This window comes from Oryza sativa, chromosome 9, assembly GCF_034140825.1.
Source record: "Oryza sativa Japonica Group chromosome 9, ASM3414082v1".
Classification (NCBI taxonomy): domain Eukaryota; kingdom Viridiplantae; phylum Streptophyta; class Magnoliopsida; order Poales; family Poaceae; genus Oryza; species Oryza sativa.
In genome coordinates, this window is record NC_089043.1 from 17,707,782 (window position 1) to 17,779,870 (window position 72,089).

The 72,089-nt window shown below is 42.0% G+C and overlaps 2 protein-coding genes, 2 long non-coding RNA genes and 1 pseudogene across 9 annotated transcripts; 2 read left to right on the plus strand and 3 right to left on the minus strand.

Annotated features, from left to right (window-relative positions):
* The first annotated feature begins 2,156 nt into the window (after positions 1-2,156).
* Positions 2,157-17,500, plus strand: LOC107278851 (lysine-specific demethylase JMJ26-like). The gene is given in 8 exon segments (XM_015755691.1): positions 2,157-2,271; positions 3,108-3,442; positions 3,773-3,853; positions 3,855-4,085; positions 4,162-4,234; positions 9,062-9,147; positions 9,840-9,963; positions 17,454-17,500. Coding segments are annotated over 8 exon segments (1,092 nt in total).
* A 2,315-nt stretch (positions 17,501-19,815) lies between these two features.
* Positions 19,816-23,084, minus strand: LOC9266729 (uncharacterized). Of its 5 annotated transcripts, none has more exons than XR_010734834.1 (9): positions 22,799-23,084; positions 22,405-22,546; positions 21,813-21,871; positions 21,246-21,339; positions 20,988-21,141; positions 20,837-20,864; positions 20,586-20,656; positions 20,435-20,491; positions 19,816-20,059 (listed from the first exon to the last, which is right to left on the minus strand). It is a non-coding gene; the product is annotated as an uncharacterized lncRNA (long non-coding RNA). The 5 variants fall into 5 exon arrangements; XR_010734836.1 differs by having other exon boundaries at positions 20,586-20,661; XR_010734835.1 differs by having other exon boundaries at positions 21,813-21,864; positions 22,799-23,018.
* A 2,447-nt stretch (positions 23,085-25,531) lies between these two features.
* On the minus strand, positions 25,532-31,708 carry LOC4346957 (mannose-6-phosphate isomerase 1-like; annotated as a pseudogene). The gene is made up of 5 exons (XR_010735142.1): positions 29,380-31,708; positions 29,101-29,268; positions 28,784-28,996; positions 26,715-26,981; positions 25,532-26,406 (listed from the first exon to the last, which is right to left on the minus strand). The product of XR_010735142.1 is annotated as a mannose-6-phosphate isomerase 1-like (transcript).
* A 24,660-nt stretch (positions 31,709-56,368) lies between these two features.
* On the minus strand, positions 56,369-58,542 carry LOC107278852 (uncharacterized). Its single transcript, XM_015755693.1, has 4 exons — positions 58,537-58,542; positions 57,672-58,125; positions 57,099-57,224; positions 56,369-56,967 (listed from the first exon to the last, which is right to left on the minus strand). The coding sequence occupies exons 1-4, from the start codon at positions 58,540-58,542 to the stop codon at positions 56,369-56,371; spliced, it is 1,185 nt and encodes a 394-aa protein (XP_015611179.1).
* Positions 58,543-66,397: 7,855 nt separating this feature from the next.
* On the plus strand, positions 66,398-68,348 carry LOC136351644 (uncharacterized). Its single transcript, XR_010734821.1, has 3 exons — positions 66,398-66,575; positions 67,352-67,400; positions 68,091-68,348. It is a non-coding gene; the product is annotated as an uncharacterized lncRNA (long non-coding RNA).
* Positions 68,349-72,089: the final 3,741 nt, after the last annotated feature.

Below are 72,089 nucleotides of genomic sequence, written 5' to 3' on the forward strand. Positions count from 1 at the left end.
GATGAAATACTTCCTTTATGAATCTTACCGCTAACAGCTTGGTCAATTCTTCCTTATTTGCGTCATTCATGACTTGTGCAAAACGGCAGAGTCGTTGTTTGATAGGTTTGATGTCTTCTTTAACATTTAAGGAGTGTAAAATCACCTCTTTAGGAATACCAGGCATATCAGATGGTTTCCACGTAAAAATATCTTTATTAGCTTGAAGAAAGGTGATGAGCGCGCTTTCCTATTTATAATCTAACTCAGCGCCTATTACAACAGTTTTGGCAGGATCGGACGGATCAAGGGGAATCTTCTTAGTTTTCACGTCACCCTCTCTGGTCTTAGGTAACTTGGTAGCAGGCACTTCACCCTCAGCCAATGTCGATGCAGCCAGTCGGATTTCTTCACGGCCGAGTGCTGTCTCGTGAGTTTGGACCATGTTGCAACTCTCCTTGTCGCAGGTAGCAGCTTGCTTGATGTCGCTTCACAGAGAGATGACTCCTTGTGGTCCTGGCATCTTCATCATCATGTACGTGTAGTGTGGGATGGCCATAAATTTGGCTAACGCCGGACGCCTAAGTATAGCATGGTAAGTCGTCTCGAAGTCAGCAACCTCGAAACAAATGTTCTCTGTACGGATGTTTTCCCAAGTGCCGAAAGTAACCGACAGAGTGATTTGGCCGAGTGGTGTAGATGACAGCCTAGGGATAACTCCATGAAAGGGTGCACTACTCGGCCGCAACTCAATCCTTAGGATTTGCATCTCGTCCAGAGTCTTAGCGAAGAGGATATTGAGTGCGTTGTCACCATCGATGAGGGAACGCTTGAGCTTGACATTGCGAATCACTAGGTCTAGTACCAGGGGGTACCGCCCTAGGTGGACCACTCAGTCGGGATGATCCGAGCGGTCAAACTTGATTGTAACTTCTGACCATCAAAGATATTGTGGTGTTTCTGGCTGGATGGTGTTGATCTCCCTATCAGTCAGCTTTTGCTTCCTCTTGGACTCGTAAGCTTGTGGCCCTTCAAAGATGTGATTGAGCTCTTTTCGGTGATCGTGAAAACCGGGGGGTCCCGGATCTATGTCATCCTTCTTCTGAGTTGATGTGCCAGCTTCTCCATCAGTCGGCTTCTTCAATTGTGAGGCGTATTGTTCAGCAAACTGCTTGTATATGAAACAATCCTTCACCGCTTGCTTGGAATTTGGATGGTGTGAACAAGAGCCGTTCATGATCTTGCCGTAAGTGCTGATGCGCGGTCTTTCATACGAAGAATGTGTTGTTGTAGCCACCAGATATCCCTGAGGGATTCATCGGGTTTCTAGATCACGTTGTATAGTTCGAAGTGTGTCTGTGCCGCTCGAAGGTGCCTTGAAAATTGGCGATGAAGTGATCGTGGAGCTCGCCCCGACAACCGATTGTGCCTCGCGGTAACCTAGCGAGCCAATTCCGGGCCGAGTCAGCTAAGGCAACCGCCGCGCGTTTTTACGGTTTACGGGAAGGAAAAAGAAAAAAAAATCCATGAATCCTTCTGCCGCGCGGCCTTCCGCGCCGGGCCGCCGTCGCTCAGCCACCGCCTGGCCGCCATCGCCCAGCCGCCACCTCCCCTCCCCGGCACGGGCCCGGCCGCCGCCGCCCCTCCCCGGCACGGGCCTGGCCGCTGCCGGCCGCTTCTCCCACAGATCTGAGGAAGAGAAGAGAGGAAGGGGAGAGGAAGAGATGAGTGTGAAAGAGGAAGAGATGAGAGTGGAGGGGAGGAAGAGATAAGAGGGTGATGAGGACTCAGATCGATGCGCGCGGAGAAATGATGGAAGAGAGAGAGCGAGACGTGGGAAACTGATTTGTAGTCCCGGTTGGTATAAACAACCGGGACTAAAGATCTGATCTTTACTCCCGGTTGTTTATACCAACTGGGATTAAAAATATTAGGAGGCCTGCCGGGACTAAAGATCATTGTACTTTTAAACCGGGTCTAAAAATGCTTTTTAGTCCCGGTTTTTTAAGCAACCGGGACTATTGTTGTTTTTGGGCAACCGACCAAAGATGGTTTCTCCAGTAGTGTCATCACCGACAGCTTCGGCAAGATCTCTCTTCTCGACTCGGATTCAAACCAGTCGGGAGGAGATGGCGACTTGGCTCCGTTTGGTCTCCCGAACTCTCGGCTGAGAGCTAATGTCATGTTTGAGTTGGCAGCCACCAGACATGTGGTCTGAAGCACATGGTATCAGCACTAGTCCTTTGATGAAAAAGGTGAAGGTTATTGATTGCTTATCTTGCTGTGAGGTCAGTATAATATTCCAACAGCTACAATATAGTTACAGTAGTTTTTCTTGGTTGCTACTGACTGTAGTTTATTTGTCAAAGCAGTGCTGCTATTCTAGTGAAATTGTATTTGTAGTAATGCCTTCCTTTTTGTAAATGTTTAGTTGTCAACCTGAAGGCTGTGCAACATTTTTGCTAATCTTACGTTGGTATAACATGCTGAGGACAAACAGCTAATAGTTGCATTAAAAAAAAACACTTTGTAATATATGAAACAAGACTCCAGAATTCTTCCCAAGGGTGTTTGCAGTTGTTCACGTTGCACAATAGCCAGATCTGGATATTAGTATTAATTAATTTACCATTGATTCAACGTAATTAAATCTTGGATGCCATCGATGCCACACTGTAGATCATTAATTCTCTTGTCAACACCCAGAACTTATGTATGAATTGAAGATTAAAGACTGAGTTGTTCCTGAGTACAGAGGGTGTCTGTTAGCATGAAGGACCCCCTTTCTGTATCCATTGACCATGCAAAAACTAACACACATCACATTCAGCATCACACTAGAAATTTTTGGAGTTTAGTCTCACGTGTTATTCATTTGCCAGAAAATTTTTTACTATATTGAGCTATAATTTTCATTTTTTATAGTTGTCTATCTGATAATGTGAAATTATATATAGTAAACACATTTCGAAGGGAGCATGTATTTTACTAGGGATAACCTTCAAACAGTTTTTTTAAACTCTATTATAATAGTGGTTAACGACGACAAATGAATGCATATGGTCCCCATCAGTGCACTTATTGTTATTTTTTATTTATCATATAATATAGAAAAAAGAAAACAAAAGTAATATTCTCTCTATGCACTCAGCACTTCTTCAATGGGTATTATGAAGGACGGATGTATCAAAATCTATGGCCTGAAATGCTTAAATTGAATGACTGGCCTATTTCAAACCATTTTGAAGAGCTTTTGCCTTCTCATGGAGTTAAATACATCAATTCTTTGCCTTTTCAAGCATACACAAACTTGAAGTCTGGTTTGCTGAATGTCTCAACATTGCTTCCTGATGACATCTTAAAGCTTGACATGGGACCAAAATCATATATAGCTTATGGCTATGCACAGGAGCTTGGTAGAGGAGATTCTGTTACAAAACTTCACTGCGATTTGTCTGATGCAGTAAGTCGTTTGTTATATTACTTTGGTCCCATTTATAGTTCATAAGTTCATAAAGAGGCCTTGAGCAACTCATGTTCTTTAAAGACTTGTTACTCTTTAAAACTAACTGTGGTATGCAAAATGAGAATCTGCATCCTTATTTACCAGAGAACATTTTTTTCTTGTAACTCCAACACTGAGCCCACAGTGCTCTTTGTACTACCAGCTTTTACCGTGCTAGTTGATTATACCAGCTCCTAACTATACTTTTCCCCACAGTGAAATTGTTAGCCTACAACGCTGGCATCTTGTTTTGTTTATTCATCTAAACATATGTTGGCTTTTTATTAGGTTAACGTTTTGATGCATACTGCCGAAGTTAACCCTTCTGAGGAACAAATAAACGCAATAAAAAGCTTGAAAAGAAGACATATATACAACGCAGAATGAAAATGAGTGTTGAGGGAATGCTGCATCAGGCGAAAATTATACATCTAAAATCTGTGAGGATGCAAATGACTTGGCCTGTCCTATAAAAAGTGAGTCCGCCGAGGAAGGTGCTTTATGGGATATTTTTAGGAGGGAAGATGTTCCAAAACTGAAATTGTACCTTGACAAGCATTCTAAGAAATTTCGCCATATATACTGTTCTGCAGTTCAAAAGGTAAGTATGGGCGTGATTAATGAACAACCTTGCACTTCTGACCATCATGCTTAATGCCACGTTATGTTTTTTGAAGGTATGTAACCCTGTACATGATGAAACATTTTGTCTAACAAAAGAACAAAAGAGAAAGCTCAAAGAGGAGCATGGTGAGTTCCTTTATCTGTTAATGTGATGTTGTGGATTTGTAATAATTATTTGTATAGCAAATGGTTGCGTTGAAAGGTTATTTCACTACTAGAAAAAGCATTTTCGCCGGCGGGGGAAACTCGTCTTCGCAGGCGGACGGCCGGTCCACCTGCAGCCCAAAGTTCACTGGCGGGCTGGAGGTCCGCATTTGAAGTTAATTTTCCCAGGCGGAATGGAGCTAGACGGGCCGCCTGCGAAAATAGAGAACGGCCGCCTGCAAAAGTAAGAAAATGCCGCCTGCGAAGATAGATACAAAAATTTGAAATTTGATGCAATAATAATTAGCTCATAAATTACTTTTCAATTATTTAATTATAATTGATGCATGAATAATATTAGTAAATAACAAGCTTTTGATACTGAGAAATCTACATATATTGCATAAGTGAAAAGTGTCGTCAAAATATTACAATATTTTTTTACATTGTCACTTGAAGTACGCTATCTAATTACATTATGGCATAGCATTGCTCCACTCCCAAAGATTCTTGTTTTCGTCACTTGTAGCTAGGGCACCCTCTGGGTCGAAGAACTTTCCGTCCACATGATAGCACTCATGGTGGATGAAGTGGCAAAGATCGCGCTGGATATTTGCGATGTCTGTATCGTCAAAGCTTGTTCGATGTTCTATTCTTGGCAACTGCATGCATGGAAGAAGCACAATATATTAGTATCATCTATATGTGAAGTTGTCTAGTCCATAGTCTAGAGACTTACATCCTTTGCGTTAACCGTGTACCTCCCATTAACCCTGAGGAATTCGCACGCGTAATACCCACAGAGGGCAGTGCTTCTAGGTTGCTTGTGACACTTCATGACATATCATAGAAGAAAATAGTTAAATTTTGTAATTAGTGAAACAATTGGAATACGTTAAGTGAGTGGAGTATTACCGGCCAATATGTATGTACTAGCAGCTTCTCCCTTGTTCGAATATGTTCTCCACCCTTGAACTTGTAGTAGTTGTACGCACTGTATGGATTTTGTACCATTTCGCATTAAGGAGGATATCTAATTATAATACATTCATATTAGACATGCAAGTGCCAGAATCACTTACTATTTTAAGATTGTTAGAAATTCTTTGTATGACTCATGACGGTAATTGAGAGGATCCAAGACTGTCACAATTCCATGCTTCGGGTAGTTGATTAAACAGATGTAATGATCGCTACATATTAACGACAGTGTAGTTAGTCACGGATAAAATAAGACATATACTACCGGACTTACTTAAAATTATAATCGGCCAGGACGACTCTCTTATTTTGAAAGTGCAAGAAGGCTCGTTCAATGTACTGTGCGACAGTAATCATTTTCTGCTTGTGCAAGCCCTTCTTGTATTCAGCTATCTCTTCAGGAGTCTTGTCCTTCAGCTGCGCTGACCCTGGTGCTAGCCTCACGGTATGCTATGTTTGACAGATCCTAGTTGGATCCAGGAATCCGATAGGTTCTTTTTTCTTCTTAGCATCCATGTATTGCATCCTACAAACGAAGTTTGTTAGTAATAATCACATGGTTTTGTATTGTACATATTTTTCGTGTAATTAATGTAAACTCATACTTACATGCACCAAGCACCGATATAGTTGACGTCCATCTTTTCTCGACGATATAGGGTGCGGAGATCTTCGAAATCTAGCTAGAAGTAACCATCGCCGACAAAAGCATCATGCGGCAAAGCATCTCCCATCGACGATATTACTTAGGCCTTTCTTGCTGGCGTCCATGTACCATTTATGTAACCTTGTCATCTCCCATGGACTGTCCTCAAGTGCAAAATCCGGCCATATTGCTTTCCTATGTTGGTATTTTTCCAGGTAGTCATCAGTTGCAAAGTATTTTTTTTCCCGGCTAGTTCAGCGGCCTTCTTGGGGTCATCTTCTCTGAGCTTGGCATGTTCCTTGCCCCCTCTGAAGGCGGATACCATGAACTTCTCCTTTTGATCATCTTTGGACTTGGAGTTGTGGCTCCTAAGCACTCTAGACACTTCAGACTTGTCAGTGGCCTTGTCATTGACCGGGGGTTCTTCCACCTCGAGGTCTTTCACATGATTAGGGTCTTCAAAGATTTCTGGCTCTGTACCGTCCCATTCTAAACCTGGTATAACTTCAATATCTGTACTGACTGTTGCCAGAAGTTGCACATCTGATTGTGGCACTGAAATCTCCATGGGCACCTCCGGCACTGAAATCTCCTCAGGCACAACCGGCACTAAAATCTCCTTAGGCACCTCCGGCACTGAAATATCCTCAGACACCTCCGGCATTGAAATCTCCTTAGGCATCTCGGGTTATTCCGCCTTATCAGTCACCTGCTTCTTCGGAGGAGGTCTCGGAGGTTTTTGCACCCTCGGTTTTTGCACCCCCGGTTTTCACGGGGCGCCGGTGCCCAATCCAAAGAATATGTCATTCTTGTGCCAAAGAATTATAAGATCGACCTCATCCCCAAGTAAGGATACACCATTAGGAGTAGGGATGTCGATATCGTATGACTCAAACCCTTGGTGGACCACTTGCGGCTGCACTTTGGCATACTCATCGGATATGAACTCTTCGTTATATGTTCTGCCAGGGATAGCAATTCCTGTAGCGGCCTCAAGAGTTCTTCCAGAGCATCCAATTGGAACGTGCAACTTACAGGGTGTATTCTCCTTCAGGTCATCGAAGGGGTAATCTGGCTCAGTTTCTTTGGTTGCGGGGTCGGGCAAAATAAGATGCCTGACGCAAAAATCCATCATTTGCCAGGTAGGAAGATTATACATGGCAAGAAGCACTGGCCAAGTACTATGCGAGCTGCTTATGTCTCCAAAAGGATTAACTCCATCAGTACTCAGGGCAAACCTAATATTCCGTGGCTCTTTAGCAAACTCTCTTTACTGAGTATCAAAATTTATCTACTGACTAGCATATGCCGGGTGTCAAAGCATCCCATCTTTCTTGCGCCCTTCTTGATACCAGCACATTAGTTCCGTATCTCGCGGATTTGAGTATATCCGTTTAATGCGGTCTTTGACAGGAAGGTACCACATCACAAGCTGCAAGATGTTTCTCTTAGTTCACTCGAATGTGTCAGATGCTTCTAGGAAAGTATTGCTATTCGATTGGTACCGGCTAGCACCGCATGTTGGACATTCATCCAAAGAAGCGTACTCTTTCTTGTACAGTATGTAGTGATTAACGCACGCATGAATCTTTTCCACACCAAGTGAAAGGGGACATATGAGTTTCTTCATTTGATACGTGTTGGATGGTAATGAGTTAGGCCTTGGAAGCATTTTCTTCGGAAGTTCAAGCAGACTGTCGAAACTACTATCAGACCATCCATGTCTCACCTTTAACCTCATAAGTTCAAGAACTGACCGTAGTATTGAGAACTCACTGTCACAGCCATTTGACTCATCGTACAAAACTTCCTTAGCTGCCTTCTGTAAAGCTTCAAAGTTATTTAAACCTCTAGCCGACCCAATCAGCACCTCAGGTTCTGCATGACGTAACATTTCCTCTAGATCAATTTTGTTCTCACCACAACCATCGCCGTACACCATGTCTTCAACTTCTGTCGGAACTACTTTTCAGGCCTGTCCACTTGTTGTTCGCCATGACGTGTCCATATTTCGTACTTTTCCATAAATCCACGAGTTACTAAGTACTCCATTACTTTAGAAACATCTTCCCAGGCTATTTCATTCTTACAATCATCACATGGACAAAGTATCTTTCTCATATTGTTCTGTTCAGCGTATGCCTTCGTAATACCAATAAATTTAGACACTTAATCTCTATATGGAGCCAAATACCTCGGCGAATGATACATCCATTGCCGCCTGTCCATATCCCTACAAAAAATGAATGACAAATATTTGCACTATTCATACCAAAATTCTAGGGTTCACTAAAAATAAGAGAGCACTATTCATAACTAAGGGAAGGTAATTTATAAATTTATCAAAAACAAAGTTTATTTCAATTTGGTATATAGAGACATACCAAATTAATATAATAGGAAAATCTAACAAAATCATATCATCGGCATATTAAACATAATACAATTAATTTTTTTAATGGACCAAATAAATAGACATAAAAAATTTTCTTCTCTCTCCCATATATATGTCTAGATCTAGGAGGTGGATGTGATAGCAAAATAAAAAAAAAATTGGGAATTTATATTAGCTCATTAACCACTACAACAAGAGGCATCAAATATTGCACATATATCAAACAGCAACATATCAAAAGAAAGTAAATAAAAAAACATGGAGCTTTTCCTTCACAAATTTGCATGCATAGATCCATCAAAAATTGAGGTCTAAAAGCTTAAAAAAATGCATACCTAGAGTGGAAATGAGTAGATCTAACCACCGTAGAAAAATCCCCCCAAGATTTGAAGTTCAAAACCTCCCTCTACATTTTAGTTGCTTTAGGAGAGAGAAACATCGGATAGAATAAACAGGGCTCGGGGAGGAAGATGACTTTATAGTTCAATTTTCGCAGGCGGACAACATAACGGGCGCCTGCGAAAAGAAATCTTTGCAGACGGAGCACATAAGTCGCCCACCTGTGATTATTGCAGGCGGCGCACATAAGGCGTCCGCCTGCGAAGATCGGTTTTCACCGTTATGTGGTCCGCCTGCGATAACCAATCTTCGCAGGCGGCCGGCCAACTCCTCCCCGGTTCTAGTTTTCGCCGGCGAGGTTTTCACTCGATACCTACGAAAATGATTTGCCAACGTCGGCGAAAATGCTTTTTCTAGTAGTGTTTGAAATCCTGATATGCTCATTTAGGAATCGAGCCTTGGACATTTGTACAAAAACTTGGGGAGGAAGTTTTCATTCCTGTTGGGTGTCCTCATCAAGTACGGAATCTTAAGGTAATTTTAAGGGTGAATAGCCAGTTTAGTCCTTCAACTTTTGCTCAAGGGTCGAATTAGTCCTTGATGTTTTATAGTGTCCAAACAAGACCCTAAAGATTATCATGCGGCTTAATATAGTCCTTAGACCCACTTAAAACGCCACGTGGATATGCCACGTCATTCGTGCATGTAAGATAACATTTAAATGTCCATTTTAACCTTCAATTTTCTATCAAATAAAGAAAAGAAAAACAAGAAGAAGCAATCATAAAACAAAGAAAAATGTCAATTCTTTTATCTATCAATGCTACATATTTTTGCCAATGGTCAAAAGCTTTTTTTTTGTGTGTTTTCTCAATAGTTTTTCTTTATTTCCTATGAAAACATAAGGGTGTAAAGGACATTTAAATATTGAATTTGCATGCATAGATGATGTGGCATGTACACATGGCATGTGTAGAGGGTCTAAGGACTATATTGAATCACACAATAAACTTAAGGTACTTGTTTGGACAATATGAAATGTCAGGGACTAAATTGATCCTTAAGCGAAAGTTCAAGGATCATGTTGGGTATTTACCCTAATTTTTTCAGTGTACTCTTTCAGTACCGTGATTTCTTGCAGCACTGGATACTTGAGAACTGGGTTGAAATACTTGCCAAGTTTCACATGTTTTTGTAGCTAATTTCTTATTAATGCTACGTTGCAGTCCTGTACCAAGATTGCCGTGGATTTTGTATCACCCGAGAATGTTAAGGAGTGTCTCAGCTTAACCGAGGACTTCCGAAGACTTCCTAGGAACCACAGGGCCAACGAAGACACATTAGAGGTAATTAACACATTTTGAACCATTCGGCACGGAATATGTTAGTATGTGTAGTTCTAGGCTTAACCTTATTACCCCATATATCCAGAAAGATGAATTAGCAACACTTTTAATTGGATTACTCACACAAAAAACAAATGGCAGACATTTTAAACAATAATTGAACTCTAGGTCTCCTTTCTAATTGCAACTTCACAACAAGGCTAAAGGACATCAACAAATATATATTGTTTGGTTGAAAGTTGAAACATAACCACAAAATTAAGAACTAAACCAGCAAATGAAATATCTCATCAAAACGATCAGATCGTATTTCCTTATACATATGGAATTGGTCATTATACGGGCATACAAATTTCTACGGCCGAATGGCTGATATACCAAGGTGCCAACTTGTAGCCATTCAGCCTTTTTTTTTCCTTTCACTATTGGAAAAACGATCTTTGGTCGGTCGGCCAAATTTCATCATAGTCCCGGTTCACCAAAAAACTGGGACTAAAGATGATCTTTAGTCCTGGTTCGCCGGTTGTCAGACATTGTCAGAGCACCGGGGATCTTTAGTCACGGTTGGTGTGATCAAGTTGGTAACACCAACCGGGACTAAAGTTAGCATGCCCATATGTTGATCTTTTTTCTCCTCTAGCCTAAGCAGGGCTTTATTTTTTGAAGAGGAGGAGGGGAGGTGCTGCCCTTTTTTTTGTGAATTTGGTTTAGTGAAAATATACAATTTTGACGTGTCTAAAAGGTTAGCAACTTCAACCTCCTCTATTTTTTTGCTTAGCATTTATATTTAGAGATAAGTTTTCTACACATTTTTGCCTCTAGAAACTTTGAATGGAAAATGTTGAGAGAGAAAGTTTGTGTAGGGAAGAAAGAATATAGAAAGTAGGTATTTATAGAATTTTATAAAAACTTGTGATAAAAGAGATGAGGAAGAAAAGATAGAAAATTAATCTAAAAAATAGAAAACTAAGTTAATTTAAAATTAATATAGGTACAACACATTAAATATTAATTTGTTTGCAACTTTAAATGTAATTAAAACATGAATAATATGTGGTATTATTTGCTAATTATTGTATGAATAATTATATATAACTATTGTATAATTGTTTAATTGGTTTAACTTTCGTGGATTATTTTTCATGTTTTTTTGGTGCATTTAATGTAGATGGATCGGCAATGGATGCGCGCGGACTGATAGTCGAAAGACTTTATTGAATGCGTGCATTATTTTTTTTAGAGTGGCCGAGGCTAACAAGCAGAATGGTTTTATCCGTTGTCCATGCACTAAGTGTAAAAACCAGAAGGAGTATTCTTCAATAAGAACAATTAATTTTTACTTGTCTGAGACGGGTTTCATGGCGAGCTATAATTGTTGGACCTCGCACGGAGAGCTAGGGGTTCAAATGGAAGAAGATGAAGCAGAAGATGAGAACATTCCGGACTGGGCTCAATACGGTGGATTTGAAGGAAATACAAAGGGCGAGGTGGACGGGGCTGTTGAAGATAATGACGCTGCAGATGATCTTGGTCAGATGCCGCAGGATGTTAAGGAGGACTGCGAAAGTGAAAAGGAGGCCCAGAAATTGGAGCGTATGTTAGCAGACCACTAGACGTCATTGTACCTAGGTTGCGAACAGGGGCACAAAAAGTTGGGTACCACTATGGAATTCTTGCACTGGAAGGAAAAAATGGTGTGAGTGACAAGGCATTTGGCGACTTATTGAAACTAGTAAAAAACATTCATCCGGAGGAAAACAAGTTGCCCGAAACAACATACGAAGCTAAGAAGACAGTCTGCCCTCTAGGACAGGAGGTTCATAAGATAGACGTACGATTGTATCCTCTATCGCGGTGAGAAGTACGTGAACCTAGAAGCATGCCCGGTTTGTAAAGCACTACAATACAAGATTAGACGAGATAATCCAAGTGAAGTTGACGGATAGCCTTCGAAGAAGAGAGTTCCTGATAAGGTGATGTGATATTTCCCTATAAGAGCATGCAAGAATGATGCACTGGCATGCAGAAAAACATCAACAAGACGGGATGCTGAGACACCCCGCCGATGGGTCGTAGTGGCGAAACATGACAGAACATTTCAAGACTTTGGAGAGGATGCACGAAACGTAAGGTTCGGTTTAAGTACGGATGGCATGAATCCATTTGAAAAGATGAGCAGCGGCCATAGCACTTGGCCTGTTACGATGTGTATCTACAACCTCCCCCCTAGCTATGCATGAAGAGGAAGTACATCACGATGCTGATTATTATTTGTCACGCCTAGAAATTCAGCCCAAATTTCCAGACTATTTTGTGTATTAAATCCCTGTCCAGGATTCAGCCAGGGTACACAAAACGACAAGTAATATACAGTTCCAAGCGTAAATCAAGCGTAAAATACGTACAAAAAAGGCACTTAGTCCTCACACCGAAACAAAAGCAGCAGCAGCGGAAAAAGGCAATCCTAGCGGGGCTTCAGCTCCACTCCATAGGCAGAACTCAACTGGGGTCTGAGCCTTGGTCTTCTAACTTCGTCTTCAGCTCAGAAGCACTACACTTCTGAAAAGGGGGAACAATAGCAAGGCTGAGTACAACCACTATACTCAGCAAGCCACACCAATGATGTAGACGTGCAAGGGGATTCAAGGATGGCTTGTGACTATTTGCATAAAGGCGGTTGTAAAGCATTTTATTGAGCAAACATTAAAACATTTGGTTAATTAAGTTAACCTTAAATCTCTACTGATCAACGCTACACCACGTTGAACAGGCCCAACCATCCCACCTGAACTACAGTGCATTGAGTCGATTTATTAAGGGTGAGACTAATCACGGTGATTCTGGTTGATCTCCTATAACCGCGGGCACAGCTATTCGAATAGTTTTACTCTGGCCAGAGGTGCACAACTGTACCCACAGGACAAAATCCACCGGCATGTCACCGTGCCCGGCCGGACACGTCACCATGTCGAGTGATTGTGACAAGACCCTTCATATAACCCCCTCTGACCAAGCACACCACACCTCAGGTTTCACCCCCACTACTCAACAGGCAGCGGGCAGTCCCCTCTCGTGCCTAGGCGAATCCGAAAGCCGCATAGGCCGTCGCAGGGCCCATCCGAACTCCATCACGCTCACCCTTGCCTGGATGCGTCAGCCAGAGAAAAGCTATACTTCAAGTCAGGCAGTTACCCATTCCCGCTTGTGGCAAGCGTTGTATGTCTTCCAGTGCATCCCGCGAACCGGTCCTTAATTACCATGGGTGAGACCAGCAAAACCATGCACCCACAGCCCACCATTCAATTGCATTTTAGTTGGATAATTACGACCAATGACATGGTCGGATGTCTCGAGCACGCAACTCGTTCTGATACTAAAAATGTCTAATACTGCAATTATCACATCAACTGAGCTAGTGGCAATTAAGCATGGCTAAGCAAATAGTTCTAGCTAGGTCAACATAGTAACTCACGCTAGTCGATTTATCACCCAAGGTTGACAAAGGACAGATATCAAATAATATGGCACAAGCGAGCAGATAGGTAAACCCTATTCCCATGTAATTAGCAAAACAAGCATATTTATTTGCAAACGGTAAAACATTTGTAAAGTAGGATCAAAATGCTCAAGGGGAATGTGTGACTTGCCTTGCTTCTTCAAAACAATCTTCCGTACACTGATCCTCGCGCTCGCGGACTTCCAAAACGGTGGAAACTACACGCTGGCACGCAAAATGAGAAAACACTCTAATAAAAACCAAGTAAACAGTACATGAAAAGTAAACAAACATGTAGAGCTCAATTTTAGATGAATTTTGCAAGTTGAACGGCTCAATTTGGAGTTTGTATGAATTAATTATGAATTTTAGAAGTTTTGAGCTATTTAATTGAATTTCTATAATTCAACCGAATTATTGCACAATTATTATTTATTCTTTCAAAGAAAAAGGGCCGTCGCTGACGTCAACAAAGGGCGACGCCGACAGGCGGGCCCCATGAGTCAGCGACGCAAGAGGAGCGGCCCACGGTGGACTCGGTCCACTGCGGCATAGGCGCGGGCGCACCACGTGGACGGCCACGTGGCGGCCACGGCAGCAAGGCAAGGCGAGGTGGCGCCGACGTGGCGCCATGAGGGCACCAACACGGGCAGCACAGGAGAGGCGCCATGCGGACGGCCCGGATCGATCGGGGCGATAGATCGGACGGCCACGGGCAGGCGCGGCGTGGCAAGGGGAGGCGGCAGCCGGCTGCCCGGTATAGCCGGCAACGGCGCGGGCGCGGAGCGCGGCGGCGGCGACCCGGCCGGACGGCCACCGACGGCAGCGGCGCGTCGCGAGCAGGCCCGGGAGGAGGCCGTTGAAGGGGAGGAAGAGGGAGAAGGAGGGGAGTGCTCGTTGAGGGGCCGACGGCGGGGAGAGCACGGCGGCGAGCGGTCGGGAGGCGCCGGCGAAGCTCGGTGGAGGGGGGTGGCGACGCTCCGGCGACGGCGGCGCTCGGGAAGGAGCGGACGAGCGGCAGCGGCGCGGGATCACGGATGTTCGGCGGGTTTTCGGCGACGGGAAGTGGTGGCCAAGGTACGGTGGGACGCAGCGATGCCGTTGGAGGCGGTAGCACGGCTAGGCGAGGCTTCACCCGCCGGCGGGAAGCTGATGGAGGCGGCGTGGGCGGCGAGGACTCGGGTTGACGGTGGAATTGGCGTTTCGGGGGTGGAGATGGGAAAAGAAGCGGTGGCCGATGTGCGGGGAGGTGCGGCGATGCTGATGGTGGCGGCTGCACAACGCGGAGGCGGCTAGGGAGGCGGTAGTGCGCGGCCAATGTTCGACGGTGAGTGGTAGAGAGAGGGAGCTTGGTGGGGAGGTGGTTCGCGTGGTGGAAGGGGAGGAAGGACCGGTGGCCGAGTTTGCCCTTTATGCGGCGAAGCTGGCGGTGACGGCGGAGCAGTGCGGCGGTGGCCCTAGTGACAGGAAACGGCGGCCGGAGTTCGCCGGAGAGTGGCGGCGATGGGGAGCAGCGTGGAGAGCGCGGAAGAGGGCGCGAGGAGCTCGGGAAAATGGGGAAAAAGGGAGAGGGAGGTGCGGTGAGCATTTTTATAGGGGAGGGGAGGCAGGATCGTGGCCGATTGGGGTGGCAACCGGCAAGGTGGTGGCGGCGGCACCGGGGGTGGTGGCGGCTGGTTTTTGGGGGAAGAAGTGGAGGGGAGGAAATGGGCGCGGGGCGGCGCTAGATGGAGGGGAGAGGTGGCAACCGGTCCACGCGAGAGAGAGGCGCGAGGGGGCACGAGAAGGGTGGTGGCGTGGGCGGTTTCCGCAAGAGGGAGTGGGCGGCATGACCTAGCTGGAGGAGGGAGGCGAGCCCAATAGGTGGGACCCACCTGTCAGCGGCTCGGAGAGAGGAGGGAGGTGAAACAGACTTCCCGCGAGAAAGGGGGGCCAACTGGGCCGACGGCCCAAAGGAAGGAGGAGAAGAGGAGGGCGGCCGGTGGAGTGGGAGGAAGGCTTGGGCCTGGCCCAAGGAAGGAGAGGGAGAAGGTTTAATTTGCTTTTCTTTTTATTTAAATGAGTTTAATGATCTTTGTGCCATTAAAAATACTTCTTTGAGCTCCGAAAATTCACGGGAAATTTCAGAGAGTATTTTAGGGCACAAAGAATATTACAAAATATTCTCGGCCATGATTTTTAAGGGAAAATTTTAATTCTCCCATAATTTCACTTGATTAAATTGCTTTAACTTTTATTTAATTTTTGGAAAATATGTTATTTAATTATTTTAATCCCGAATGAAAATCGGGGCATTACATTATTCAAGGCCCAAAGCAACTTGGTAATGACATTGATGTGTACCTAAGACCACTGGTCGACGATCTGAAACTGTTGTGGAAGAAAGAAGGCGTCCCTATGTGGGACGAGGACAAACAGGAACAATTTAACCTACGAGCCCTGCTGTTCGTAACCATCAACGATTGGCCTGCACTTAGCAACCTATCTGGACAGTCAAACAAGGGGTACAACGCTAGCACCCACTGTATGGAAGACACTGAAAGTACGTATCTGACGCACTGCAAGAAGGTTGTGTACATGAGCCATCATCGATTTCTTGTTGCAAACCACCCTGTCCGGAAGAAAGGCAAGCATTTTGAACAGAAGGCGGACCACCGTACTAGGCCAAGGCATCGAAACAGTAAAGTCGTGTTTGCTATGGTGAAAGATTTGAATTTGGAAAGGGACCTAGCAGCCAACCCACAGCAGGCGAAGATGGTTACACGGCGATGTGGAAGAAAAAGTCTATATTTTGGGAGTTAGAATAATGGGAAGTGTTGGACGTCCGTCACGCAATCGACGTGATGTACTTCACCAAGAACCTCTATGTCAACTTGTTGGGCTTCCTAGGTGTATATAGGAAGTCGAAAGATACACTTGAAGCACATAATGATCTCAAACATATGAACCAGCGCGACGACCTCCACCCGGAACCAACGGATCAGGAAGCCAGTACTTGAGTACAGCCAGCTACACCCTGAGCAAGGCAGAGAAGGAAAATATGTTTGAATGCTTGGAGAGCATCAAGGTACCGTCTGGATACTACTCTAATATAAAGAGAATAATAAGCACGAAGGATAAGAAGTTCACAAACCTAAAGTCTCGTGACTGTCACGTGTTAATGACACAACTGCTCCCTATTATAATTCGAGGTATTCTCCCTGACAATGTCCGGGCAGCAATAACAAAGCTATGTGCTTTCATAAATGCAATTTCGCAGAAGGTCATCGATCCAGACAGATTAGAAGCCCTTCAAAATGATGTGGTGTAATGTCTTGTCAGCTTATATATATATATATATATATATATATATATATATATATATATATATATATATATATATATATATATATACACTAGCAAAATGTTCGTGCTTTGCTACGGATATAATGACATAGTAAATGCTATAAATATACAGTTAACATGTATATAATAATGTTTTAAGATAGATAAATTGTTTATTGGGTTAATGATAATCAGGACCGATAAGAAACACGATTGCATATTGATATACTCATATTGTCATAACACACGCTCTCTCTCAACTCTTGCATGGCAAGCGCCTGATATAATTTCTAAAATCAAACATGGACTTACGTGGAGATGAATCGTTTTCACGGCTCATGCGTGGACGATATATAGATGGTGCGGACTCTAATGTGTCGTGTTTTGCAGATGACAAAAAGAAAAAAATGTTTAATTTTCAAATTAAAAAATGGTCCATTATAATATTTCATAATCACTAAATATCTGTTGAAGAAAGAGGTGCAAAACTTTTGATTTTTCAGCCATCAGATGCACGGCAAGCGCTTGATATAATTTCTAAAATTGAACACGGACTTGCGTGGAGATGAATCGTTTTCACGGCTCATGCGTGGATGATAGATGGTGCGGACTCTAATATGTCGTGTTTTGCAGATGACAAAAAGAAAAAAATAATTATGTTTAATTTTCAAATTAAAAACTGGTTCATTATAAGATTTCAGAATCACTAAATATATGTTGAAGAAAGAGATACAAATAGATGGCGCGGACCATAATATGTCGTGTTTTGCAGATGACGAAAAGAAAAAAAATAATTATGCTTAATTTTAAAATTAAAAAATTGGTTGATTATAATATTTCAGAATCACTAACGTGCTAGTGGCGGAGAGAAAAAAAATTGGGCAGCAATCTAGCAAGAGGCAAAGTAATAATAGGATTTGAGATTTAGGAGGCAAAGTAGACTCATTCCGAGTTGGATTTAAGATGTGGGAGGCAAAGTAGACTTATTCCGAGGCAAAGTAATAATAGGATTTGAGATGTGGGAGGCAAAGTAGACTTATTCCGAGCAATCTAGCATGAGAGAGGCCAAGTAATAATAGGGGTAAAAAGGAAATGGTGGAGGGAATCAAACCCTGGTGGGGAGGTCAAAGATTTTCTCCACTAACCAAGTAGGCAAGATGCTTCTTGTGATTGGTGATTACATGAGCGGATACATACTGTATATTAACTGAGGTTTTGGATTAGATTGGAAAAGGTCCGATCCGACTATTAAGCGGATTAAAAATGGATTTTGGCAACTTGATCGGGATGACGGACAAAAAAACCTCCAGAAACCTTACATATTTTTTAATTAGATATATATATATATATATATATATATATGAATGAAATATAGATGCATGCAGTAGGCAATATGGCCAAAAAAATATCTTTAGTCCCGGATTCGTAGCCCCGGTTGGAAAACCGGGACTACAGGGGTTACCAACCAGGACTCCTAAGCATTTCTCCAATAGTGTTTCAACTCTACACCTCTTCCCTCCTCGTGGAGCTCTCTCTCCATTTTTATCTTGATTCGTGAGTAGTCTTGTTGTTGCATGGTTGTGACACCCGGAGTTTTCCCTTCCCTTAGGTTCCAAATCACTAATAAATGGCTTCAAGAATTTGCTTTGGTTAACCAAGAGAAAAACCCCAGTTAACAACACATATAATAATTGGAATTGTCAGGGAGAATTTTTTTACAATTTCTTTTATCTGAAAATCACTAACAGGACTTGAAGAGTAAATATCAGAACACCAGATGCAGTGTTGCTAAGTTTAAAAGTGTCAAGATCTCTCTAATAGTAGTTTCATCCTTTGCCCTTGGTCGTGAATTGTGCCCAATTCACTCCCCTCTTAGTCCGCGGTTTCGTTTTGCTTAGCGAACCGTATCCGTTTTCGTTCGCGGGACCGTTTCTGTTCTTTCCCTAAAACGGCACCACATTGATTTTCCTTTTTGGGAAAGTCCTAGGCCTCTCATTTTTCCTTTTTCCCCTCCCCCTCTCCAGCCGGCCGTGCGCCCCCTCTCCCCCTCCCCAGCACGCGCCACCCCTCCCCAGCCGAGTCGGACTCCCTCCGCTCTCCCAATCCTACTCCCACTAGGATTCCACCTTTCCTAATCTAATCCTCCCCTATATAAGTAATCCCTCCCCTTGTTTTTTTCCTTTTCCAACTCAATAGTTTTAGCCCCCACCCGAGCTAGCCACTGCCGCCCGCAGCCCTAGTCGAGCCATGCGCTGCCGCCTAGCCCCTGTGCCGCCGCCGGTTGCCGTCGCCGTCGCCGCTGTAGCGTCGCCGATACTCCGTTCTCCCTCTCCACTAATGGGTTTGCAGCTGCAACCATTGGTTCATCTATCTAACTTAACCATTCAATATTTTCTAGCGTCGTCGTCGTCGATCCCGAGCTCGCCGCCGAAACCGCCGCCGCCGTCGTCCTCCCTCCGCCCGCCGTTGTTTTCCGGTGAGGTTTTCCGTCCTTTTAGGGCTATGTTTTTCTGTTCCTATCATCTATGTCATGTGTCGTTGCCCTAACCCTAGAGTCGAGCCGCTTGCCGAGCCGCGGCCGCCACTACGTCAGTACAGGTTTATAGTAACAGGAATTTCTGTTACAATATATTGGAAAAAGTGTTACAAGTGTATAGGGTAACACATTTACTAACGGTTACAATAGTCTATGTTACAATAGTTCAGTCTGTTGTAACACATCTAGGTGTTCTTCTGGAAAAGTGTTACATCCATTCTATAGCAACACATATTTATGTGTTACTATAGGCCATAGTGACACCTTTTGTTAACTATACCAACACTATTAGTGATATCATTTTCTAAATCTAGCAACATATTTGTAACACCTTTTTTTACATATTGTAACATAACTACATATGAACCGGCAAGACATTTCATCTATTAATACATTTAAGAAAAGAATACATCTATTAATACATTCTGGTTTGGAGGTTTTAGAACATCAAAAAAGAAATAGGCATAACCACATATACACAATGGATAAATAATCACAAGTATAGTGAACTGATCGTAATATATTGCATTACCATAACAAAATTTGTAGGAAGTACTGTTTTTACATCATTTCATAGTAAGCATGTCTTTTAAATGGAGGAAATACATCTTAAGCAAAAAAAAATACTAGCAGAAATATGAAATATATCTATTCCTATCTAGTCTTTATTCATTCTTCCAATTCTTGATAACTTCTTGAGCAGTCACTTAAACCGTGGAAATTCAACCATTGATCTTTTTGAACCTGCATAGAAAATTTGTTCTTAGTATTCACAGTTGTAATTATGAAATTCACCATATATTTTACTGGATCGGCCGAAAGGTTGGCCGACTATATTCACTATATATGTTGTTCATTATTATTATTATAGAAAGCTACTACAAATGTACACTAAACGAAGGCCAATCAGTCGGCACTCTTTACCATGGGCATATTGTCAATTGTCTTGATGTTCATTAAGATTGCTGCTGATCCTATGGAGAAGATAATTTATTAATGGTTTCCATCCTCAGATTAGAAACTGGGTTATTATAATTGATTTTGAACAGATCTTATAGTAAAGAGTTTCATATTATTTTTGTCTAGTAAAGGGAAAGCAGAGAATGGCTAACTGCTAACCTTTCAGACCATCAGAAAACAAAGCTTCCTACTCATCTGAAATATGTTCTTTTGAGCCTGGTTCGCAAAAAAAAGAGTAAAAATGATGATACTCTTACCACTAAAAATGATCATCGTGATTACTGTTGTTTTCTGAAAATGAGAAAGGTACCAGTTGACCTAGAAGAATTACCCTCCACCACCATACAGATCAGAATAAATACCTACTTTGATCCTGATATCCTGCACTGGCAAAGAACACATATTGGTAACCTATTAAACTTTGGAACCACACACCATGGAAGAGAAAGATAATATGCTTTTTAATGCATATATGCTTGATAAGAAGTCAATTTTGAACCATCAATTAATTTTGCAACAATAACTCCCTAGTATGCACATGAGCATTCTCACAACTCCTACCTGTGGTAGTACAACTCCTATCAGCCATCTGCAATTGAATGAAGGTTAATAATAAGATTTTTTTTCCCTGGATTCAAAGATAGAATATGGCATTTAAAACTTTCTTGCACAAACTACAGTGAGGCTAAAAAAAGCTCAAACAGAAATATACACTGGATTAGAACAGAATAGGCTAGCTGGAGTGAACATTTCCTTGTCCACATGAGTTCGAATCTCAACCACTGCAGTTGTCTCATTGCTTCTACCTAATAAAATTAGATTATTCGTCTTTATGTTCAGCATTTAGCAGGTTGGAAACAGAAACTCTGCAAGAACATCATATTATAATGAATTAACTTTCAGGGAAATAACAAATTAAATGTTAATCAAGCTGAACCATATAATATTTTTTAAAGGAGCACGTGCTTACAGAGTGGATAAGAAAATCATGGCACATGGACTATGTGGCTCAGCTCTCATTTTGCGGCATTGCAATTTGCAAACCATTGACCATTACACACAACCTTTCATATTAAAAAGGATAACTCATACTTAACAAAAAACAATTGCTTTGCAGACAGTTCAATTATACAAAAATGCAATGAAAATATATAAATATATATACGTGCTGAAAAAAACTATTGATTATTCAAGCTGCATTTGAATGGATAAAGTATTTACTTGTATTGTACATTGAAGTAAGGCACAATATCATATCCCACATCACATGTTGTCAGTTGGAGAAGCATACATGAAAGCCTCAAGCAAACAAATATTATATTCTCTGGACCTTTGATTCCCATAGTTCATAAATCAGTTAAATGGTGAAAACTACATTGTACTTGATGGAAATAACTCTTAAAATATAGATGGACAAAAGTTACAGCACTGGTAAATATAATACCATGCAACAGTTTTCTGTGCAGTGGTAGTGGCACCACATACACACAATAAATCTGTGCAGTCTCTTGTGCAAGGAAATCAAATGATCAATTACCTGAAAGACTGTAGAACTTGCCTAAATGTGACCTTTTCCTGGAGCTTGAACTCTAGCCGCTTGCCAGGAAAGGAAAAAAAATAATTAGCTGCAGCTAAATGTAAAAGGAGATTTTAAAATAGCAGCTGCAAGAGAAAAGCTACAGTTTGGATGCCTATAAGCTATAACTGAGCTTTGATGCAATAAGTATTACTAAACTCTCAATTAAGATAGTGGCACTCATTTCATGATAGACCATACATATCAGACTTGCCTGTTTGCTTTTGTAGCATGGCCAAAGATTACCCAGATACCTTGCCTGCCTAAAATTATTTCAGGGTGCCTGTGCGTTCAACACGATAATCTTCTATTGTTTTTTCTTTTGAATGCAATCTCAATGCAAATCCTGCTGTAATCAGGATAGTAAACTTATTGCCCATAATTAGGAGACCTAGGATACGTATGTGATCCATAGCTACATTTGGTTCATATCAAAACTCACATATGAGAATATAATGAAATATTTTTCATCCAAAAGGAAATATAGACATATATACTTAAAACCATATTTAAAAAATCTAACATAACCAAAAACAGTAGTGAATCATCCTACCATATTTAGTAACAATATTGGTCGAATCAAAGCGCTTTCAGTTAGACAAAATGCCTCTTGCCTGACCACCATCTTTTTTTCAACGCACATGCTGCTAGGCAGAGGATCTCCCAGAGTCCAAAGAGTAGCACATTACTTCTTCCTAAAAGGAAAGAAATAGCTTGCTTAAAAACTCGGTGATCTTAACTCAGATAAATGGACCTCATATGGCAGGGATGGGAAGGCAGTGGTGGCACCATGAACAGAAACTGTACATGGTCAAGCATTTCATCAAACATATGAAGTGCATAGAGAATTAGTGTAACAGAGAACACATCAATGAATCGAAATTGAACCCTAGTTCTTCAATCTCTCAGAAATAAGCATCAAGAATTTGGTGATAAGACACACAAACCATGGACTCCTTTTGGGGTTCAGATGTTGAATCTTCTGCCCTACTTGTCAAGGGCACGCAAGAAGGATACAGCAGTCAGGAGAATCTGGATCTTCAGGAGTCTTGATGGAGGAGAGCCCCTAGCTAGAGAGAGGGCTGGGGCAGTTGCGAATTTCAGATTGGAGATGAAGAATCTGATCTCAGAGGCGAGTTGTGGTTTGGTGGGTAGTCCAGCTCGTCCAAGAAAAATGGAGGTCGTGGGTTAGTTGGGATTATATGGCGTAGGAATCTGCGGAGAGTGATTAGCAGGTTGTTAGGTGTGGGTAACATTTGGTTTTTGGAGGGAAAGTGTTATAGAATTGGCGGTGGAGTATTTGAGGGGAATTGTGCAGTAAAAAAAATTGAGATAATGGTCCCTTTTCAGCGAAATGAGACAGCACGCACAAGTATTGATTTAATTAACATTTTCTGCATATATATATATATATATATATATATATATATATATATATATATATATATATATATATATATATATATATATATATATATATATATATATATATATATATATTATTTTCTGCATATATGTCTAAAGTTAACCATTTGATTAAATTTAGTACTCCCTTCAGTAAAAAATATTGCGTTTGATTTCTTTAGTTAGTAATGCAGAAGTTTGACCATAATTTTCTAATACGGAAACTATATATGTACTGCCTACTCTCTCCGTCCAAAACAGGAAACAACCTAGGTGTTGATTTGGCACCACACCGCGTAGGACAATGATTCACTCTGAAGTTTAATGGAGCTTTACATAAAACGTGTAAAGTACCCTAGTTTGGTCCAAATTTCATCTTCCAATCATGCTCTCAATTCCTTAGAAAACCAATGGAGTTTGTGCAAATATAATTTTATTGCACATTCCAAATAAAACTTGTGTATTTTTTCTTAGTACGCAGTGACAAATCACTTTAGTGCGCTATAGAGTAAGTTAGTATAATTATAGAAATAAGCAATTGTCAATGATATATAGTCACAATATAAGTTAGAACATCGTAAAATTATAGGCATCGCAAAATGAATTGCTATGTTATTGTCATGTCTAAAGGTTCGAGCGCCATTGTCTAGGACGAGGAGGCACCATAGCCTCTGGCACCAAGTAATTGCCATTGCCAAATATTGTCTCTAGACTAACTCTTATGCCTTGCGGCCGATGAAAGTAATAAGATTATCTCGCTTGATAACTCTAAAAGTTTATACACCTTATCTACACCTATACTAATTGGGCACTTTCTATGAGCTTCCACGTTAATCAGAAAGATCTAACCATTGATTAGATTGATCGCTCTATCTTAACCGTACAATTAACGTGCAGCTAAAAGGCCCATTAATAAACGTGCAACTAAAAGCCCATTGAAACATGTAATTAAAAGCACGTGTACTCAAGAAAAAAAGAAACACCAGTGTGGTACCGAATCATAACAGCGTAGACATAATAAAAAATAAAACCCTACTCTGTGCTCTGCCGAAGGACGACGACAGGCTGGTCCAGGCGGTCACCGTCGTCGCTAACTATGAGCCAAACTTGCCTTCTCGATAACCTCCCTATCACCCCCGATGAGTTGATTGGATTCCAGGCCAACCACCAATGTCGATATAACCTGGTAAGATTGATTCATTAATCAGATTAATGATTGATCTTTTATGGCAAATCGCAAAAGGCAGAGTTAAACTAACGATCTTAATAGTCATTACTCATTATCATGTGATTTTCTGTTGGACTATTATGCTATCTTCAACAATCCTATAGCATTGCTTGGTTGCCTTCGATTCTGAGTCTCCTGTGTCTAATTCCGCTCGATGTTCTGTGCAGGCAGACTGCCTAAGTCCTCTGTTGACATAAGTTGATGTATTGATGAAGCAAGCAATTCAGCGATATCATCTGAAAATTCAATTCCCCAACTGTTTAGACAAGCGCAAAAGTTTCCAATGCCAGCACATGTTAGCAAAGGAAAACATCACCTCTCACCAAATCAAGCAAGAGCAATCTCTTGATGCGTACATGTCATAATTTGCGCAGGTAAATATGTTTTCTTATGGTGAATTAATTTTCCTATACTAGACACGACTTAATTAATTGTTTATTTATCATATGAGAGGCAATTAGTTTATTAATTTTTTAATCCAAATGGAGTTCCCACAATCTGAAAGCGAGGTAATGACCGACAATCTTAATTAGGGGCAATTGTGAATTTTACCACTACTTTAAATCGTTAAAACTGCCACTAGAAAATTGCAAAAAAATGCCACTAGAACTGTCATTCGAGTGGCATCCTTTCAAAATTGAAAAAACCGGTGGCACATTTGCAAATGCCCCTCTTAATTACTACCTCAGTCCAATAAAACGTGCACACTATTTTAGATTCAACTCTTAAAATATATAACAAATAGTTAGTCTAATATATTTTTTTTGCGAGGATAGTCTAATATAAATTAAATTTGTTTTAGAAAGTAATATCATCGATTGACATTTGATGTTATTTTCATATGCATGCTTATAACTTTATATAAACACTGCGGTATATATGACAAAGTGAAAGTGGGATATAGGGAAGAAAAAAATGTTCTCACACTGTAAAACAAGTAGTACAAATGGATTTAATAGCTTGATCCCAATAGAGTTTCTTGAGATGCCAATTCTAATATAATACATTGATTTAAGGTAAGAGAAAAATAAGGTGCATAGGCTTTGTCATCAATCCATGAACGTCTATATTATATTCATGTGGATCGTATTTGACAATCCATGTTAATAAAACATGTTGTTCGTACAATATCATGGACTATTTAGGTTTAGCTTCTCCACAATTTAATGTGTCTGAGACTCAAAATTAAGAATATGAAGCTGTACCCATCGTTCGCTCTCAATATGTTACCTTAGTAATTTAATTTTAAAAGATGAAATTAATAAAGAGCAAGCTGCAATTGCATTGACATGTAGTACTCTTTCAAGCCAAACTACTATAATTCAGATAATAACGGACCAATTGATTTAATATATGACCAAAATTATAACATTTATAATATTTGTAATAGTGCCCCGTGCGTTGACGGCTAGTATATATAATGGAGCATTGTTTTATTCATTATTATACGACTGTCACAGCCATAGGATGACATGCCCATGAATCTACCAACCACATTCATTCATGCGGTCAAAGCCCAAGGGCCCAAGGCCCAATTCTAATCTGTCTGCCTAACAGTAACAGGCCCTACAATCACAGTGCAGTCCACTTGCGATCGAAAGACAGTTAACTGAAGAATCTGCTGTTTACCCCAGCCCTGTACAGCTGCATGGACTTATGGGTAGAGAGGTTAATCTCAGTGTATGCAGGGACAAAGAAAACATCGCCTTCCTTTGCCTCCTTTTTCCCACCAGACAGAGACTCTGCGTGGAGCTCTCCTTCCCCGGTTATAACGAGAAAGACAGATGGGCCTGGCACCGAGGATATGGTAACAACTTCATCTGCAGGTACCAAGCACCAATCCACCTCGAATTCATCAAATGGAGGGCTGTACCGCCTTACGTGTGGCTGCACAGGAACGCCTTGCAAGATTTCAGGGAATGCCTGCATGCAAAATATACATAGTTTTCAAGAAGCAAATTACAAAAATATATGCCTTCACTAACTTGATTAAAAAAACTCTTATAGACTAAAACATATATTTTTTAACACCAAAGATGGAATGGACCTAGCTAGTGAACTTAGGTACTAACTTGCATTGTGAGGTTCGACATCATAGATCAGATAGAAGATCACTGGCAACATTGTAAACACAGAGGATATACTTGCCAAATACATACATACAGGTGGAACAAGTATACAATATAAAGGAAGTAATATAGACGTGACACGATAGTAATATCGATACTCACCTGTTTATATGTTAGCATTGAGCAAAGAGTTTGTATGTCTTTGTATTTAGGAGTCAAACCAGCACGGACCACATTGTCTGAAGTGGCCATACATTCGATGCATTCCCCAGAGAGATATGCGTGAGGCTCATTTGCACCAATGTGAAGTGCTTCACCAGGACTAAGTTTGACGTAGTTAAAGAAGAGTGCTGCTAGAACACCAACATCCTCTTGATATTGTCTCTCCAGTGACAAAACCAGCTCTTCTTTATCTGTTAAGGTCCTAATCTGGATACATAAAGAAATCATGAGCCAAGAAGAAATCAAAGGCTTCGCCATTGTTGCTCATTGAAAAAAATTCAAAATAAAGCAAAACGTGGAACATGAGTCAACATTGACGCCAAACATATTTATTTTGGGAAAAAGGAGACTGTTTGTTTTTCTCGAATACTTAAAGGCTTGCGTATCTTTGTATTAAGATCGAAAATGTTTGAGGTTACAACGATGCGCCTCTAAGGGGCGCCCGCACCTCACTAAGATCATATTGGTATATTCTCTCTCAAAAAAAAGAGCAGACCCAATTGAAGACGGGAGTGAGGTACAACAAGGCCATTAGGTCACGGATTAAGCTACCTAACTTGGAGTTCCCCGCATCAATCCAGCGATCTGCCTCTTTTGTCTTATTGCTGATCAGTTATCACCATTCAAGGACCTTTTCAACCATTACAAATTGCACTAGGCAATTTGAGTTGTAGCACATACCAGCCTATAATTATGGAATATAGCAGTTTACCGCATATACATTCAATTTAGTGCATGTTATTTAGATCTAACACCAGCTTCCAAAATATTGGGTGGCAACTATACTTGGTAAGCAAAAAAAAGGGAGGGGGGGGGATCATATCAACTTCAAAAGTATATGTGTCATATGAAAAAATAGGGAACATTATATTGGTGCAAATTTGTCTTGCTGTAACAGAGAAACAAGGAGTAAAAAAAAACATTCAAATAATGTTGATCCAAACAAAAGGGATAATGACACGATGTAGATAAAAATGGTAACCTTGGGTACCTTTTAGCATGGCATGCAAGATTTCAAGCTTTGACTGATCTAAAACTACATGCAGTAGTACATGTTTGCAGTTTCCAATTGTTATGTCTCAAAAGAAATATATATATCCAACATTTCATCGAGGCTTTTGTGATCAACCTTACAGTTATGCTAAGAATTATTATTTTCAAGGAAACATAATGTTAACATCTGTCATAAATACTCGAAATAATATGATATTTAGCTTTACTACAAGCCACATGCATGTAGATGATCTTGTAAGCTATGCTCAACCTTAACATTATCTCATTTTTGCACTTTAGCCAATACTACCCATGTTTGGCACTTAATGGTCTTAAGTGTCGTTGACTGTAAGCTGAGTGGAAGCCCCTAAAGTTCACACCTACAGCTTAGTTCATATGAAAATAACAAATCTCAGGTACATATGCATTACATGACAAAAGTTTCATCTAACAAAACAAATAACGATTTTATGATTTTTTTTGAACAAGATGAATGCTCAAATACTATTTCAAAAGTTAACGGTGACAAGTATTTACAAGTAGGTAGTAGCAGTAGTACGTAAAGACCTTTTCCATGACACATGGATTAAGAAAACGTTAATGCATCGTCATAGTGAATACTATAATGAAATATATGGAGGCGGCGCGGAGGTTACTATATACCCCTTCCATCCAAGTCTTAGTCCTATTTCATTTCTTGAGTTTTCCAAATGAGATTGGCTTATTTGTAGGCTCCATACATATAAGAGTTAGATAAAGGGTTGTCTTTTCGTTTTAACATGCTAAATTAAACTGTTAACCGGAACCCAAACAACCATCTTAACATTCATTGGTTGCATGCATGCATATTGTTTCTTGGTTTTGTTACACGAGAAAATTTCTTGTTAGTGTTGGTACAAAAGAAATATGACTTAGATTTTTGGATGGAGGGAGTACTCCATAATAACTGATGTCGCAAAAAATGATACTGTAGAAGCTCACAGCAATTATATATGGGTCTAGGAAAAAATAATCACCTTGCTCTCAATATTCAGGCGACTGATCAGTTTGGAAAGTGCTTCAGAAACCATGTCTTTACTTGCTAACATTAGGTTAGCAAAAGCTGATTGCAAAGTGGATTTTACTTGATTACCCGCATCATACTCCTTGAAGCTCATGAGCTTGGCAGCATGCTCATGCCCAATTAGCCCTTCAACTTCAGGTACAGTCCTCAGGACATCCTTGAGCTCCTACATTGTATCAATTAACCAGGCAGAAGCAAATTGTGTTGCGACGGATCAAAGGGAGCTAAGTGAGGCGTAGGCATGGTTCTGGACACGTATATAGTAAGTACCTGGATGGCCGCAAAACCATAGAGCGCCCGGAACTCGGTGATGGCGATGGCCATCTCGGGCTTGTGGTTGTCATCCTTGTAGACGGAAGGGCGCAGCGCGTGCAGCGCCTCGGCGCGTTTCTTGTCCGGGTGCGCCTGGATCGAGAGCGCCTTGGCCACCGAAAGCACCTGCACGTAACCAGCGTTGCCGGCGCCGGCTACCAGCGACGTACGTACATGAAACAAATTAACAAGCAAGCCAATTAAAACAAATTAAGCAGCGAATAGTAGCGTACGTACCTTGAAGAGGAATGGGAGGTCGCCTCCCCACCGCGCGGCGACGGCGGGGCCGAGCGCGTCGGGTGTCCGCGCGGGCCAAGTCGGGATCCTGCTGGTCCGCGAGGCGCGCGACGATGGAGGCAGCCCCGCGTCGGCCCCACTCGTAGTGCTGCACCGCGCACCGCAGCCTCTGCGGCGGCGGCGGCGGCGGCGGCGGGTCCTCCATTGGGGTTTGGGCCGTTGGGGGGTTGGGAGAGGTTGGAGGGGCAGACGCGTTTAATAGAAGGAGAGGGACGAGGAATGGTGGCGGCCCAACGAGGGGCGATGCGGCGTGTCTGTCATTGCCGTTTTATTATAATAATAATAATAAAAAACAATCCTGATTGTGCACGCGCCCCGCTCCCGACCCTCACGTACGTACGTAGTCACGCTATCACGCAGACCAGGCGGGTGGTGCTAATGGGCGGGTGTCGGGTGATCGCTCCCCTAACACAGCTCCTCCCCCCTTATTCTCTACTTACTGCACCATAATTTATTTTAAAAAAACAAGTTAAAAAAATAGAAAACAAATCCAATATCTTTTATTTATGTGCATAGACTTTATACTTATATATATACTTTATACTGTAAACTTCTGTTGACGAAAAAATCGAACACACCGGCCTGGGAGATCTGTCAGTCAGTTTGATCCTGCAACTGACAAGATATGTAAACAATAGATCAAACAGCCGATCGGCTGATAAGCCGATGGAGTAATTCCAGCCGATGCCGATACCAGCCGATAGCGATAGGGTTTAAGCAATTGGCTATATGTCCAATGTATATGATGATATAAAGGCAATCGGCTGATGATGATAAAATATAACAACAATATAATCCAGTATAAACCAATCGGCTAATAATGATATGATAGATAAGCATTGATCCGAAGGTTAAAGCATACATCGGCTGGAGATCCGATGTCATAAAATCCACAAGATTAGATTAAACAGTGAAATCTTTGTTGTCATCGGCTAAATCCAACTTATATATACAATCCTTATAAGCCGATGCAACGTCTAGATAATTCATCGGCTGAAACCCCGATGAAACCCTTATTGGCAGTCAACAAGCAGGCTAGAGATTATGGTTCTAAGAACGACTTATTAGATCAAACTTAACTGATGCAGCACTAAGTATGGAGAGAAACACAATATATAGACAATCAAGCCCTTGACTTATTTTTAGGGTGGTAGATGTCTAAGCTAATCTAATCTAGCAACACGATTTAGCCGATACCGACAGAATCCCTAAAGCGAGTAGCAGCCGATAGAGCTAAATTGATATGCTAAGACTAGATTAACAGAGACATATGATAAATAGGTAGGTTGATATATCATCCAAACCGTAGCAATCCAAAAGGTCGAATATACTGATGCAGCCTTGAACGACGCCGACGTAGATGACAAATTCACCAGGGCCCGATGGAACGTAGGACTTACCTCTTCGCCGGAGATCGAACTGAACCGATGCAGCCCCGCGTCAGGTGCCCAAATTCCGCCGGAAGATAAGTAAAAACCTCGGTAAAGAGGGTGGCGATGCGCCGAGAGTAGTTGTATTGATCGATGTGATAGATTACATAGACCCCGGGTGTACATATTTATACCCATGGGTTGATACAAGTCATTGTCGGACACTAAACACACTTTCCTAAAGATAAAAGGAAACTAACAAACTATTCCTAATTAATAGATAACTTGCCATGCCGCATTCTCTTTGAACTCGGTCTCTTCTGGATAAGTTTCCTTTAATAGATCAATTTCCTTAACCGAATATAGCAAGAATCCGACAACTGACGACTCGACAACTCTCATCGGCTAATCTCAGGACTTCAAAGCCGATGCTGACTCTAAGCCGATGATTACTCCGGGCTTACCAAATTTCACTGTTAACAACTTCCCACATATAAACTTTATGTATATAAATATTCTATATAAAAACATATTTGAATCTAAATACAAAGTTGAATCGGGTATATAAACTTTGGGCCTACAAATTTTAAGTGTACAAACTTTAGATGTATAAACTTTAGATGTCAGATATGCTTGCTTTATTAATTAAGAGGGCTAAAGATGCTGGTTCTCTTCATGGGGTAGTACCTCATTTAGTAGATGATGGTTTGTCTATTTTACAATATGCAGATGATACTATCATCTTTTTGGAGCATGATTTACAACAAGCAAAGAATTTGAAATTGATTTTATCCGTGTTTGAAAAATTATCTGGTTGAAAATAAATTTTCACAAAAGTGAATTATTCTGTTTTGGCCAAGCAAAGGAGTATTATGATCAATATTCAAATATCTTTGGCTGTAAGCTAGGTACCTTTCCTGTCAAATATCTAGGGATTCCAATGCATTTTAGAAAATTGGGTAATAAAGATTGGAGAGTCATTGAACAAAGAATTGAGAAAAAACTTAGTAGCTAGAAAGGTAAACATATGTCTGTTGGGAGTAGACTGGTTTTGATTGACTCTGTTCTTTCAAATTTAGCTATGTTTATGATATCCTTTTTTGAGATACCGAAAGGGGTTCTTCAAAAGATTGATTATTATAGATCGCGTTTCTTTTGGCAAGGGGATGATCATAAAAAAAATACAGACTTACTAGATGGGATATCATTTGTCAGCCCAAAGATCAAGGTGGTTTGGGGGTTCATAATTTGGAAATACAAAACAAGTGTCTTTTGAGCAAGTGGTTGTTTAAGTTGATAAATGAGGAGGGTGTTTGGTAGACCTTATTAAAGATAAAATATCTTTACAATCAGTCTATAACCCAAGTTGACAAAAAACAGGGTGATTCCCATTTTTGTCTGGTCTCATGAAAGTTAAAAATACTTTCCTAAATATGGGTTCTTGGATTGTGAATAATGGGAACAAATAAGATTTTGGGAGGATAAGTGGCTAGGAAACCTGGCGTTCAAAGATAAATATCCTTCTTTATATTCTATAGTCCGAAGGAAAAGTTCTTCTATTGCTAATGTTATGGGATCTGTTCCGCTTAATGTTTATTTTAGGAGAGCTTTAGTGGGTCAGAATCTTGTTTATTGGCATGAGTTATGCGCTTCTATTGTATATATTCAATTGAATCATTTTCCTGATGGCCTTAGATGGAATTACCATCAGAATGGTATGTGTTCAGTAAGGTCAATGTATTTAGCTTTAATCAATAATAGTTATATTGAGAGAAATAAGATCATTTAGAAGCTTAAGATGCCGCTCAAGATTAAAATCTTTATGTGGTACTTGCTCAAAGGGGTTGTGTTAACCAAAGATAATTTGGCAAGACGAAATTGGAATGGAAGCTTAAGATGCTGCTTCTGCATGAAAAATGAGACTATCCAACATCTGTTTATGGATTGTCATTTTGCGAAATTTGTTTGGAGGGCGGTACGGTTTGCTTTTGGTTTATACCTCCCTAATACCATATCCCATATGTTTGATGATTTTCTTTTGGGGGTTGACAAAAAGAAGAGCAAACTAATACTTGTAGGAGCATCTGCTATATGTTGGGCTCTGTGGTTGAGTAGGAATGATTTTGTTTTTGACAAATCACCATCTTTCTCATATATGCAGGCAATTTTCAGGGCAACATATTGGCTCCGATCTTGGGCACAACTACAAATGTGTGATGAAGATGGAGAGCTTCTGAAGGTTGCATGTCGTAAGCTTGAGACGATGGTCATGCAACTTTTTGCCAACTATGAATGGAGATTCTTAAATAGACTTGAAAAATTGTGTGCTCTTTACCTTGGTGGGTCGCTTTATTTTTATTTGAGTGTGTTTAATTTGGTTTGAACTACACTCTTTTTTTGAGTGATACTTTATAATAATTGGCTGTTGCTCTATTGAGCAAAGGCCGGGATGTTATCTATTCCATTATCTAGAAAAAAATAAACTTTAGATGTGTAAACTTAATGTGTATAAAGTTTAGATGTATAAATTTACTAAAACAGGAAAGTACTGCAATGTCAAAAAGGAAATCATGTGGGGAGGGGACCGATCGTGCCCAGCGATCGATAGCCCGTAGGACTTTTGCACCAGGCAGGCTGATGAGGACACAACTAGCTCAGATATAAGCATGATTACCTTATGTATTAATCAACCAAAGATGAATATGTTATATATTAGATTTTGTTGTTATATATTTGAACAAACGTTGCTACACAATGAGTTTTGCATGTTTTCTTACGCAGAGGTATTTGCTTGGGTGAAAGAAAAGAGACCGAGTGTAAGGAATGCATGGATGATTGAAGAAGTTGATTGGGGACCAAACCAAGACCTTCTCCAAGTATTTTTTCATCTCACCATGTCACTTTTGGTCTATAGAAGACAAGAGATAAAGTTCTACACGGTATGGTTTTAGATTCGGGCCTCCTGACAGCATCAACTTCAAACGGACCTAGCCACTGATCTAGAAGGAATTTTGGGGCCCATGAGTACTTGTTGGAAAGCTTATGGAGTCTAATTTCAGATGGTTTTGGTCTCACGTCAAAATTCCTACCGAGCTGCCAGGAATCTGCAAAACAAGCCACGTATCTCATCTGGTCCGAATCTGATTTGGGTTTTGGGCCTTTTAACTGTGTAGTGGGCTTAGCCCAAGGGGTTGTGCGCCCTGGGGCAACCCTAGGACGTCCCTAATCATATTTAGTCAGTAGCTGTCATCGTTTAGAGTCGGGTTTTGCTTAGATTATTCAGTCAAGAACAGTTTCGCCGCTAGATCGGTTTGTGGAACCCTAAATTCAAGTGCTTAATCATTCATATGCAATTGTGTTGCAATCTATCTTGTTCTTGCTTGTGTTCTTTGATTTGCATGCAGGGATTAGCCTTCTCGGCGAGGTCAACCGGGTTTTGGCATGGTTGATAACCAGAGGAGACGTGGTGTTGCGATTGTGGGGCTCAGTAGCGTGTTCGTTCAGAAGCCGGATCGAGTTGTGTCGCGGCTCTGCCCAATTCGACTGTTTATCAATACCTATCGGAAGATCGGGACCTAACATCCCTCTTCAGTTGGTATCAGAGCGCGGTTGTCCATTAGGTAATTTATCTTCCCATAACCAGAAAATTGCCACACAAAAATATTTATTCTTTACCTATACAATTTGGGCCATTACATTGTTCTATTAGATTTTGCTTTGTTGAATTCTAGATTGCATCGTCGTGTCGAGTGCTAGTTTAGTTTTAGATTTAATCTTTAGTTTTGAGTATTGCATTTGTTCATCACTTAGGTCTAGGGTTCATCTGTCGGTGTACAACTGAGTTGGGCGTTAGTTTTGGGTCCAGTTTTTCATCTCGTCGGTTGTTGCCGGGACCTTGAAAAATCGGATCTACTCATCGTCGGGTTTCCGTTTTTGTGGTTTGGAGAAGTTTTCATCGAGTGGTTTTGAAGTTGCTCGGTTGTTAGGGTTTCCAGTGTCACATATGTGCGTATGTGCCGTGAGAAAGAAAAAGGAAAAGTGTGAGGTTAAGATATAGATCAATTTTTGTTGGTTTCCTAATTTTTAGGGCGACTACTTTATCTTCAACATCAACTCGCCTCTCTCCCCACCTGACCGAGCCGACTCTCACCCTCCCAGTCTGAACCTCCGGGTATAGAGTTTCTCCACCTCTAGTTCTCCGGGTATCGAGTCCGTAGTCTTACATATACCAAATATTTGTTACGGATTTGAGATATTTTTGTAAAAACGGAACCTACGTGATGTGAGCATGCTATTTTTTAGGTGATATAATTTTAATTTTGCACTTTGCATTTCAATCCCTATAATATTCATATTTACATTTGAGTCTCTGTTCGAGGTTAGTGGTCAGTTCTTGTTTAAAAAATAAAAAAAATAAAAAAAGAAAATGCAGAAAGGTGCAAAGAAAAAGAAAGAAAAAAGCCGCACCTAAAAAAAGAAAAAAAAAGGCAAAAAGGTGCTTAAAAAAAGCCGCACCAAGAAAGAAAAAGAAAAAAAAATCATTCGTCCTTTGAGTATGTTTTGAGAGTGCAGAGTTGTGCATTGATTCATATCTAGTCCTTAGTGTTGTCAGGTGCTTGCTTGAGCTAGAGTTGAGTCTAAGCTAGGCCACCATATTGACTAGTACTTTGAACAATTATTCAATTTTGCATTTTTCTGATTAGCACAATTGCGTTCCTTTGCTACTATATATTGTGCCTCCTAAGCTCCACATATATACTTCTATTCAGCACCGCTGTGATCCTTGCAATCACCACATCACGTCCTTCAAGATGTCACGAACCAGCCACCGGTTGTACCGTCCTTAGCATTATGGGTAAGACACTTGTAAGAGCTTGGTAAGGTGCTCCATTTTGCTGAGTTGTTGAGAGGCATCAGTACACCGCGTAGCAGATTATTTTTTTTTGACCAGGAAACAGTGGGGGAGTCCCCCACGGTAATTTCAATAAAAAAAGAAAAACTGTACAAATTAATTACAAGTTATCAATCCATGATTGAAGGAAAGGTCTGAAAGATACTCTAAGCCTAGTTAAATGTAGACTTAGTTCCTCCTTGAGACTTGATTTCCATCTTGGGAGGGAGGGAGAAATACTGTTATGCGTTGTTGTTTGTTGTTAGGGATAATCTTCATTGTTTGTTGTTGTTTTTGTGTTTGCAATGACAGGTATGAGTGGCACTCAAAATCAGCAATACCAACAAGGTAACAATAATCGTGTGCCCGATGATCCTTATTCTAAGGTTAAGTTTAAAATAATATCTTTTTTAGGTTATTATGATGCCGAGAAATACTTTGATTGGGAGATGACAGTAGAGCAAAAGTTTAGTGCCCACCTTGTGCCTGAGCAACATAGAGTTCGACAAGCCAGTAGTGAGTTCAAAGAGTTTGCTTATATTTGGTGGACTGGGTTAGCTGTAGAGAGAGTTTTACCTACTACATGGAAATAACTTAAGGTAGCTATGCGTGATAGATTTGTTCCACTATGTTATCTTAGAGAATTAAGCAAGAAACTGATGCGTTTAGAACAAGGGAATAAATATGTACATGATTACTATGATGAGCTACAAAAGGGATTGATGCGATGTAGCATAGTGGAGGGAACCGAGGATTCTATTTGTCGTTTTTACTCGGGATTGAGGCGCGAAATTCATGACATAGTTGATGATAAGGAATTTAACACTGTCAACTAGTTGTTTCAGTTTGCTATGCTTGCAGAGAAGGAATTGCAGGGGCGTGATCAACAGGTCAAGAACAAGGCGAGCACGTACACGCCGCGGGCGAAGCCATCTTCGAGGCTTCCCAAGCCCATCTCTTTCTGGGAGCCCCCACCAGTGAGCAAGCGACCAATTGCGTTTGGAGTTTCTGCAGCGCCAAAACCACCTCCCCCGCGACCAGCAGATTCAGGTAAAAGTTCTTTGCAGGTACCCGCTGTTGATGTGAAAAACACACACTGGCCTGGGAGATCAGTGCAGGTCCAAAGAATTGCTTTCGGGTTCCAGGCGTGCCAGTTGGTTTGATCCTGCAACCAACAAGAAATAGCAGAAACGAAGTTAAGTCCATTAACGATAGCCGATCGGCTAGATTGCCGATGACATATCGTTTCGCATTAAGCCAATGTAATATGCATCAGATCGGCCATGAAGAATAAAATAAAGAAAGAGTTAGACTTACTTGATCGGCTGTAGATATCAATGACATATAATCTAAGCTTTGAAATATGTTTAAACCAAGTGATTGGGATAGATCGGAAAGCATGCTGAGACAGTATAAATCACTTATGTACAAAAGTACCTCAAAGCAGGGATTATATATATTCATAGCATAACCGATGAAGTAAACCTAATACGTATCGGCTAGTACTCCGATACCACTTTATACTAAGATATCAATATTGATTAAATATACTAAATAGGAACCAGTCTAATATCAGGATAACCTAAAAGACTGATAACAAGCTTAATATATTTTACCAAAGTGAAATCTTGATATAAAGGGCAGATTTAGCATATCAAGTGAAAGAATCAAGATAATTAAATCAGGTAAGATCGGCTAAAACTCCGATACTATCTCTATTGGTAATTATAAAGCGAGCTAGATGATACAATTCCAAACATTACTTAATAGATCAAATTTAACCGATGCAACATTAAGTATGAAGAGAAGCATAAGATCTAAACAAGTTGATAAAAACCCTTTCGAGATGGTAGATATGTTATATAATCTATTCCAAGCATTAACATCTAAGACTATCTGCTATTTTCGATGATAGAGGCTAGTCGATGAGGTCAGATGAGAATGTTGATCTATATTATATGACATATATGATAACTTAGCAACTTATGAGAACATGATTAGAGTGTCATGAAGATGTAAGCCCTAACCCCAATAACGTAAACCGCCATAACAAGCTTTATCTTTTCGTCGGAGATCGAACTCGATGCAGCCCAACTCGAAATCAAGAACTCGTCGAAAATAATGAAGGTAAAAAGGTGGCGATGCGCCGAAAGTGTATTAAACTAGCGTTAATTGATTACATGGTCTCGGGTCATATTTATACCCAAAATAGATATCAAGTCCTTGCTGGACACGACTCCATCTCTAACATAACTTAAAATACAAACGAACCCTTTCAGGTGGGCCCTTACCGAACATATCTCTAAGAAAACTACCAAACTATCTTAATTAATAGATACAATTGCCTTCTTAGAACTCAATCCATACGTGGCAATACTATTGCAGCACATCAATCTATCCCGAGGATGATTCTAGAAACACCTTGCCGAGATCGGCTACATCGGGTATCCCTTGTCCAATCCAATGTTAGCCGATGCAGACGTTAGCCGATGCCCCCATAGCCGATGCGCACTCTGTTTCTGAGAAACGATCTCCAGCTAAATCCGCTTCGACTTTAGCTTCAAACTTGATGCATGATTTACCAAATTTGGTCATTAACACCCGCCAAGAGTGCCTTATCCGTCGCTTCTTCGACGGGACAAATTCAGTGCCAGCGCTGCCATGGATTTGGCTATGTGCAGAAGGTTTGCCCTAGTAAACGGGCATACGTTACCACGGAAGATGGCTACATCAGCACCTCCGATGTTGAAGATGATGAGGAGGAAGAGAAGAAAGACGAAGAGCAAAAAGACCTATCCATAGCTCCATGCATGCTTGAGGAATGTTTAATTGACCAAGCGCCTGTAATTTCTGAAGATGAGAAACAATGCAATGACAATGGTGCTATAACTACTCACGGTATGCATATTTATGATGTGCCAACTATGTCCACTACTTGTGCTACATTAGAGCAACCCATAGTGGAAACGATTGTTGAAATATCTTTGTCACAAAACAATTTACTTGATGTTTCTTGTGATAAAGAAGAGTTGTGCGATGCTTCACTTATATCCATGCCACAAGTAGTGAATGAACTTGTTAGTTCTACAGTAGAGCCACCATGTGTTGAGTTTAAACATGTTATTCACATTGCTAGCGAGAATGAAGAGCTTAAATTGCTATCTTCTTTAAATACTTGGGGTTATATTCAATTTAATGATCTTTGTCCACTCAACTGCTTAAAGAAGAAATTATTTGCTTGATTTGAATTGCCATGCCCTTCTGATGTGATTTTTCATGTTACTTGCAATTATGATAGTAAAAGAGAAAATAATGTGCATCGAGTATATATTTGTTCAAATTTGACTATACCTCCTTTTCGTGATGAAATGTATTGCCAGAGGACCGCATGCGTATACGTAATTCTCTATCCAGTTCCTCTAGTTGTTTAAATGAGTTATAGGTTGGTTTGCAAGAAGGGGAGTGTGGTGGTTTTTCGACTACCAAGATTTCAGGATCCAATCATATGGCCATCAAGAAATGTTCCTCACCGAGTGTTGTGATAGACAAAGATAGTTCAATACGCTCCATAACAAGGTGAAACCGAGTACGGTTTCCAATCAAGAAGGGGAGGATGATGAGGACACAACTAACTCGGATATAACCATGACTACCTTATGTATTAATCAACCAAAGGTGCATATGTTCTATATTAGATTTACTTGTTATATATTTGAACAAATGTTGCTACACAATGAGTTTTGTGTGTTTCCATTTGCAGAGGTAATTGCTTGGGCGAAAGAAAAGAGACTGAGTGTAAGGAATGCATGGATGATTGAAGAAGTTGATTGGTGACCAAACCAAGACCTTCTCCAAGTCTTCTTTCATCTCACCACATCACTTTTGGTCCATAGAAAACAAGAGATAATATTCTACACGGTATGGATTCGGATTCGGGCCTCCTGACAGCATCAACTTCAAACGAACCTAGCCGCTGATCTAGAAAGAATTTCGGGGTCCATGAGTACTTGATGGAAAGCTTATGGAGTCTACTTTCTGATGGTTTTGGTCCCACGTCAAAATTCCTACCGAGCTGCCGGGAATTTGCAAAACAAGCCACGTATCTGCCACGGAACTATGTCGTGGGCTTAGCCCAAGGGGGTGTGCGCCCTGGGGCAACCCTAGGACGTCCCTAATCATATTTTGTTAGTAGCTGTCATCGTTTGGAGTCCGGTTTTGCTTAGATTATTCTGCCAAAAATAGTTTCGCCGCTAGATCGGTTTGTGGAACCCCAAATTCGAGTGCTTAATCATTCAGATGCAATTGTGTTGTAATCTATCTTGTTCTTGCTGGTGTTCTTCGATTCGCACGCAAGAATTAGCCTTCTCGGCGAGGTCAACCGGGTTTTGGCACGGTTGATAACCAGAGGAGACGTGGTGCTGCGATTGCGGGGCTCAGTAGCGTGTTCGTTCAGATGCCGGATCGAGTTGTGTCGCGACTCTGCCCAATTCGACTGTTTATCAATACCTATCGGAAGATCGGGACGTAAGATCACTCTTTAGTTGGTTGATTAATACATATGGTAGTCATGGTTATATCCGAGCTAGTTGTGTCCTCATCACAGGCCCCAGGGCCGGCCTGGGCGATATGATCCGTTGCGGCGCACCCGCTCCCGCACATGGCGATCCGCCCCTGCCATGCATGTCTCCTACTGATCTACTGGCCGATCCGCGTTGCTGCCCCGTCGACTATGGCTATGTGGAAAAGCTTCAGATTTATCGAAACTAGATTTAGATCTAGTTTTTTCTTTTTTACTCAAAACACCTTTAACTTCACCAGTCTAATTGGTGGCTCTGCTCCGCCAAACCCATAGATCTGCCCCTAGATTTACCAAATTGATGAACGCAGTTCAAGAGGTATTTCACCAAACTTAAGTTGGGGGGAAATTGATAAACGCATGTCTCCTACTTCTTTTTTTTCTCGTCTTCTTTGCTTGTCGCCGACATGAGCCGCCCGACGGGGCCTTCGCCTTACCCTTGGGCCCCACACCCGGTCGAGTGAGGGCTCAACTCCAACCACAAGCTTGGGCGGGAAGCTTTCCTAGAGATAAAAGGAAAACATAAAGTCCTTACAGGACACTAAACACACTTTCCTAAAGATAAAATGAACTAACAAACTATTCCTGATTAATAGATACACTTGCCATGCCGCATTGTCCTTGAACTCGGACTCTTCTGGATAAATTTCCTTTAATTGATCCGACTCCATCAAGAACACAACTGCTAGCGATTTGACGACTCCCATCGGCCGATTCCAAGACTCCGAAGCTGATACTGATTTTAGGCCGATGAAGACTTTGGGCTTACCAAATTTTGGCATTAACACGGGCCATGAAAGCAGGATAGGTTGTAATTCTTGAGTTGGTAGATGAGTTTCTATAGCAAAAAAAATGACAACCTTCACATGTCCGCATGTCCTTCTCAACATCTGTCACCGTTGTGGGCCAGAAAAAACCCTGTCGATATCCCTTGACGACTAATGAGTGAGCTGCAACATGATTTTTGCAAATTCCCGAGTGAATGTCTTGTAGCAATTGCCTGCCCTCATCAAGAGAAACACAACACTGTAAAAACACCAGACGGGCTCTTCCTGTACAACTCAGCTTCGACCATAACATAAAGCTTACTGCACCGAGAAATGCGCTCAGCTTCATTCTTGTCTTGAGGTAACTCCTGTTGAGTTAAATACTTGATAATGGGCTCTCTCCAGTCGGCGTCAATCACTCCTACTTCCGTGGCCTGCTCGTCCTCGACTTTGTCCTTCTTTGGTACTGTCGGCTCATAGAGATGTTCGACAAAAAACATCGAAAGGTGATGCTTCTCGTTTTGATCCGAAGTTGGCTAACCTGTCGGCCGCTTCATTGTTGTGCCTAAGCACATGGGTTAATTCCAGGCCATCAAATTTGTCTTCTAGTTTGTGGACTTCTTGTCGGTAGGCAGACATATTATCATCGAGACAGGACCAATCTTTCATGACTTGATTAACAACCAACTGGGAATCACCACGGACCACCAGGCGCCATATCCCTAGAGACACAGCGATCCTTAGTCCATGGAGCAATGCTTCGTACTCTGCTACAACACATAGCTGAGCCTCTCTCCAGTCGGGGAAATCAGAACAACCCCTGATCTAGTGCCCGAGATTCTTTTTGACCCGTCAAAATGCATAGTCCAGTACTCTAAATTCTCCACAGGTGTGTCTTCTTGGCACTTGGTCCACTCGGCTACCAAATCTGCCAAAGCTTGAGACTTGATCGACGTACGTGGTTTGAATGATAAGTCCAAAGACATCAACTCCAAAGCCCACTTTGCAATGCGACCAGTCTTCTCTCGATTATGAAGTATATCGCCGAGTGGAAAAGATGTGACCACCGTAACCGAGTGACTCTAAAAATAACGGGCCAATTTTTTTACGGTAATTAAAATAATTTTTGTACCTGAGGATATCTTGTCTTGGAGTCGGCCAAGACTTCGCTAATGAAGTAAATTGGCCGTTGAACCTTTTGAACATGGCCTTCCTCTTCTCGCTCAACAACCAGCACCGTGCTCACCACTTGTGACGTTGCAGACACATACAACAATAATGGCTCTTGAGGATGTGGTGAAGCCAGGACTGGTGGAGTTGTGAGGAGTTTCTTGAAATCATCAAAGGCTTCGAGACCTCACTGGAAATTGTCAGTCTTCTTGAGTAGTTTGAAGAAAGGCATCCCCAGCTCGCCGAGTCTTGAAATAAATCGGTTGAGCGCCGCCATGCACCCAGTCAGCTTCTGAACATTTTTCTGGGAACTAGCTGGCTTCATGTTGAGAATGGCTTTGATCTTCTCCGGGTTGGCTTGTATGCCCCTAAGAGACACCATAAAGCCAAGCAGATTCCCTGACGGTACTCCGAAGGTGCACTTTTCAGGGTTCAATTTCATCCTGAAAGCACGAATGCTCGCAAAGGTTTCCTCTAAATCAGCAATCAGGTCATCCTTTTACTTGTTTTTGACTACAACATCATCGACATAGGCTTCAACATTGCGACCAATCTGGGTTGAAAAACACCTTTGAATCATACGTTGATAAGTTGCCCCATCGTTCTTCAATCCGAACGGCATAGTGATGTAGCAACAAGCACCAAATGGAGTGATAAATGAATTCTTCAAACAGTCGGATTCCTTTAAGCTGATCTGGTGGTATCCTGAGTAGCAATCCAAAAAAATGAGTAGCTCGCAGCCGGCTGTTAAGTCAACTACCTGGTCAATGTGAGGGAATCCAGAAGGATCTTTAGGGCATGACTTATTGAGATCTGTGTAGTCAACACACAAGCGCCATTGCCTTGTTTTCTTCCGAACTAGGACCGGGTTAGCCAGCCAGTCGGGATGAAAGACTTCTTTGATGAAGCCCGCTGCAAATAGGTTGGTCAATTCTTCCTTGATTGCGTCCTTCCTGTCCTGTGCAAATTGGCGGAGTTATTGCTTGATGGGTTTCGCGTCCTCTTTAACATTTAAGGAGTGCTCAATCACCTCTCTAGGAATACCAGGCATATCAGATGGTTTCCACGCAAAAATATATTTATTAGCTTGAAGACAGGTGATGAGCGCGCTTTCCTATTTACAATCTAACTCTATGCCTATTACAGCAGTTTTAGAGGGATCAGATGGGTCAAGGGGGATTTTCTTAGTTTTGGTGTCGCCTTCTCCGGTCTTGGGTAGCCTGTAGCAGACACTTCTCCTTCAGCCGTGGTCGATGCAACCAGTCGAATTTCTTCATGGTCGAGTCCTATTTCACGAGATTGAGCCATCTCGCAACTCTCCTTGTCGCAGGTAACGGCTTACTTGATGTCGCTCCGCAGAGATATGACTCCCCGTGGTCCTGGCATCTTCATCATCATATAAGTTTAGTGCGGGAGAGCCATGAATTTGGCTAACGCCGGGCGTCCGAGTATGGCATGGTAAGCTGTTTCGAAGTCAGGAACCTCAAAACAAATGTTCTCTGCACGGAAGTTCTCCCAAGTGCCGAAAGTAACCATCAGAGTGATCTGGCCGAGTGGTGTAGAAGACAACCTCGGGATGACTCCATGGAAGGGTGCCCTACTCGGCTTCAACTCGGTCCTTGGTTTTTGCATCTAATCCAGAGTCTTGGCAAAAAAGAATATTGAGTGCACTGCCACCATCAGTAAGAGATCATCTGAGCTTGACATTGCGAATCACTGGGTCTAGTACCAGGGGGTACCGCCCCGGGTGGACCACTCGGTCGGGATGATCCGAGCGGTCGAACTTTATTGCCACTTTTGACCATCGAAGGTACTGGGGTGTTTCTGACTGGACGGCGTAGATCTCCCTATTGGTCAGCTTCTGCTTCCTCTTGGACTCATAGAATTGAGGCCCTCCGAAGATATGGTTGAGCTCCTTGCGAGAATCTTGAAAACAAGACGGGCCTGATCGCTGTCGTCGTTTTTCTTCTTCGAGGTGCTCTGTTCTCCGTCAGTCGGCTTCTTCAACTGTGTAGCGTACTGTTCAGCAAACTGCTTGTAGACGAAACAATCCGTGGTTGGATTTGGGATGATGTGAACATTGGGCGTTCATAATCTTGTCGTAAATACTAACGCACGATCGTTGGCGTGATGAATGCGTTGTAGTAGCAACTAGATCCTCGTGCTTACGCTTGCGATCTTTGTGACTGGTGCCGCTTCCACTCGCCCCAGTGTTTGCTCCGTCCTTCTTGGATTTCCAGCCACTGCCCAACTGCTTGGAGGCACGAACAACATCATCAGACTTGGCGTACTCATTGGCCTTCTCGAACATTTGCTTGACCATCCTGGGAGGCTTGCATCCAAACTTGCCGACATGGAGATCATTACGAACTCCCTTTGTAAACGCGGCGATGATGACGTCGTCGGTGATGTCGGAGATCTAGTTGCGTTGCTCAGAAAAACATCAAATGTAATCCCTAAGAGATTCATCGGGCTTCTGAATCACGTTGTAGAGTTCAAAGTGTGTGCCGGGTCGCTCGAAGGTGCCTTGGAAGTTGGCGATGAAGTGATCACGAAGCTCAGCCCAGGATCCAATTGTGCCTCGTGGTAACCCGGCGAGCCAGCTCCGGGCCGAGTCAGCTAGGGCGACTAGTAAATAATTAACCATTGCCTTGCTGTCTCCTCCTGTTGTGCGGATTGCGAGAGTGTAGACGGTAAGCCACGATTCGGGGTCTGTTGTACCATCGTATTTCTCGATACCAGTCTGCTTGTAACCGGCCGGCCAATCCACTCGACGCAGGTCACTTGTGAAAGCCGCAACTCCCTCGTCATCGTCATCGTAGCGATCTGGTGGGTGGCGTCGTCGATCGTCTCTTTCTGCACGGCGGTGATTGAGGGTGTCACGTAGGTTGACAGGCTGCCGACGGCGGGGCGAACGAGGCTGCTCAGCGCGACGCTTTCGATGCCCGTCAGCGGGTGAGTGAACAGAATGCTCCCGATGAGCCCTGCTCTCATAATGTGATCTTGAGCCTGCTATGCTGAGATTTGGTTGATGATAATTTTGAGATGGGAGAGGTGGAACCCGACTGCCTGTAGGCGTCCGAGTGCTCCCCGAGCTAATTGGAACTGTTGCGGTGATCATCGTCTACGTCTGATTAAGTATGTTGGAGACGTTGTCCGGTGGCGCCGCTGTTAGAAGGGTATCCAAAAGTGTAATCGCAGCAACCGTGTTCTGTTGCGGGTGCGAAAAACTTGTGTGCCATCAATGTCTTGTTGGCCAATCAATTCCCATTCTCGGTGCCCAGACGCCAAGGCACATTGTCTTTGCTCCTCAGCTTCCCTTGCCAGTCGATCGCGCTCCTGTAGGTCGCGCAGCAATCTTGCTTGCTCCTGTGCTTGTCATTCATGCTCCAATCTGAGTCGCTCGGCTTCTTGTTGTGTCCGTTGTTCATTAGCTTCGCGAGCAAGGCGCTGTTCCTCAGTCTCGTTGTCGGCCATAAAAACACCAAAAAAGAGTGGAGTGTAGTTGTCCTCATAATTGTGGCTGAAGTCTTCATCAAGATCGTCAAAGTCGTCGAAGTTGTTGAAGTTGTTGAAGTCGTAGTCATAGTCGAAGTCGCCGTAGTCGATAATCTCAGTCGGATGGCGGGAATCGACACTGGGAAAGCTGAGGTAGTCTCCTAATTCATTCGTGGAAATGGATCCAAGTCGTTGGAGAATTACACCAACTTCCCTGGAGCCAGATCGGACCTAGGTCGAAACCGGGTTAGATCTGGACCTACGGGAAGAAGGTGCTCTTGATGTGCAAACAGCAGCGAGATCATCTGGTAGCCGCATCAAGATTGATGGGTAAACTGCTCCGTCTTATCTGGCTATGAAGAAGTCAACGGATCCCCGTCCGAGTGGTTTGAAGCCTACTCAGACGAGAAAGTCTTGGAGTAGATCTCTGCCGAATCCGGGAGACCGAACGGGGCGGAGATGGCATCTCCTCCCTACTGGTTTCAATCCGAGTCGAGAAGAGAAATCTTGTCGAAGCTGTCGGTGATGAAGTCGAGGCTACTGAACTGGTACGCCTGCCCGGGAGGGAAGGCGAAGTCGTCGATGCCTAAAACGAGTCCCATCGCACTAGTCGGCGAAAAACTTGACGCAACCCCTACCTGGCGCGCCAACTGTCGAAACAAGATTTCGGCAATACGAAAAGGGTGTGGCAATCAAGCTGGAAAAGTGGATGGGTTAGGAGACGCAAGGTTTATACAGGTTCAAACCTTCTTGACAAGAAGTAATACCCTACTCCTATCCAGGGATTGAACCGCCGAGTGTATTATTGACCGTGAGATCTGGGAGAAAAGTTATGCCCCCTAAGAGCACCCGGATCCCACCTTATATAGGGGGAGGAGCCGAGATTACAACATACAACCCATGTTCCTTATGGATTAGGCATGTAAAGATAAGTTGCAACCATAACCGACTAGGACTATCGGGTGTTTCCTTGATATGCAAGTTAACATAACAACCAAGTCCTTTAATAAACATATTCTATCTGCATAAGGTATCTCTGTAACTAGTCGGATATCCATGCCATATGGGTATGTGGTACCCATAATCTCCACACCTGGCATCATTTTCGATCACCCGTTCACTTTTCTTCCAGATTCAGCTCTTCGTATTTTTGGTTAGTGGTGGATCTGCCTTGCTCTAATTTCCGGCTGACTACTTCTTCAGTGGCTTTAGCCCTCAGGGCTGCTATTGGTGGTTCTCGTGCTGACCTTTCTGTTGTTCATCTCAAAGACCGTTCATACTCCTTTCTGGTTTGCTCTAAGCAAGTGGGTATTTGGATTTATCGTCTGAAATCTTATACTTGCAATGATTTTGCCTTGCGTTTCTTCCTGTGGAGAAATGGTGGTCCAAATTGCCATTGGGAGTTTGATTCTTGGAATCATGAGCAGGAGAAAGGGTGGGTTCTTGTGACACCCAAGAAACGCTTTTCTGGTTCCTTAAGGCAGCCTGATCGTTTCTATGATCAAGCGGTCCAGCATCGAGATATCCCGATGAAGAATGTCTTTGGTAGACTAAAGGAACCTCTGCAGAAGATAGCCGCCAGTGATGCTCCGGTGATCAAACAGGCGGTTAAACCCAAATTTCAAATTTCGCAAGGTAATCGGGATCCGTCTTCTAAGCCTGTTTTAAATTCTGAATTAATTTGTGGCCGTTCCTTGAAGTCGGGTCATTCAAAGAGCATTTGTACTGGGCCTTTTTGCTGTCGCAAGTGAAAGGCCCCTGGGTATGCAGCCCATTTCTGTGATAGCAAGTCTGCATATGCCCCTGCAGTTAATGTGCCTCGGCCTAAGGCCAAGTCTATTGCCGCACCTCGCTTTAATGCGGTTGCTAAGGTCCTAAACTCCCGGAGTAATGGAAATCTTGTTTGGCATCCTAAAAAGTTAGCTCCGGTTATCTCGCAGCCTTCTCAACTTCTCCGTTCTCCTGTTGCGAATACTCTGCATTCTCCCCAACCTCATTGCTCCTCTCCCATGGCTAATCTCAACCCTAACACCCTTTGGTTCATTCGTGAGGGACACATTGTGCACTTGGGAGGAAATCTTCGTGTTCCCCGAGTTGATCTTACTATCCCTGAAAGACCTACGCGTCGCCATGAAGATTTTTGTCTTGCCTTGGTGGAGCCAGCCTTACCGGAATAGGATTGGGAACATCACCGGGAGTTGATTCTTGAAAATATTCTGGATGGGCGCTTGTTTGAGGTCAGGGCTAGCTTCCGTCATGCTTCTGCGGTAGGGATGTTTCAACTTCGCTCTCCGATGCATAGAGATGCTCTTGTTCACAGTGAACCTTTTGTTTTTGATGGTATTCACTCGGTAACTTTTGTTAAGCATGACCAAGGCCCTAACTGGAGGGCTTCTCCGTATCATAGGGAGGGGTGGTTCCTTTTCTTGCATTTCCTGCTTGATTTTGTTGACTGGGAACACCTGTTCTTGCCACAGCCTCTTTTGGACAGCTGTCTTATTGGTTAGAACGAGATCAAATAAAGGGGAGGGTGCTTATTAGGGCGAAATTTAAAGCCAATGATTCTATTCCATGTAAAATTTTTGTTCATGATCTTGTGGGAATGGGTGGAGGTGGTGAATATTGGACAATTTCTATTTTTATTTTAGAGGGAGATTTCATCAATATGCCACCTGATAAGGACCTACCTCCTGCGGGCCCACAGCCAAATCCTGGGGATGATGACAATGATCCAGATGATGGCAATATTTGGCAATTTGGGCAACACCCTGCAGCACCTGACGACTAGGATGCTATGGTACAGCAGCAGCAAGCTGCTGGTGAGCAGGAGGAGGATGCATGGGGCCAAGACCACCCTATGGGCCAGATTATGGAAGCTAATCTAGATGGGTTGATTGATTTGGCTCCTGCTGTTCCTAAGGATGCCAATGTTTTGCTTGTTGTGCCACCTGTTTCTTCAAGGTTATCAGACAAGGGGAAAAGGGTTTTGGACCTATCAGATAAGGGGAAAAGGGTTTTGGTCCCAGTACAGGATCCAAATGTTCAGAAGTTCCTTGCACGCCTGGAAAGGTTAGCTAGGAGTGAATATCCTAAGCACCACTATGTTTATCCTATGGCAGGCCTGAATGAGAAAGTAGATTTTTTATGCAAGGCAAAAGATCTCATGCATCACTTGCGAAGTATTGAACCTATCCCAACAGCTGTACAAATGTTGAACCATTTCACTCCTCTGGTTCTGCCTAAGAAGACAATGTTTGATGCTGCCCCTATGTAGAATCCAAGGCTACTGATTGGGCCCTCGGGCCTTACAAGTCTGTTTTTGGTCCTCTGGATGCTCAAACCCAGGATGGGATGGAGATTTTAGATGTCATGCCACTGTGTATTGAACCTCCCTCTAGTCCAGTTTGCAATGCACCTAGTCCTCTTTTGCTCCCCAAAGCCCCTGTCAAAAAAAGGGATGGTAAGACTCTGCTTTACAGTCCATACAGAAGACAGAGTGCAAGACTGCAGCTAAATAAGGAGGGAGTTGAACTGAAGGAAGATCCCAGAATGGGCATTGGAAAACCTACGGGAAAGTCCGTTAAGAAGCTGAAAGAGCTAGCAGGTATAGCAAAAATCTTTGTTGACAATAACTTAAAAGACTCTGACTTTCATGGTAATACTTACGATGATATACATTCTGATTCCTCTCCATCTGATTGCTCCGTGTCTCTGCTTCAAAAGATGGGGGTGGACATGTGTGGCTTGGCTCCTGAGGAGGTAGCTGAATCCAGCTTGGGGGGTGATAGAAGACAGAAGTTGCCCAGGGCAGAAATGGAGGATAAATGATTCTAGTCATATTTTTGGTTTTAGCAGACCGGGGCCTGCATTGTTTTTATGATGATGTGGTCTATAATATTATGTGGGAAGCTGGAATTATGAATTCTATTCGCTTATATGTAAACACTTTGGTTGTTACTTTATACCAGGCTACTTATTTTAGCTCTGGATGGTCTCCTCTTTCTTACTGTCATAATCATGAATAGCTACAAATCCTGGAATGTGTTATGCTGGAATATAAGGGGAATGAATGCTGAACCGAAGTTGCTTTCTTTAAGACAGAAAATCGAGGACAGTGGCTGTCAGATTTTTTGCTTACAGGAGACTAAAAAGGACCATTTTGATCTGTCTGATATAAGAAAGTTTGCTCCAAAGCGTTTTGACTCTTTTGCTTTTGCTCCTTCTGCTGGTGCCTCAGGAGGAATTTTGGTAGTTTGGGCCTCAAAGTTTTTTGTGGGTGTTGTGACCGAAGTTAATCTGTTCTCTGTAACTATTGAATTCACCTCAAGGCACTCAGCCCAAATCTGGTCTCTGACATGTGGTTATGGCCCCTGTAATGGTCCTGAGAGATCAAATTTTGTTTCTTGGTTCAAGAACATTCGCATTTATGCCCAGGAAAATTTGTTGTTTTTGGGTGATTTTAACTTCCACAGGTCTGTGCAAGACAGGAATAAGCCAGGAGCTGATATGAATGACATCTTTATCTTCAATGATATCATCAGTACTCTTGGTCTATTAGAGATCCCTCTGAAGGGTAGAAGTTTTACTTGGAGCAATATGTAGCAGAATCCCCTTCTAGAAAGACTTGATTGGGTGTTTACATCAACTGCCTGGACTTTGGCTTTTCCAAATACAACTGTGCAGCCGCTAACAAGAAATATTTCTGGTCATGTGCCCAGTGTGGTCAAAATTGACACAAAAATCCCAAAATCACCGGTTTTCAGATTTGAGAACTTTTGGGTGGATATGGATGGTTTTTATGATATTGTCCAGATGGTCTGGTCTTTTGACCCTGGGTTTGAGGACCCTGCTAAATGTATCTCTTTTAACATGAAGTTGTTGAGGAAAAAACTTCTCTTATGGAGTAAAAATCTGTCCAGGCTGATGCTTCTCTTGATGAATTGCAATAGAGTTATTGACTTTCTGGATCTAGTGCAAGAGGCAAGAAATCTAACGACATTCGAATGGATTTTCAGAGAAATTGTGAAAGTGCAAATCCTTAAGCTGCTGGAGTTTAGGAAAATTTACTGGAAGAAGAGGTGTACTAACAGATGGATGTTACTTGGGGAGGAAAATACAAAGTTCTTTCAATCCATTGCCACAGAGAGATATATAATTAACACAGTATCCCAAGTTAGGGACAATAATGGACAGGTTGTCTTTTCACATGAACAGAAAGCCTCTCTTTTTCTGCAAAGCTTCAAAAACAGAATTGGGGGGGGTCACAAATTATCTTGAGATAGCTTTTGATTTGGGTTCACTCTTCTCTCAGAGTTTAAATTTGGATAGTTTGGTTGACATGTTTTCTACACAAGAGATTAGCAGCCACGTAAGCATCGTCCCAGCAGATAAAGCTCCTGGCCCAGATGGATTCAATGGCTATTTTCTGAATAAATGCTGGCACATTATAACCCAAGATTATTACGAACTAGCTGCACACTTCCATGCTAGTTGTACTGATCTACAGATCCGTAATAGCTCTTACATAACTTTGGTCCCAAAGAAGAGTTCTCCAAAGACTGTCAATGATTTTAGACCTATTTCCCTCATGGGGCTCAGCCTAAAATTTCTTACCAAACTCATGGCAGATAGATTGCAAGGGGTAATTCTCAAGCTAGTCAGTGATAATTAGTATGGCTTTATCAAAGGAAGAACTATACAAGACTGCCTTGCTTGGTCTTTTGAATACATTCACCAGTGCCAACAGTCTAAGAGAGAGATCATACTCCTGAAATTGGACTTTGAAAAGGCTTTTGACACCATTGAGCACTCTGCTATTCTCTCAGTCCTGAAGCATATGGGTTTTCCTGAAAAATGGATTCATTGGGTACAGATGGTCTTTTCCATACCTCCTCTGTTGTTCTTCTTAATGGAGAGCCAGGGAATTCTTTCAAGTGTAAAAGAGGGGTGAGGCAAGGTGATCCTCTGTCCCCTTTACTCTTTGTCTTAGGTGCTGAACTTCTACAAAAAATAGTAAACAAAGCCTCTGATATGGGTTTGATTCAAAACCAATCAATGAGGATGATGGATGTGGTTTTCCCATTATTCAGTATGCTGATGACACTTTAGTTTTGCTGAAAGCTTCCCAAAGAGAGATTTTCTGTTTCAAGGCCATCTCGAACATGTTTGCTCAGCCAACAGGCTTAAAGGTGAATTTTAGCAAATCCAGTTTATACCCTCTGAATCTCTCAGAGGAAAAGGCATCCTTGATGGCTAGCTTGTTAGGATGCACTATTGGATCTCTGCCCTTTACATATCTGGGGCTCCCTATGGGTACAACTAGACCAAGAGTGGTTGATTTTGCTCCTTCGGTGGACAGAGTGGAAAGGAGATTGACAGCAAGCTCCATGTTCTTGCCTCAGGGTGGAAGATTAACTCTGATCAACTCAGTTTTCTCTTCAATCCCTACCTATTATATGTGTTCCCTGCAGCTCCCTGTTACTATTATTAAGGCAATTGATACAACCTGAAAAAATTGCCTTTGGAGGGGAAATAACCCAACCTCAACTAGGAAATCATTGGCGTCTTGGGATAGAGTTTGCACACCGAAGGAGAAAGGAGGACTGGGAATGCTAAATTTGAGGGTGCAAAACACTGCTTTACTTCTAAAGCACCTGGTAAAATTTTATAATGCTACAGATTTGTCATGGGTGAAATTGATCTCAGAAACATATTATACTTCAATCATGAGTAAGGGTTCTTTCTGGTGGAGGGATATCATTGTTCTTTCAGATGTTTACAGGGGTATAACCAAATGCTCAATTCAGTCAGGCTCAACTGCTCTCTTTCGCAATGATCTCTGGAATGATGATTTTCAATGCACAAGTTTCCCTCAGTTGTACAATGTGGTTATGTACAAGAATGATTCGGTCAGAGATATGTGTTCCAGACCAATGGAGGATTCTTTTTTGCTCCCTTCATCATCTGAAGCATATGGTGAATTTTTGCAGTTGGAGGAACTCTTAGAGAGCTTACAGCTTCAACCTGGAAGAGGAGATGTATGGAGCTTTATTTGGAACTCTGACGTTTATACATCCAAACGGTTTTACAAGCTGAATTTCTCTGCTTTACAGCCTCCCAGGTCCCTGGTGTGGCTATGGAAAACAAAATGTGTTATGAAGATTAAAGTGTTTGCGTGGCTCTTGTTTTGTGATAGACTGAACACACGCGACATGTTGGACAGAAGGCATTGTGCTAAAGAGGATGAAGATCTGACATGTGTCTTGTGCAATACTGATCAGAGAGAAACAAGACTTCATCTTTTCTTCACATGCCCGTTTAGTGCTAACTGCTGGCAGTACTTGGAAATTCAGTGGAGCCAGAACTTGGAGTTTTTCCAGATGGTTGTTTTGGGAAGATTTCGGTTTGCTCATTGGGGGTTGCTGGAGATTTTCTTTTTGGCTGCATGGCATATTTGGAAGCAGCGAAATGGTCTTATTTTCGAAAATATCCAGCCTACCTTTCAATCATGGGAATCGCTCTTCATGAGAGAAGTTCTTCTGCATCTGTGCAGAATGAAAGATCCTCTCAAACAATCTGTTTCTGACTGGTTGCAGGCCCTATAGTTTTGTGGCTTCTTTGTTTTCTTTTGTAAATTGCCCTGTAACTATGTACATATTTCCATTTTATAAAATTTAAACTGCTGGGCAAAGCCCTGGCAGTATTCCCAGTCAAAAAAAAACCGTGACGAAGGATGCTGGCGAGATCTCGGAGGAGAAAGTCATCCCAATTACTAAAGATCTGTTTCCAATGATCTCAAGGCGGACAAGAAAATGCTCCAAGATCACGTGCAGGTGATGTATTTGCAATTGTTAACTAAGACTCGGCATGGAACCATCATCCAGCGTCACAAGATTTTGTTGCTGAGCCTAGTTGATGATACATCAGCCTTCGGAGAAGAAGAATAATCTGCAGAGGTCGACAAGAAGTCAAATGTCGACGAAGATGGCGTATGCACATTTTCAAGATGTTGTTGATTATGCTGTTCATCATGCATTGGCCAATCAATCCGGTATGCTAGTCAACACAATGTCAACGGTGGTTAAGTCCATGCTTGATGGCACCATCTATAATGCTGCTCAAGGACCGGTGTTCTTTCTAGAGAACAAGTTTCCACCTTACAGAGAATTGAAGACATTTACTCTTGAGTCATCTACCAAGCAGCCAATGATCATGGCTCCATCGACGTCGTGTTAACAATGAAATTTGGTAGATTTTTCGTCAACACATCGGCTCCCGTGAGAACAACTTCATTGGCGCCATCGACATCAGCTCTTCCAACATCTTCAGCGCCAATGATCCTGACAAAACAGCAGGAGGAGGAGTTGGCTCAAGCTTCGAGAATGAAGTAACCACCAATGTCGGACTTCCAGCCAGGAGCCAATACTATCCAGCCGACAACTCAAGTTCCTCCATTCCTACCTGGATCTTTGCCGATTCCACCAATTGGCACACCACCGCCGATGTCGAGAGCACCATTGCTTTCAAGCCGGGATGAGCTACGATTCCAAACACCACCTCAACATGAGGTGCCGGGTGCTCCTCATCATTCGGCTTATCCAAGCTTCCATCAACCAGAGGTTTTCCAACAACCTCAGTACGTGCAGCAGTCCCAGCATCAACTTCCAAATCATCATGGAGGTAAAACATGTTGAGGCTGAAAGTGCATCTAGTCCCCTAGTGGGCTTTGGTGATTAATGACAAAAGCGGTTGAGGGACTAATGCGTTTCATCAAGTTAATTGTAGGATATTTAGTTCCAGGGTGCTTAGGTGTGTGCTTAAAGTCTTGGAGACCCACCACAATTATAAATTCGAGGAGGCGAACTAACATGAAGCCCTAGTGATTAGGTTTATTTTTTCAAACTTGAGTTTAGGAAAAACCATACTACTAAGAGGGGTTTCAAGTGCTATTCTGAGGTCTCCAAAAGTGCTCTAAATATGTTCCTGAGGTCAAAATATTTTTAGAAGCATTTTTTGATAATGCATTTTTCAAGGCAGAAAGACCTGGCCAGAACTTCCGGACCCCCGTACCCGGAAGTTTCTATTAGAGCGGGGCTAAGCATATTCCTAGTTTTTCCAGCAAGCACATAACCGAAAGTTTCTAATTAACATCACAAATACCCTAAAATGCAAAACTCACTATATGCACATAACCGGAACATCAACATCACATCACAAATTTCACATATGCATATATCACCACATCACAAATTTCACATATGCAAAATATAAAACAGTAAAAAATGGCTTACCAGAGGAGGTGGTCGGCCAGCGGCTTGGGGAGGTGGTCGGGGAGGCCGGCGGTGGAGGAGGTTAGCGAGGAGGCGGCTTGGGGAGGAGGTCGGCGGCATCGGCTACTTGGGGAGGCCGGCCGGCAGCGTTGGCGGCTTGGGAAGGACGACGGTGGAGTCCTTGGTCGGGGAGGCCAGAGACTTGGGGACAACGACGGCGGTGGCGGAGGTCGGTGAGGCCGGCAGCGTGGAGAAGACGGTGGCAGCGGAGGTCGGGGAGGCCGGCAGCGTGGAGAAGACAGCGGCGGCGGCCCAAATCTAGACGGGGAGGGGGAGTAGAGGCGGCGGCGAGGGGGATGGAGGAGAGAGAGGCGGCTGCGGCGTGGGGGAGCGAGGAGAGATGGCAGCGAGGGGGAGCGAGGAGTGGGAGGTGGATGGCGGTGCCGGTGAGTGGGTGGGGGATAGGAGGCTGGTGAAGAGTTGGGGCTGGAGGCGAAGGGTGGCGGTGGCCCGGATCTGGCCGGGGACGAGGGGGAGGAGAGGAGGCGGCGGCGGCCTGTTGGTGGAGGAGAAGAGGCAACGGCGTTGGGGGAGGAGAACAGACGGAGAGGAGGTGGCGGCCGGCGGCGAGGGCGAGGAGGAGAGGAGAGTATATGGCGTGGCGGTGTGAAATTTTTCGGCAGTTTGGCGGCGTGAAATTTTCGTCCCCCCGCCCTCCCTTATATGCGGAACACCGCGTGCGGGTGACCTAAGCCGCCCGCACGGGATAATCGATTATCCCATGCGTGCGGGTGAGGTCACCCGCACGGGATGAGCTCATACCTTAATTTTGTTTCAAAAAATATAATTTAGATTAGAGTTATTAATTTTAAAAGTTAATATAGCGCAATTAAATCTAATAATTAATAAATCTTATCTAAATTATAATATTTAATATTCACAAAGAATTAACAAGATGTGAATTTTATTCGCATCTAATTATTCATCGATATGATTAATATAAATAAAGTATTCGACCATATAAATTGAGAACGACATATAGTACGAATAAACATGGAACTACATTCATTCGCAAAATTAGTTTCATCCATTAATCGTTTACAAATTAAGTTGTACACACCAACATATGTACTAATGTTTAACAATTTTGGAAACTTCAAATGAAGTTGTACACACCAACATATGTACTAATGCATGGTCAAAAACTTCTCTTCGTCAAGGGTTGTCTCAACTCGCTTGATCCGATTAGGCAGATCTGTGAACAATGGGACGTCATCATATTGGTTGTAATCTGACGCGTCTTCAATGCTATCAATGCTAACAATGTGTTGCTTTCCTGGCACAGCAATGTCCATCTTATTGTCGGATGGCTCCTTCACATAGAAAACCTATGCAACACGCTTAGCAAGAACCCACGGATCATCCTTGTGTCCTAGCTTGTTGCGTTCTACAATCGTAAGGTCGTAGTTATCGATGGATACGCCTGTTGTGTCTCTGACCCATTGGCATTGTAGCACCGGGATCTGGATGTTAAGGACATAGGCAAGCTCCCAAATGTCTTGTGTGATCCCGTAGTAAGACTTCTTCTCGCTTGATGCGTCAAACGCCTCCATCCGAACTCCGCTATTCTGAGCTGCGCTTTTCTTGTCCTTGCATATTGTGTAAAACCTATATCCACCAATATCGTACCCTTGCCATGAGGTCACGAGGCTACTTGGGCCATTTGCTAGCCTGTGCAATGTTTTTTCCTCGAGTGATTCACCGAATGTCAGCTCTTTCTCCTTCAACCATTCAGGAAATTTGCGTTTCTGTTCCTTAGAGATCCAAGTGGCCGTTCTTCTAGGATTGTTGGCTCTTATCTCGTTCATGTGTTCCTCAATGTATGGCTCGACAATGGCGAGCTGTTGCAACACGCTGCTATGTGCTTCTGCTACAGCTCTGTAGTCCTCATCATAGAACCTTTTCTTGCCTATGATCCCCGTCCCAGCTAACCAACCCTCATGTACAGGGGGGTTATACCAATGGGTTTGGCGTCCTTCATGTAATCTATGCAGCATTCAACCACCTCCTCAGTTGTTTACCCCTTTATCATTGATCCCTCCGGATGAGCTCGGTTACGGGCATACCCTTTCAGAACCGACATGTACCTCTCATACGCCCACATCTGGTGTAGGTATAGGGGACCAATTTCGATAATCTGAGGGACGATGTGGACAATCAGATGCTCCGTCATATTGAAGTAAGCTGGAGGGAAAAACATCTCAAGCTGACCCGCTGTCTCGATTGCAAAAGTTTGAAGGGGGCCTAACTCTTCAGGATCAAAAACCTTCTGTGATACTCAATTGAAACAGTAGCACAACTTTGTTATCACTAACCGAGTGTGAACTGGCTTGACCGCTCATAAAGCAATCAGTAGGAAGACTGTTAACATCTTGTGACAGTCACGAACATTGTACCCAGAGATGGTCAAATCTTTCAAAGATACAAGTTTTCTGATGTTCGATGAGAAACCAGTCGGGACTTTCACACTATGCAAGAATCTACATAAAGTTTTTTTCTCTTCTGGTGTCACTGAGTAGCACGCCGGAGGAATTTCGATCTTCCCATTTGCCAGCTCTTTTGGGTGAAGCTCATGCCTTATGTCCAAATTGATGAGGTCGGTACATAACTTCAACCCATCTTTCGTCTTACTCGGGATGTCCAGTAAAGTGCCAATGGTGCTGTCGAACACATTCTTCTCGAGATGCATTAGGTCGATGGCATGACGAACCACCTGGTCTTTCCAGTATTCCAGATAGCTGAAAAATATTGAGTGCTTATTGAAAGGCAAGGCAGTTTCCTCATACGTTGCGTCTGTATTGTTCTGATCCATCCGTTTCGTCCTCCTGACGGCCTTCTTCTTTCCCTTCCTGAACACGACCTTAATGTTCTTAGTCAGCTCGAACACTTGTGCACCAGTTCGTGTTTCAGGAGCTAGATCGTTCTCTACTGTCTTGTCGAATAATCTATCCTTCGCACGCCACCTGTGCCTCTGAGGTAAGAACCAACGATGACGCATGTACACTACCTTGCCTATGGAGGTGAGGTACTTGTACGACGTCTTGTCGATACATATAAGACATCCGAACTTCCCCTTAAACTGGTCCTGAGAGCGAAAAGTTTGCCGGTAAGTCGTTGATTGTAACGAATATGATGGCACGCAGAGTAAAATGTTCCCTACAGTACTCGTCCCATAGTCGTAACCCTTCCTTCCACAGTTCTTGCATGTCCTCCATCAATGGTTCCAGAAAAACATCTATATCAATCCCAGGCTGTTTTCGACCTTGTATAAGGATAGACAACAGAATATACTTTCGCTTCTGACAAATCCATGTAGGCAAGTTATACTCGGTGAGCAGCATTCGCCAAGTGTTATGTGCGCTGCTTAGGTCACTGAATGGGTTCATTCCGTCCATGCTCAAGGCAAACCTTACATTTCTCGGCTCCTTTGCAAATTCCGGGTGTAATGCATCAAAGTTTTTTCACTGTTGAGCATCGGCGGGGTGTCGAATCATACCGTCATTTTTCCGACCCTCCTGATGCCATCTCATCAACTCGACATCGGTATGGTTCAAAAACAATCGCTTCAGGCGATCTTTCACGGGGGGGGGGGGGGTACCACATCACCACAGCCGGAACATTTTTCTTTGAATCCAGCGATGTATCTTGGTCTACCACCTCTCCGTCCGAGCCTCCGTCGGCCATCTTGTACCGACTTGTCCCGCATGTTGGGCAACTGTCTAGATCCGCGTATTCCTTGCGGTAGAATATATAATGATTTACGCATGCATGAATCTTTTGGACACCTAGAGATAAAGGACATATGAGTTTCTTGGCTTGATATGTGTTCGTCAACAACATGTTCGGCTTAGGAAGCATAACTCGCAAAAGATCCATCAAATCATTGAACCTAGTGTTCGACCATCCATGTCTGGCGTTCAATCTGAGAAGTTCAAGCACAGAGTGCAACACCGTATAGTCCTTGTCGCATCCTTTCGCTTCGTCGTAAAGAAGTTCCTTCACTGTTTTTTTCAACACTTCCCAATTGTCCAACCCTCATCTGCTACCCGTTAGGACCTCTGGTTCAACGTGCCGCAACATATCTTCCAGATCAAAATCAATATATGCATCATCTATACCAGAGCCACCACATTCCGGGGTCGTTCCCTGTGACATGTCTTCGATTATAAAATTTTCTGCATCATGAAAGCACAAATCCTCAGCCTCTTCGTTCCTACCGGCGACATCGCCATGAAAAGTCCATGTCTCGTAACCCTTCTTAAATCCACGCTCTACGATGTGCGACAATACATCATTCGGTTTTTGCAGCAACATTTTGTTCTTGTAATCAAAGCATGGACAAAAAATGCCCCTTATATTCTCCATCACAGCATGTGCCTTTGCTAGCTCAAGAAATTTGGATGCTTCCTTCAAGAACGTCAGAAGAGCTCTTTTTGTGTTGTACATCCATGCCCGATCCATGACCTAGAATACATCTTTTCATGAGTATATTTAATCATATGAAAAAACGGTACAACTTAACCGGACATCACGCTCCTGGCGAGGCTCCTCCGGCGACGTGTCCTGCGTATCGCGCTCATCGCTGGAGGCACAAGGCCCGGGGGTGGGCAAACCATTGGCGCCGGCCGGCTTCCGAGTCGCCTAGCCCTATATCGAGCGACAAAGCTCCGTATCGACCGTATTGGTCCGATTTCGGCGTCAACACACATCTAAAACTTTGTATTTTAAAACAAATTGAAAACTTTATAATTTCAAAGTATACATTTTAAATTTAGAAACTTTGTACTAACATATTTAAGTCTTTGTAAAGCTTTGTAATTTCAAATTTTATTTCTAAAATTTAGTAACTTTATACTAACAGAATTAAAAAATATTGTATTTTAAGATTTAAAACTTTGTAATTTCAAACTTTACATTTCAAATTCAAAAACTTTATACTAGCAGATTTAAAAATTTTACATTTTAAGATTTAAAACTTCATAATTTCAAACTTTACATCTGAAATTCAGAAACTTTATTTTAGCACATCTAAAACTCTATATTTCAAAAAAAAGATTTAAAACTTTGTAATTTTGAAGTATACATTATAAATTTAGGAACTTTAGAATTTAGTAACATTATACTCATAATTAAAAACATTGTATTTCAAGATTTAAAACTTTGTAGTTTCAAACTTCACCCCTAAAATTCAGGAACTTTATAATGGCACATTTGAAAACTTTTGTAATGAAAACTTTACACTCCAAATTTTGGAACTTTGTACTATCACAGTTGAAACTTTGTACAAATACGCACTAAAATTTATAATCCTGTAAATTGTTTCGAAACGTATCCAACATAGGTCTAGTTTTATAGATATTGTCATAATGAACGTAATGGAACAAAATTAAAAATAGATGTTTAAAGTTTGTATATCATTTACTGTAAAAAAATGTGATAGACTGACACACATCAGATGTGTAAGCACCAAGCTTTATAATCCTATAAATTGTTTCGAAAAGTATCCAATGTATCCTATAAATTGAATTGTTAACATGGGTCTTGTTTTATAGATCTTGTCATAATGAACGTAATGGTGAAAATGAAATTAAAAATAGATGTTTAAAGTTTGTATATCATTTGCCTAAAAAAACATGTGATAGACTGACACACATCAGATGTGTCTCCCTCCTCCATGTCCATTGTCAGCCCTGACAAGCTCAGACCCGCTATTAGTGTCACGCGTCCATGCGCTGCTAGGTGCGCGCAGCGTACGCACGCCAAATAATAATTTGATGTCCTAACGTCCGCCAGGCTGCCGTATTTCCTTTTTTATTTACTATTATTAGTAGTAATTAATAAATTCACAGAAAGTACTATTAGGTGAGCAATATTCCAAACGCCAAACATGCATCAGCCCAGGCCCACCGCACCCCACATCCTGTCATCCTACTCCTACCGTTGTCGGAATAAACGATTTACTCCTATCGCGCGCCTCTACCTCCACCTTTATTCAAGTAAACGATTTACTTCGAAAATAAAAACAACTCCCCTGCTTCCGATCCCACCCCACGACCCGCATCGTACTCCCACCATTATCGGAGTAAATGATTTACCTCGAGAAAAATAACTTCTCTGCTTCTGGTATATATTCTATTTTTCCCGTACCCAACCAACCACTCTCACCCCCACTTCATTTTTTTCCTTTTTTCGGATCTGAATCGATCCACCATCACAGCCCACAGATCGGCGACACACCATGGAGGAGGACGACGACACCGTGGCGGTTGATGGCGGTGGCCGGCGAGCGGTGGCCGGCGGCGGTTGAGGTGAAGGCACTGCTTCGGGCCTCGTTGCCGGACGCTGGTAGCACCTTAACCAGCAAGGAGGTGTTCACCTGGGCCAATAGCAACAACTAGCGGCTGCTCCACGTCGGTGACATTGATAGAACAAGCATGTAAGGAAATAACACTCTAATTTGCATCTGCATACTCTCCTTCAACTTCACGTATGAAGCCCCAATTTTTTTTTCAAATCAAATTAATGTGCAATCTCCAATATTACCTGATCTCAATTGATGGGCTGCACAGGTCCTACATTTGCACATCGTGCTCCATGTGGCTGGCCGCAGAGGATAGGGTGGAGTCCGCCAGTGATGATGGTTGTTTGCTATTTTTCTTTTGCTCGTCATCTCTATTGACATGAGCGAGAATGTTTTTGCATTTTTTTGGTACTTGCTACATGATGGATGGCTGCTACTGCACAACGTCGAGCTCATCTCTATACCATACCACTACATCCTTCCATGATTCCATCGTCAACTACTGCTCGCCACCCGGTTGCCCTCTCCGTTACCAGTCACAAGACATAGACCATCCTCTTCATCCTTATAGCAAGATCCAGCAAAGCCACCAGATGGATTTTTGGCTGAATCATTTTTTTTCTTTTCTAGTTTGATTCACATGTGAGTAATTTTCTCGCTTGTGTGTGATTGAGGCTGTAATTTTTTCATTCAGACGACTATTTTTGTGAAACAGATCAACAATACTCTTAGTATCAGTTTGTAGTCTTATACTGCATATTGAACACGTCAGTAAACATATTACTACACTATGGCTACGAGATCATGGCTATATCGAGAGGAAGGTGGTAATTGTTTTACTCGCAGACCACGAAATCTCAGTTTTTACTCTTATACTGTGTATTGAACACATCAGTAAACATATTACTATACGGTGGCTACGAGATCATGGGCTATATCGAGAGGAAGGTAGTACTTGTTTTACTCACAGACCACGAAATCTAAACAATATTTATAATATTAGTAAAAGAATTACTAGCGTCATAAGCTGGCAGTAATTCTTTTACGACCATCTAGGTATGGCGTCATACTATATGGAGGCATTCATGCGAGTAAATTTATTACTTTTGAATGAGCAGATGCGGGAGGCTGGGAGTAAATGAAAAACTCCACGGAGTAAATTCGTTACTTTTGAAACGTGCGGAGATACTACAAAAATGGAAAACTCGGAACAAAAAACTAGACGGTAAATATTTTACCAAAACGCAAAAACAGAAAAACTACAAAGAAGGAACGAAAAATAGAAAAATCTGGATGGTTAATATTTTACCGGCCCATCCGGATAAGATGGAAATGATAAAAAAGAAACACGGGAGGTGGGGTGGTAAAAAACGAAAAGAACGAACCGAGAAAAGGTGGTATGCGGAGGAAAGGCGAGGTAGTAAAAAATGGGAAAACCGGAAGGAGAGGGAGTTGTGCAGCTCTCAACTAATATTCCGCGCTGCAGCGCGCTGATTAGCGCTACCGTAAATTCTCATAATATTTTTTATTCAAAATTAATAATAGTTTTTATATCAATTTACTAAATAGCTTAGCTATACTTGGAAATAAGCTGTTGACGGTAGCGTCCACATGTGGACGTTGTTAGAGTTAGAGATATTTCTGGAAGGATTCACATGCAATAATACATGTCATAACAGAATAGGAGATAGAGTTAGGTTTGGATTGTAACCGAAATCTCTAAATACCTAAATATCCGTAAGCCACGTTGGAGGCTGTTTCTAACTCATATCAATATACGTGCAGCCTCGAACAGATGTGATAACGCTTCCTAAACAATTATTGACATGACGTGAAGAAGATGAAGGTCCTGTTTAGATCCCCTGGCAAAATTTTTACCCTGTCACATTAAATGTTTAGACTTACACATAGTATTGAATATAAACGGAAAAAATAACTAATTACATAGGTCGTGTGTCATATGCGAGACGAATCTTTAAGCCTAATTGCTCCATGATCTGACAATGTGGTGCTACAGTAAATATTTGCTAATAACAAATTAATTAGGCTTAATAAATTCGTCTCATAGTTTACAGGTGGATTCTGTAATTTGTTTTGTTTATCAATCTACATTTAATACTTAAAATATGTGTCTGTAAATCCGATGTGAACGCCAAAACTTTACACCCCTGGATCTAAACACAGCTGAAGACGCTATCCCAAGAAAGCTTGAACAGCTACTGTCTGAACTCAATTACCTTGCGTGACCTCTAGACAACTGATCAAAACCTAATTCGAACTTGTTTGCAGACAGCGACTCGTCCGGTCGTTATCAAGTGCATGAGCATCGCAGATGTGTGATAACTGATCAAAACCTAATTCTAACTTCCTTGTGTCATGACAGGAACTCGTTCGGTCGTCATCAAGTGCATGTGCATCGCAGGTGATAACTGATCAAAACCTAATTCTAACTTCCTTGTGTCATGACAGGAACTCGTTCGGTCGTCATCAAGTGCATGTGCATCGCAGATGTGTGACAACTGATCAAAACCTAATTCCAACTTCCTCGTGTCATGACAGTGACTCATTCGGTCGTTAGATGTGTAGGCATTGATGTGTGGCAGTGACTCGCTCGTTCAATCGTCATCATGCAAGTGCATAACACAAGGAGCTATATATTAGCCTATCCAAACACTGGCACCGGTGCAAATACGGCCATATACGTCGCAATGCTCGCAGTGCAAAATCTTTGTCGTCCCGGCCGGTTCCTTTAACGTGAGCATGCAACTGATAACCGGCAGAAAATTAATTAAGATGCAAACTAATGACACGGCCGGACTGACCTGCCAAACCTGATGAACAATTAATGGCGGCGGCGCAATAATCCGATCAATATTAATCCTAAGAGAGCAGCTAGCCAGCGAGTATATATAGAAGCGCAAAGTCGCAAGGAAACTGGGATTGGGTTTTCAGTTTTGTCTAGAGTGATGCAAGGTAGGTAATAAGTTCAGGTTCATGGCTGCATAAGCGGTTCAAGCCAGGCAAGGGGCGTTATTCTTGGGATAGCGTCCATAGCTGTCTCATCTATTCCTGGGATAGCGTTCATAGCTGTCTCATCTATTCTTGGGATACCGTCCCTAGGTGCGCCCTGATCTATTCAAGGGAATAAGAAAATATATGGAATATATAGAATCTGATAAGCAGAATTTCAGAACAAGGATCAAATGCTAAGAAGTTTCTGCAATCTGCTGGATGGAAATTATGGCCAAAGCTGAAATCTAGAAATAAACTTGGATTGAGGTATAGTACTCCACATGGGATGTCCTACAACTCTCTAGTGGCAGCCCGTAAAGCATATACCTAGAAAAAGGGTACCAAGACAACAGTGATGATTGAGGGTCTGTTTAGATCCCGGTAAATTTTTACACCCTATTACATCGAATGTTTGGATACATGTATAGAGTATTAAATATACACGAAAAAATAACTATTTACACAGATAGCGTGTAAATTACGAGACAAATCTTTTAAGCCTAATTGCGCCATGATTTGACATGTGGTGCTACATTAAACATTTGCTAATGACGAATTAATTAGGCTTAATAAATTCGTCTCACGGTTTACAGGCGGATTCTGTAATTTATTTTGTTATTAGACTATGTTTAATACTTTAAATATTTATCTGTATCTCATATATGACACGCTAAAACTTTACGCCTTGAATCTAAACTTTACACATATATGGTTCAAGACTTCAAGTGGAACACAGGATATGCTTGTTTCAGTTGCAGACAAATGTAGTCGCGTGTTTACCTTGTGTACACGTCATGGTAAATCGAAGAGAAGAAAATCATCTCTTCCCTTCTCCTGTGAACCATATATGTGTGGGCCTTCATTCAAGACATGGACAGGGCGCTTACGTGTCAGTTCGTGCTAAGACATAAGAAGTGATGGGTCTGGGATATAAAATGCATGTAATGGATTAATATTCACCCTAGCGAATTTCGAGGTTCATGCTAGGAGAAGTAATCCATTACTTTCTGTTCGTATGTTTCTAAAGGTTGCATTGAAAGATCCCTATCCCAGTGTCTGAATTCATGGGTAAAAAACATGCAAAACCAGAGGTGCACTGCATAATCGCTTGAAGGGAAGATACTCTGATCTGGAAACTGATTAATATCATAAGATTCGGCAAAACTTCTCACCTCCTTGAACACAAAAGAAGCTCCTTGACCCATAGTTAAAGTTTAAGAAATACCGAATCTATAAACAATATGCTTTAAGATAAAGTCAATTACCTCCGTATATGTAATATTTTTGAATAGCACGGCTTCGGCCCACTTAGTGAGGTAATCCGTTGCAACTAGCACAAACCGATGCCCGTTTGATGACGAAGGATAAATTTGACCAATGAAATCCAAAGCCCAATCTCGTAACGGCCACGGTTTGATGATAGGATTCAATACAGCGGCGGGCGTCAATTGAACATTGTCGAACCATTGACAAACCTCACACCCTCTATAGCACTTGAAATAATCATCAATTATTTTCGGCCAATAGAACCCAACTCTTCTAAGCAACCAATTCCTCTCATGGGCCGATTGATGAGTTTCACAAATCCCTTCGTGAACTTTTCCCATTATCAACTTTAGATTGATCATCATCTAAGCACTTCAACAATACTCCATCTATATTTTGGCGATATAGCTCTTCATCAAGCAAAGTATATTTAAACGCTTGCCGCCGAATCTTCCGATCAACCTAAAGGCTAGGATTCTTTCAAATATAGAATCAAAGGAATTCTCCAGTCTTCTTATTATTCCTGGGCACGAATGTCTGAATTTACAATTAATTCGGCCTTTGAACCAATTGTAACGTGCCCCCCAGCTTCCTGTGTAATGCCCTAGAAAAAAATAGAATACCGTAGAGAATATATTGGAAGTCCATAAGGTTTTGGTGTTTGAAGTTAGAAGAAAAACAATATGTATATGCTAGCTGGGCTAGCTTTTGGCCAGCCCAAGGCCCAGCTGCCCCAGGACATCCCCAAAACCCTAGGAGATCCAATCCACCTCCCCCTAGCCGTCATTTGGTACCCTGGGGCGCCCACCTCCCTCTCTGGTCGATGTCCCCATGCCTGCCCTACTACAGACCTGGGAAGAAGAAGAAGGGAAGGAGAAGAAAGGGAAAGAAGGAAGCGAAGGGAATCGAGGTGAAGATGGAAATGAGGGGTTTGATTACCGCCCATGGACGCCAAGGTATCAATACATCATCTTTTCCCCCTGTTTTGGTTTTCTATTAGGATTTAGATCAAGTGTTGGAAGCGAGTAAGTGTGGGATCCACCGATTTATTCCTCAGCCAGGTTTTTGCTGATCTGCCCCCCTGCGCAGTTTTGTTTTGGATGCCTTTTCGGCCAACATAATGGGATTTCCTACGAAAAGTCTCTATACAAAAGTTGTAGATAACGTGTAGACCTATCTTCTGACCAAATGGCATGATTTTATATCAAGTGGTTTAGGAGGTATCAATTTCTGAAGTTGGCTGTCTGAATGTCGATGCATTTATCTGTAGTCGAGGTTCAGAGGGATTTTAGTGGATCTTAATGATGGAATCCAAGAATCTTGTGTTTACAGAAGTTGTAGCATATGTTGTGATCTACCTCCTATAAAAAATTGTTTGCATTTATCTTGTTGTTTGTCGTCAGTGCTCTTTTGAATGGTTATTACACAGTTTTCTGGGCAGATGCAGTTCTCTGTTTTGTGCCATGTTTTAGGCCAGATAAATTGAAGAATTCAATTTTGTTATCTAAATGAAAGTTGTAACGCTTGTTCTGTAGATGTCAGAAATGATATATTTTGCTGTGTTATGTGATGTAGAATTAGAGGTATCGAATTGTTAATCTATGCTGCTTTTATAGGAAGATTATCGGTGATTTGCGTTATGTTGTTTGGGTGGGATCCCAGCGTAGGAAGCGTATGTGTGATTCTTGAATGATTATGCATGTTGTTTGAGTCTGAGCCGGTGTTTATTCAGGTGATGCCACTTCGGAATGCAACTAGTGTTCATCTCATCATCAGTGAAGGCAAGTAAACGTAGCGGTGGTTTGCTACAGCTTTGACTTGTTATTTGATTCTACCTCCACGTTGAAATTATATATCATCAACCAAGATTATTATATGTTACACAGTGGATTTACCTATCTGAATCATACTTATTGATTTTACAATGTTTATGGTTATACTTTATGCTCTTGGTTATAATAACCTTATATTGATCTCCATCGAAGGAATGTGGTTCCGATGTTATACTCTGGAATTTGTACTGCATTTGCATCACACTTGCATTGCATTTGAAGTTATGTCGTGAACCTATGGTTGCGACCGTACCGGTACAGCATCGTATATTGTCGTAATACGATGCAGCATCATACCTTGTTGGGTGTGAAGGCAGGAGTACATATCATTGCACTGCATATGCACATATTCCACTTGTTGGGTGTGAAGGCAGGAGGATATATTATTGCATTGCATATGCACATATTGCAGGATGTTATGAAAATTATCGATCGAAGATGTCTTTGAGAAGTGTTTTCTTCTGGGATTTGTGAGTATATGGATTTGATTGGTGACATCATGATGTTTTAGTCCACGGATATTGAATTTGACTTATGTGAATCACAACTTGGTATTTATTTAGCTATACAATAAACATGTGGTTTAAATAGCTTGTTAAAGCCGTTTGCTTGCTGAGATTTATTCTCACCCCCTTATAGTCTTTTCAGGTACTTGATGAGACATGTTTGCATGAAGTGATGGGATTAGCTACACTGTCGCACGACATGATCTCACATAGTTATGATTATTGTAATATGTTGATAAGATTGCGTGTGTTTAGACATAACGGGTTAATTAAGTACTAGAGTTGGTGACCATTGATTAACTACTTTTCTCAAGGCTATCCCTACGTGTCAATCAATTGTTGTATCATAACCTTAATCTCTATGCTGATGCTTCCGCGATGTTTTCTTGTCTATGGTAGTTGTTGCCGAAATTTGCTTGTTTTGGCACTTTTGTATGGCTGTTTAGTGGTATCCCAAGCTTGTGTAGTTTTCTGGGGTGTTACATCCTGTCTGGGACCTATCAAACCGCCCTGTCTACCCGGTCAGACCGGCCATACAATGCCGGTCAGACCGTCGGTCATCCGTGGTTAGACCGGCTATAATACGCCGGTCAGACCGCCCCCAATCTGGAACTTCGCCAATTTTGCCCAAAGATTTAAAATCAAGCACCGGATTTTGTAATATCAAAAATAATCCTTTCTTTGAATAATAACCAGATGCTTGGTGTATCAAATTATTGGATTAAAATTCCTTCTTTCTAGACATATGAAAAATTATAACATCCAACTAATATGTCTTAGATGAATACTAATTCAACTGGTTTTTGAAACAATAATCATCAAGATATCAAAACCACTTAGCCACTTGAAGTATGATCAATAATGAATCACTAGAGTCATATGTGTCATATGCATAGATTCCAATAAAATACAAATGTAAGTAATCGGCTTGAGCATATATGCAAAATATTAACAATGCCAATGTTCCTAAAGAAAACAACTCTAGAACAAATGATCACATTGACCATTGACATTAGCCGAATTACTAATAAGCAAAACTTTCATGGTGCAATAAATATAAAATCTATATATTATACGGTGATCCATAAAAACACGTATAATTTGGCTTTAGATAAATATCAAAGACTCATGAGCCAAATCATACTTTAAACAAATTATATGCCAACTTACCAATTCCACTACTCAGAACTGGCATTTGCAACATGTATATCTAATATCAATATGTTGAGCATACACATGTGCTAGATAGCAAGCAAAAATTTTGACATGGCATAGGCATATCATATAACGATTAACACCATAAACCCATACCTTGCCTTAGCATCCAACGAACGGCGGTCCAAAGATGTAATGTTGTATCCATCGCCGTTCCCATCTCTTGATTTCCTCATAAGCATATTAATGTCTTGCCCCCCGAGCAAAATAGGCTTTCTTGATTGCACGATTTCGAAGGCAAGATGAATACCACACTAACACCCATAGCATCATGTGAAGGAGACTTATCTCTAATGACCGATGATTCTTCTTTCATCAAATTGGATTTATCACTACTTCGGGAAATCACCGATCTCTTAACTTTTACCTCTTTGGGTCTCCACACTTGCCTAGGTGCTGTTCGAGGCTTCAAATCATCACATGTTTTGTCCTTCACATCTTCGGCCTCCTTTTCTTTTTTGACCTATGGCTCGAAGGCGCTGTAGCCTCCTCTTCTAAGAGCAAGATAAGCCAGAAGGTATCTACTTCGGCTGTTGTTGTTTTCCAGGAGCCAAGCAAAGATTCTTGATATATTTAATCGAAGTAGAAGCTCCTGTGTCGCCCTCAATCTTCCCACTCATCTCTAATGCCCCCCGGTCTAACCGGCCTCTGGGCCCGGTCAGACCGGCTACAAGCCGTCGGTCAGACCGTCCAGTAGGGTCGGTCAGACCGGCCATAGGTTGGCGGTCAGACCAGCCAAATGCCTCGGTCAAACCTCCGCTTTTGACATTCATAGTGTCGGCTTCGATCTCCTTTGCTTGTATGGTTTCCACCGCATCTCCAGTAGGTACTTGAACATCTTGAGACTCCTCCTTGATAGTAACGACCTCTAGAGCTTTGGCTTCTTTTCTCACCCACACCTTCTTCACCATTTTCACCTTTGATCCACCGGACCGATTCTTTTGTGGGAAATGGTCTTGTCTTGAGTTAGAATGACTTGGTACTGTACTAGGTGATTGCTTCCATTCTTGATGACACGGCATAGGTGGTTGAGGCATCCACAGCATGTAATACATAAAAGGATAACCATATAGTGACATTGGATATGGATACCATGGCATCACAACCGGAGGTTTATATGGAGTTGATATTGTTGGTGTCTCCGATTGCTTTGGTGTTTGACCAAATCTCTTCCTACGAGATGATCTTGGTCTCTTCGAATCACTAGTTTGATTATCAAATCGTTGACCGGCTAACCTTTCTTGTACTTAGCCATAAGCATCTCAAAAGTGAGCTTCGGCTTTTTAGTCTTGTTGAAACTAGGTGATTCATCTTTTGCAACTTTATGATCTTCGGCCTTAACATTATTGATCCTAATTGTCTCAGGCCGAGGATCCTCAATAATAACACCTTTCCCTTTCTTGTTGTCAAAATCAATAGGAGCACTAGGGAGAGAATCCTGAACAATTCTGGTCTTAGCGATGTGTGTAACCAAAATAGTATCACAAGTGACCGATGAATTATCAATCGATCTTTGCTCCATCAAGCTTGCATCTTTGAAATAATCATGAAACTCATGCTCCATTTGTGACCATGTAGAAATTGAATTAGGAGCAAGTAAACTAAACCATGTAGATGCAGAGTTTGACAAAGAAAGAGGAAACAATTTTAACTTAAGCAAACCATCACTACCGGCTTCACCACATTAATCAATAAATTGGCCGATATGCTCCATTGTTGTTCTAGCATCCTCACCTGTGAATTTCGTGAAATTGGGCACCTCAAATCCTTACGGGTACGGGACCGAATCTATGTGTTTAGGATACGGCCTTTGATATGTATGCATGGTTACTTTGGATTTTATTTCAGTACTATCCCGCGAGACATTGTCACTATCTTTTCCAACATCCACATGACCGATTTGTGACTCGGTCTTAGGTGACAATACTATTTCACTTTCGCTTGTGATATAATCCGAACCGTCATTTAGTTCGGCTATATTTTCAATGGTGCTATTGTCTAAACTAGCAACACAATCCGAACCCTCACTTGGTTCGGCTATTCCATCATTGTCTAAACTAGTAACACAATCCGAACCAACACTTGGTTCGGCTATATTGGTTATTCCATTATCATCCAAACTAGTAAAACAACCCAAACCAACATTTAGTTCGGCTATACTCGTTATGGCATCACTGCAAAAATTATTAACACAATCCGAACCATCGCTTGGTTCGGCTATACATGATATTGCATTATCATCTAAACTAGCATTTAAGCTATTGTCATCCACTCGGCTTTCCTGAGCCAGAGCTTCATGCAACACTTTACAAATATCAAGAAATTGTTGGCCTTCTAATCTTTCTTTAATAGGAGGAATTAAACCATTAAAAGCAAAATAAGCCAAATCTCTATCACTTATATTCAAGTTATAACATCGGTTTTTAACATCCCTAAATCTCTTGATGTAATCAATGACAGATTTATTGTATTTTTGCCTAACCGATGTCAAATCACTTAGCCTAAGTTTAGTTTCACTAGTATAAAAATAATCATGGAACCTTTGTTCTAATTGAGGCCAGTATGAATAGAATTTGCCGGTAAAGAAGAAAACTACGTAAAAGCTGTACCGGACAAAGATAAAGAAAATAAATGCAATTTATATGTATCCACATTACTAGCCTTACCACGTTGCGCTAAAAATTGACCTACATGCTCCCAAGTGGTCCTACTATCCTCACCACTAAACTTGGTAAATTCGAAAACTTTATAACCACGAGGATATGAGATATTGTCATAATAATCAGGATACGGCTTTTGGTACTCCCTAGCACGATTCTTTTCTTCAATCCCAAATTTATCTCTAATAATGATACTAATCAACTCCTCCATATTTTTAGGCCTATGTTGATTTATTGGTGGGTTTGGTGGCCTAAGA

Excerpts from the sequence above, each read along its gene's own strand:
- LOC107278852 (XM_015755693.1), bottom strand. Across the intron at positions 57,225-57,671 it reads CACTTTACTGGACATCCCGA|CTTACTTCAATATGACGGAG; the intron begins GTAAGACGAAAG and ends TTTTCCCTCCAG. Across the intron at positions 56,968-57,098 it reads GGTTCTGAAAGGGTATGCCC|CTGGGACGGGGATCATAGGC; the intron begins GTAACCGAGCTC and ends AGGGTTGGTTAG.